The sequence below is a fragment of the Oryza sativa genome, chromosome 10, assembly GCF_034140825.1.
Source record: "Oryza sativa Japonica Group chromosome 10, ASM3414082v1".
Lineage (NCBI taxonomy): Eukaryota > Viridiplantae > Streptophyta > Magnoliopsida > Poales > Poaceae > Oryza > Oryza sativa.
The window spans coordinates 2,367,919-2,440,007 of NC_089044.1; the positions used below are offsets into that span (position 1 = coordinate 2,367,919).

The following is a 72,089-nucleotide window of genomic DNA, read 5'->3' on the forward strand; positions in this document are numbered from 1 at the left end:
AGTTTGTTCAAGTCCTCGAGAGCATTACCTTGTAAGAAATGGAAAGGTAGTACACGTACTCACAGTAGCTTACTGATGATTACGCTACCTAGCCGTCAACGCATACGTTTGTACGGATTATTGTTATTACTGTGTTGATTATTTTTTGAACCTAACAGTTTTAATTAATTAGATTAAAAAGATGGGCTCGCATAAATTATAGCTTGCTAATTAATTTGAGATTTTGGAATTAATTAAATTAACAAAGCACTAAATTATTAGAGTTCAAATCTCTTCACATTTATTAGTTCAAAATTTGGAATTAGTAAATTTAAAACTATAAGTCATAATTTAGATTATCAGTTTGGAGCAGTTTCAGCGCACCTCTCAATCCTAGGGAATCATTCCAACCTTTCCGGCTGCAGTTTGTACTTTTTTGTTTGCTTTTTGTTTATTTTATTAAGGAGTATTAGGTAGCAGAGCCTCACATGCTGACAAACATGCAAAGCATGAAGCTAGCTAGAACAATTCTGAATACTTCCAACATGTCTCGTAAACCTTGATCGATACAGATAATAATATGATCTGTGTTACTGCTGGCATCTATAATGCTTCTTTTAGATAATGAGAAAATGATGATGTCCTCTGAAGCTAATATAATTCATCATATTGTCATGACGTGCAATTAGTCAAGTAACTTTTAAGCATCAATAATAAGTGCATTCCCAATACAATTACTCAGAGTAGGTACAATTGCAGACTATATTAGCCAGTTGTAAACATATTTTAATAAGATAAAAGGTGAGAGAGAAGAGCAGCGGCTACAAATCTGTAGCCAGCTGCAGTGCGGATTCCAAGACACAATGTGTGTATGACAGGTGGGACCATATATATTAATAGTATAGTAAGCAAATATTGTATGAATTGGCTATAAATGAATTGGAGCTAGTAGTGGGCTATGACTGTACAAAAGCATTCATTCAGTAATAAGCTCATAATTACGTATTATTTTGGACCCTCTTATACATGTGCGATCTTAGTATTGAGTGTATTTATTTATACACTTTAAATGATTTTAGTGGTGGTGTCTGAGCCTGCTAGAAATTCTACAATCTAACATGTGGGACTATAAGGTGCTCAGAGCCTGCTAGAAATTCCACAATCTAACATGTGGGACTATAAGGTGCTCAGACGTAATGTTTTTGCTTTATACATTACTAGAAAAGATGCATGTGCGTTGTAACGGGTGAATACTATTTTAATTTTATTATTGTTATACGGTTTAACTAAGGTGAAATTCATTGTGGGAATTTCCTTGGATATTTTTTTTTAAAAAAATCATGAGCTGCAATTAGTCGACATTCATCTCAAGTTAGCATGTGAGTTTTTTTAAAGAGATTCCTTACACGATTTCCAAAAGAAAACGAATTTAAAATCCGACTCAAACACGGAACCGTATTTTCAACAGCGAACGAACTTAAAATCCGTCTCTAACATGGATTAGTATTTCTAAAAGCGAACAAACTTAGAACCGATTCTACTATTTTTATAATAGTAGAGATAGAGAAGAGATATGCCTATTCAACTAACTATGTTAAGTTAGCTATAAACCTGTAGTAAAGTTGTTATTTTTGCATTTATCTGTTATAAATATCTGTTGCAATGCATGTGCCTTCAGCTAGTTTGAGTAAACTTTAAGGGGCTGTTTGGATGGAGGCTAACTTTGCCACAACTCCATTTGCCATGGTAAGCTACGCAAAGTGCGGCCAATAATTTGTTAGCCACAACTATAGCAAACTTTGACTAGAAAACGAGAGTATGACGCGTGGACCAATATGCTAACAAAGTGTAGCTTGACTCAAATGTAGCACTCTACCAAACGCTAGCTAAGAACTTGTGGCACGCCTAAGATTTGGTTTGGCAGACTGCTGCCACCGACCAAACAGTCCCTAAATTACTGAGGACTTCTTTTCAGGAGGATGCGGGGCGTGCGCGGTGGTGGTGTCCAAGTACGACGCCGCCGCCGACGAGGTGACGTCGTTCTCGGCGAGCTCGTGCCTGACGCTGCTGGGCAGCCTCCACCACTGCGCGGTGACCACCAGCGAGGGCATCGGCAACTCCAGGGATGGCTTCCACCCCGTGCAGCGCCGCCTCGCCGGCTTCCACGCCTCCCAGTGCGGCTTCTGCACCCCGGGCATGTGCGTCTCCATCTTCTCCGCCCTCGCCAACGCCGACAGGGCGGCCTCCGCCGCGCCGCCGCCGCCGCCGACGCCGCCGGGGTTCTCCAGGCTCACCGCCGCCGACGCCGAGCGGGCCGTCTCCGGCAACCTCTGCCGCTGCACCGGCTACCGGCCCATCCTCGACGCCTGCAAGAGCTTCGCCGCCGACGTCGACCTCGAGGATCTGGGTCTCAACTCCTTCTGGAAGAAAGGCGAGCGCGCTGACATCACCAAGCTTCCGGCCTACTCCTGTACTGCCGATGTTGCCACCTTCCCGGAGTTCCTCAAGTCCGAGATTAGGTCATCCGGTGGTGCTCCGGCGGTGGCGGTCACCGGCGACGGCTGCTGGTTCCATCCCAGGAGCATCGAGGAGTTCCACAGGTTGTTTGAATGCAACCTGTTCGACGAAATGTCCGTGAAGATTGTGGCGTCGAACACCGGCTCCGGGGTGTACAAGGATCAGGACCTCCATGACAAGTACATCAACATCTCGCAGATTCCTGAGCTCTCGGCCATCAACAGAAGCAGCAATGGCATCGAGATCGGAGCAGCCGTGTCTATCTCCAAAGCCATCGAGATACTACGGTCAGATGGTGGAGACGCGGTGGTGTTTCGAAAGATTGCTTATCACCTGGGCAAGGTGGCCTCACCGTTCGTCCGGAACACGGCCACCATAGGAGGCAACATCATCATGGCGCAGAGGATGTCGTTCCCGTCAGACATCGCAACTGTTCTTCTCGCTGCAGGATCAACTGTCACCATCCAGCAGGTGGCTTCCAAGAGGATGTGCCTCACTCTGGAGGAATTCTTGAAGCAGCCTCCATGTGATTCCAGGACATTGCTAATCAGCATCTCCATCCCAGATTGGTGTTCATATGATGGCATCACTTTTGAGACATTTCGTGCGGCTCCTCGTCCATTTGGCAATGCTGTCTCATATGTGAATTCTGCATTCTTGGCAAGGAGTTCGTTGGATGCAGCATCAGGAAGCCATCTTATTGAGGATGTTCGCTTGGCATTCGGCGCTTTTGGGTCTGAACATGCCATCAGAGCTAGTAAGGTTGAGGAGTTCTTGAAGGGAAAATTGGTTAGTGCATCTGTGATACTTGAAGCAGTCCGGCTGCTTAAAGGAGTTGTTTCACCAGCAGAAGGCACCACACATCCTGAATACAGAGTCAGTCTAGCCGTCAGTTACCTGTTCAGGTTCCTGTCTTCCCTTGCTAATGGCTTGGATGATAAGCCTGAAAATGCTAATAATGTTCCCAATGGTTCATGTACTACTAATGGAACCACCAACGGTAGCGCTGAGTCGACGGTTGACAGCTTTGATTTGCCAATAAAATCAAGACAAGAGATGGTTTTCTCTGATGAATACAAACCAGTCGGAAAACCAATCAAGAAAGTCGGGGCAGAGCTCCAAGCTTCTGGTACATATATACTTTCCTGTTCCTTTATGTGCACAATCTTTTTTAGTTTATAAGTTTTGCTTTAACTTTTCTTTTGAAATAAAGAAATTTGCTTTAACTAATTTCTTTGAACTACTGTACTCTAAAATCTTGCAACGTACCTACTATGTGTTGAGCTCCTTGGACTTTGATAGCCTGAACTTCTAAACTTGTTACTCAGGGGAGGCAGTGTATGTTGATGACATCCCTGCTCCAAAGGATTGCCTCTATGGAGCATTTATCTACAGCACACACCCTCACGCTCACATAAAAGGTGTAAACTTTAGATCATCTTTGGCTTCACAGAAGGTTATCACAGTTATCACTGCAAAGGACATTCCGACCGGTGGAGAAAATGTTGGATCCTGCTTCCCAATGTTAGGAGATGAAGCACTTTTTGCTGATCCAGTTGCTGAATTCGCTGGTCAAAATATCGGCGTTGTGGTACTTACGACCAAACCACCTGAACTTTCTTTCGATGAGACAAAACTAGCTAGTAATATGTCAAATATTCAGATTTTTTTTATAATGCGTTTGAGCTTACCATGTCCTGATCCATTTCTATCATTCAGATTGCGGAAACACAAAAATACGCCTATATGGCAGCAAGGCAAGCTGTGATTGAATATAATACTGAAAATCTTCAGCCACCAATTCTAACAGTAGAAGACGCTGTCCAGCATAACAGCTACTTCCAAGTTCCCCCATTTTTACAACCTAAGCCAATTGGTGACTTCAACCAAGCCATGTCTGAAGCCGATCACAAGATCATAGATGGGGAGGTACGGACATTTCGTTTTCTCTTAACACGCTAAAGCTTTAATTTTGCTATTCTATATATTAATTAGAAGAACAATTTTGATTCACACTGGAATCTACTGAGCAACAGAGTTGCTCTGAATGAAACGAAATATATAGCCTCAGTTCATGACAATTCTAGGAGAAATACCTTCACCTTATTTGTTTTTTGGGCACATACAGGTGAAACTTGGATCCCAGTACTATTTCTACATGGAGACACAAACGGCTTTAGCTTTCCCTGATGAAGATAACTGTATAACCGTCTACTGCTCAGCGCAAATGCCTGAGGTTACTCAAGATATTGTTGCAAGGTGCCTCGGCGTTCCATTTCATAATGTCCGTATTATCACGAGAAGAGTTGGAGGAGGTTTCGGTGGAAAGGCAATGAAAGCAACACATGTAAGAACCTGACTGACCATAGCTTTGCATTTGCAGGAAAATTATATTATTGAACTAGTGGAATTAATTTCCCGTACGTCTAGCTAGTTCCGTTGCTATAGATATACTGCAGTGCATATGCTTTTGTTTGAAAATAAAACTATATATATATATTTGTAATACCACAAAATGACAAACGTTTGTGATTGAACATGTATGTAGCAGTCTTTCACCTTTCAATAGAAATATACTAGTATTTCACCACTAAAATTCAGCAATTCAGATCTCTGTTTTGATAGCAAAACAGAGAATTTTTTTCCGATCTTGATTTTGATTTATATCTGAGTATTTGAAATGAAAAACTTCTAGATGTAAGTATGACCAGAAGTATTATGATTTGACAGGTTGCAACTGCTTGCGCTGTGGCAGCATTCAAGCTGCGGCGCCCAGTTCGAATGTACCTCGATCGCAAGACGGACATGATAATGGCGGGAGGGCGGCATCCGATGAAGGCCAAGTACTCCGTCGGGTTCAAGTCCGACGGCAAGATCACGGCCCTGCACCTCGATCTCAAGATCAACGCCGGGATATCACCGGAATTCAGCCCGGCGATCCCGTACGCCATTGTCGGGGCCCTGAAGAAGTACAGCTGGGGCGCTCTCGCGTTCGACATCAAGGTCTGCAAGACGAACGTCTCGTCCAAGTCGGCCATGCGTGCTCCGGGCGACGCGCAGGGCTCGTTCATCGCCGAGGCCATCGTCGAGCACGTTGCGTCCACGCTCTCCGTGGCCACGAACACCATCAGGAGGAAGAACCTCCATGACTTGGAGAGCCTCAAGGTGTTCTTCGGGGACAGCGCCGCCGGCGAGGCCTCGACGTCGTCGTACAGCCTCGTCATCATCTTCGACAGGCTGGCCTCGACGCCGGAGTACCAGCGGAGGGCCGCCATGGTGGAGCAATTCAACGGCAGCAGCAGGTGGAAGAAGCGTGGCATTTCTTGCGTGCCGATCACCTACTCGGTGACGCTCCGGCCGTCTCCGGGGAAGGTCTCCATCTTGAACGACGGCTCCATCGCCGTCGAGGTCGGCGGCGTCGAGATCGGGCAGGGCCTGTGGACCAAGGTGAAGCAGATGACCGCCTTCGCGCTGGGCCAGCTGTGCGATGACGGCGGCGAGGGCCTCCTCGACAATGTCCGTGTCATCCAGGCTGACACCCTGAGCATGATCCAGGGAGGATGGACCGCCGGGAGCACGACCTCCGAGACCAGCTGCGAGGCTGTTCGGAAGTCGTGCGCCGCGCTCGTCGAGCGGCTCAAGCCCATCAAGGAGAAGGCTGGCACCCTACCATGGAAATCCTTTATTGCGCAGGTGAGGAAGAAAAAAACATCCAAATTTTCGACTCCCTCCGTTTTGAAGTTTTGAGATTACAAGTCATTTTGACTTTGGTTAAAGGCAAAGTCAAATTGCTTTAAGTTTGTAGAAAAAAAAGTAGTAATGTAGAAATCCTAGATTGTGCAGGTGAGGAAGAAAAAAATTTCAAAATTTTCTAGTAAACTGAAAGCATCAGTAGCTAGGCAGATCATGTTTTCTGAAAGATCACTGTTGTCAGTCTGAAGACAGCATTGTAAATTTGTCTTCACTTTCAGGCAAGCATGGCTAGTGTAAAACTGACGGAGCACGCGTACTGGACCCCTGACCCGACGTTCACTAGCTACATGAACTATGGAGCTGCCACTAGTGAGGTATACACACTACACGAACCCTGATCCAAATTACATCAGCAGGCAGCTCTGAAAATGCAATTTTAATCGGAAATCTGCATATATATGATATGAACACTGTTCTCCAGGTGGAAGTCGATGTGCTGACAGGGGCAACCACCATCCTGAGGAGCGACCTCGTGTATGACTGTGGGCAGAGCCTGAATCCTGCTGTCGACTTAGGCCAGGTCAGTCAGTCACTCAATCTTTTTTTTTAGATTTTGTTTTATTTAGATAGATGATTACATCCTGGCCTCTGCATCTGTGATACATACAGCCATAAAGTTTGAATTAAAAAAAAAACAGTGCTCCTGCTACTAATTGGAGTACCTTCAAAACATCAATTAATTACTTTCTCCGTTCCAAAGCATAATTTTTTTAAAGAAAAATGTTTCTGGGTAATTTTGGAATGGAGGTAGTGATCAGATCTCTGCATGATGTTGCAAATCATTAATCAATTGCAAGACCAATGAAATCCATGTGTAAATATATATGTATAATCTGAATGCAAGATTGTTAGCTGAATATTGTTGATTTTGGCGGTCTCCATCGATAATCAGGTGGAAGGCGCGTTCGTGCAAGGTGTGGGCTTCTTCACGAACGAGGAGTACGCGACCAACGCCGATGGGCTGGTCATCCACGACGGCACATGGACGTACAAGATCCCCACCGTAGACACCATCCCCAAGCAGTTCAACGTCGAGCTCATCAACACCGCTCGCCATCACAGCCGCGTCCTCTCCTCAAAAGGTGACAATATAAATGCATCTTCTGCTAACCTCTTCTTCCTCCTCAATCTTTTTTTCGCCGGAACGGCGGAAGGAAGCCGATCGATTTTATTAGATTTAGGAGAAAATAAAAGTATATCGTAGTACAGGGTGCCACTAACAACAAGTGATTGCAATTTCGAAACGAAATTTCGGCAATTTCGCACCCCCACAGGCAAGCACATTTCTGGCCCAGAATTTTCGGTTTTTTTTTTCAATTTTTTGTGAATTTGGTCAAATTTTATTTAAATTCATTCAAAATTCGTCAAATTTTCCAAAAAATTTCGGCAAAAAAGTACCGAAATTTCGGCCACCCCCGGCAAAAAAAACAATTTCGAGATTGCTAACCTGTGAACAACAAACCCTATACAAGCTATACATTCACAACTTTAACACTGAAAAATCTGAAGCTGTTTTGGCGTATGTCATGGCAGCGTCCGGTGAGCCGCCGCTGCTGCTGGCGTCGTCCGTGCACTGCGCGATGAGGGAGGCGATCAGGGCGGCGCGGAGAGAGTTCGCCGCTGTCGGCGGCGGCACCGGCGGCTCAGATCAGGTGACGTCGTTCCAGATGGACGTGCCGGCGACGATGCCGGCCGTCAAGGAGCTCTGCGGCCTCGACGTCGTGGAGAGGTATCTCGAGAGCTTTTCTGCAACCACCGCCTAGTGCTGGGAGAAAGCCGAAATGGCTTCGCATCTTGGCTGGAAGAAAATTATGCAGGACCTCAGTCCTTCGCCCACCCAGAAAGACTTCTCATCTTGAGTGACACGTGTCCGCACGAATCTTGATGTAGTCATCTTCTACCTGAGCTCAAGTCAAGTGCAGAGTGCCAAACTTTCCCTTTCTCTCTCCTCTCCACTCTCCACCTCCCTTCCTCCTCCTCGGCCAGGGAGGGAAGGTTCCACTTGCTAGAGGCGGCGAGCTCGCCAAACTTTTTCATCGTGGCGTTGTCTCTCCTCTCCACTCCACTCTCATCTCACCACCTCCTTCCTCTCTTTCTTCCTAGCCAATTTTTGGCCGGATGAACAGCAACAGCGGCGAGTTCGTCCAATCGATGGTCACAGACTAGCAACCTTACCAGCCTCCCAAGCTAAGAGCACAAGTACTGGGTGCCGAGTTGCCGACTAGACATGCTACATTGCTGCTCTTGCATCATGTTGCATCCCGTGCCGGAGATTGGGCCTCTGGCTGTGCAGAAAGGAGCCAGGGGAGGTAGGGACTGGGAAGTGGAAAGGGAGAGGAGAGAGGGATTGGGGAATTTTTCGGCACTTTGGTCTGAGGTAGAAGATGACTGTTCTCTGCTCTAAGATTCGTGCGAACAAGTGTCACTCAAGATGAGAAGTCTTTCCAAATGGGCGAAGGACCCAGGTCCTGTATAAACACCAACAATAATGGGGCTGCTGACTTGTATGTTGATGAGTTTTTTTTTTATGTATGTTGATTACTGGAAATGATGTTTAACTATTTATTTTATTTTAAAATATCATGCAGTTATATTTATTTTGCTGTAACTTATATTTTTATATCTTTACTAAATTTTTAATAAAATGTATGGTCAAATGTTATATCAAAAGTTAAGGCGTTAGATATTTTAAGTTGAAGAGAGTATGTTTAGAAGAGAAAAGGTTTTTACTTTTGCAAGGTAAACCTGTATATGTATGGAGATGAGCAATTCTACAGTTCTTAAGGAAGTACCATGAGATACTAAAAATTTAATGTAAAATTTGGTACCTCATGGTACCTTATAGTATCTAGGTACCAAGAGGTACCAAATTTATAATAGAAAAAATGGTATCTCATGGTACCTCCTCAAGTACCATAAAATTGCTCGTATGGAGATAATATATGGACAGTAATGTTCTTATGGCTCGTGCAAAAAAGAGCGAAAAATATGCCATTATTTCTCTACATGGGATTGGGCGATTGGCCGGACTTGAACCGGACCGAACCAGACTGAGCTCTGGGTCATCTGTGGCCGATGCTTGCCATACGGTTGGTTTACTGGTCAAGGCACCACATGTAATTGTATACTAAAGTACTCTCTCTAATCAAGATAGAACTCTAGACCCATACTCTCTAAACCATAGATGTCTAGTTTAATGCACACAACGAGCGACCAAATGATCGATCCAAGAAATATTCCTAAATAAAGATTGATAGTAAAGCATAAAGATATAAAAGGATATATATATATATAAATATTGGAAATATAAAGCATATATATTAACCAAAATATCCGACTCAGAAAAGATATAAAAGTTTTTACCAAACTTCCAGAGGCACTCCTCTGAACTTTTGTCGGTTCTCGTACTTGACTTGACTCCCGATCAAACTCCTACTCCTCTACGAAGTAGAGTTGGCTATTCCTAATACTCTAGCAACTACAGTGAACAAAGTGGAGCTTCTACTCTGAGTTAGAGTAGTGGTGTGCTCGGCCTTGAAGTGATTGGGGGAGGGAAAGTTTGGTCTGCCGGCCAGTGACCTCCGCTGGGTCGGTTGGCCTTTCCAATATCTGAGATCATGTCCTAAAGTCGGTGTTACAACTTGTATTCCCCACTAACATCGGTTGGACCAACGGTCGTGGAAGGGGCCAACTAACCGGCCTAAGAGAGTGGTATGTCAGATGTGTACTAAATCAAAAGGAGTGTGTAACCTAGAAATTACCCCTCTGAATTATCGTGGTCGACTGAATTACCCCTCTGAACCCGAAAACCATACGTCGCTTACCCTAAACTTTTAATACCGGACGATTCACTCCCCTCAACCCAATCCAAATCAGTTTTGTCCCACATGGCATACGCGTGGCAATCCAGTCAGCATTTTATTTTTAAAAATGGTGGGACCCACGTGTCATAACCCCTCTTCCTCTCATCCTCTCTTCCACATTGTCAGTGGGCGGCAGCGTGCATAGCGCGACGTGGGGAAGGACAATGGGCAGTAGTGCGCGGGACGGGCTGGCCATCGGCGCGCATGGCAGCGTGCATGGAGGTGGAGGGGATGGGGGAGGGCAAGCGGAGGTGGATGGGGAAGGCAGTGGGCACGCGGTGGCGCTCGTGGACGGGCAGGAGGTCGTGCGCGGTAAGGTGGAGAGGATGGGGGAGGGCGGAGGTCGATGGGGAAGGGGAGGAGATGGAGGTGGAAGGGGAGGGGCGGTGGGCGGCAGTGCCCGTGGATAGGTGGGCGGGCGACGCGGACGGCGGCACGCCGGGATGTGGAGGGGATGGGGGAGGGAGAGGGGGAGTGGAGGTGGATGGAGAAGGGAAGAGATGGAAGTGGAAGGGGATGTCGGCGCACGGCGGCGGCCGTGGCGGGCGAGGCAGGGGCATGGCCGCCTGTCCCCGCGCTGACCGCCCCCGTGCGCTGCTGCCTGTCCATTGCTCGTTCTAGCGTTGCCGTGCACGCCTTTTGCCCAACTGCCCGAGAGAGAGATAGAGAGAGAGAGAGAGGGGAGGGGGAGGGAGGAAGAGGGGAAGAGGAGGTACAGGACCATGCTGACGCCCGGTCGGCCTCCATCTCCGTTGCCGACCGCCCGATCCGCCTCCACCGCCGGCCACCAAGCTCCTCTCCCCATCTCTCTCATCCTTCTCTCCTCACGGTGTGGAGAGGCCCTCCCTTCGCCGGCGGCAAGGTGCTGGACGCCGCCGCCTCCAGCATCCTCCTCAGCGCCGTCCCGCGATGACGCCGGCCGCCCGAGTTCTCTCCGCCTCCGCCTCCACCACCCGCCACCTGAGTTCTCTCTGCCCCCACCGTTGGTCGCCCGAGCTCTGCTTCCGCTGCCAGCCACCCGAGCGAGCGAGAAAGAGAGAGAGAGAGAGCAGAGGGATTGGGTAGGGGAGAGGAATGACAGGTGTGTCCAAGAGTTTTTTTAATTCTTTTTGTTGACTGAATTGCCACGTTGGTGCCACGTGTGCAAGCTCAAGTCGAAAACAGCTCAAAACAGTGCTTAGGAGGGTTATTTGCCCGATTTGTACAGTTTGGGGGGGGGTGGTGAAGGATGCCTGGTTTTACGGTTTAAGGTGGGTAATTCAATCGACCGTGATAGTTCGGAGGGTAATTCGTACTTTTTCTGTGGAACCTAGGTGTGAGCTAGAGAGAGGCAAGAGGAGTGGGACCCACTTGTTAGAGAGAGCATCACATCGAACCTATTCTACATTGTAGAGAGAATACAGCTAACAGTTAATTTACATTTTCTTTAAAGTGAAAATCACCTGATATAAAATGTTTTGGACCTTCGGCATCACATAGAGTTGTACATTGATCTACTGGAGATTACATGCAGCAAAGAGCCGGGGCCTTTCTTCACCGCCACACCAGTGACAGCATGGTGAGGCCATCTTGGCCATCTTGGCCGCGTGAGTGTTCTGTGCGCGATCTGGTTCCAATTTTCCTTTTTTGGGTCAGTTTAGTGCATCTGTCCTTTTTTCCTGTTTTGGGTGATTCTTGGTGGGGTCACAATTAACATTCTTGCCCCATGTGCATATGATACATTATTGAGCCAAGGTTGCCAATTTTTGGTCCATGAGACGTGTGATTTGTTTTTCTGTTCTGACAAAATCAGTCTAATTTTTCATGGGCTTGGCCCAATTATCATACGGGCCTCACATCCAACACATATTGTTTTGTGTTTTGTTTTCCTTAATTTTATTTTAATTCGTTTCAAATGTATAGAAAAAATTTATATGTATAAAGTTTCTAGTTTATACATATAAAGTTTATATGTATAAATTTTCATGCATTTAAAGTTCTATGTATTTTTTTCCCAGGTTAATATGTTAAATTTATTTCAATTTATGCAACACGTTAAATTCGTTCCAAATTGATACGTAGAAAGTTTCCATAGTTGTTAAAAAAAGGGGGCTTGATGGATCAGGTCGAATCGAGCCGCTCCCCATCACCCTTATACCTCCATCGATCCATACAACAACAACATATAATCAAGATTTTCACGCAACAAAAATCACAAAAATGTCAACCGGATATCCATCAACATTTTCACATCATAGAATCAAGCATTCATGAAAAACCAACTTCCCTCATCCCTTCTTTATGAAGTTTTGGCAATCTGTTGCTGGCATCTCTGGAGTAGGCGAAATGACTTGATCTTTAATGGTATTCAAGCAAACTTTGGCAAATGGAAGGCTGATTTTAAGGATGAGTTTACTCTGCATACGCATAGAGTAAAGGAGACATACACATAGAGTAAAGGAGACAGGAAAACCATTGTAGCAATCATGGATTTTTTTTTGCGGGGCAATCATGGATTAATAACATATACTCCCTCTGTTTTACAATATAAGTCATTCTAGCATTTTCCATATTCATAGTGATGTTAATGAATCTAGACATATACATCTATCTAGATTCATTAATATCAATATGAATGTGGAAAATGTTAGAATGACTTACATTGTGAAACGGAGGAAGTATTAACTAGCTTGCCTTTCAGTCAGTCTTTTCTTCTTTCTTTCCCTTCTATTATATTCCCCCTGTACAGTTTCCCTTGTATATTGCCCTTTTATTTTAATATATTTGTGTAGTAGGAGCCTCTCCTGCTGTTTTAACAGTTAAAAAGGATGTGTAGTCGCTCACTGCAGAGGAGAACTTCGCTTGCTGCCATCGCTCACTGGGACATGGAGGTTGCCTCTGCTACTGCCCCATGCGCGAGAGCCATCGCTGTCGTGGGATCCACCGCCACCGGATCCACCCGATCCACCCGTAGGGGTCGCTGTTGGTGCATTAGGTGGATCCAAGCGCGGGAGCCACTGCCATGGCATCCTGTGGATCCGCCCATAGCCACTACCAACAGATTCACCTGTGGGAGCCACCATCGTCGCAGCCGGCAAAGCTGCCTATAGGAGCTGCCACCGTCGAGGAGGAGGATTCCATGATGCCGTAGCGGCGGAGAGGGGTTACGTTGGTGGTGGTGGAGAGAGAGAGAGGAGATGGAGGGGGTGGGAGAGAGGAGAGAGGGCAATGAAGATAAGGATGAGTGGAGAGAGAATATAAACGTTGCACACGTGGGACGAGGGAGATGCTCGAGCTCAGAGGTTTATTTCTTCCACCCCGCTTAGCTCAGCTCTATCTTCTCGACATGTGTCGGTTTAATAAAAACCGGCACCATGTAGGTGCTGGTCAAATTGAGAAAACATGCACCAGAAATATATGTGCTACTATTTTTTTAATAAATTGACACTTATAAAGTGTTATATATGTGGTTTTTTAATTTCGGAGTCTCTAAAGGGTTAGGAGGATGGGGAAAAGCTCATTTGTGCCGGTTTTAGATTAATCAACACCTATAGGTGTTCTCTATTACGTTTTCTATAGTAGTGTTAATATGTCTTTAATAAATATGTAAAACAATCGTCTTTTGATGTAGTAGTGTTAATATGTATTTAATAAATATGTAAAGCAACCGTCTTTGCAGGACGAAGAGAAAATAAATAGGGCATATAAACAGCGAAGACAGACCAAGGCAAAAGAAAGTGGGGCCTATCCAGCCGCCTATACCTACCTTTAAGAGAGAGGAACGGGTTGAGGAAGAAACATATGATAACATTGAAGTCACTACTAATTACTTATATATACAAAAATATATAGAATAAATACAGCTAGCACTTGATTTATATATTTTTTTTTAAAAAAAGGAGAATCACTTGATATACAGCGTATGAAACCTGTCTCGCTGCACAGTTGTACACTCTCCTGGAGAATGCATGCAGCAGCAAGATAGCTAGGGTCGCTTTCCCTATCTTCAGAGATGGATTTTTGGACATCCTCTTTGTTTATTAGTACCCGTCTGAAAAAAAAAAAATCCAATCCTACGTACTAACCTAGAAATATTTGTGTGTCCAGATTTATTGCTAAGATTAAATTTTTTTTACAGAGTAGTACGTCCCACCTAAATAATCAACAAAATATTATTTTAAAAAATTAAGAAAAATAGATTAATATAAAAATATCACATCACGAATATAAAAATTTAAATTCGACATAAAAACAACGAATGTAAATGTGAATTGAGATTTTAGTTTAATTTATTCTTTTTGCTATGGTTTATAGGAGTTGTATTTGCCCCTGCATGTTTGTAAAGTAATCACTACTGGTGAAACCCTTATCTCTCCCTTTATATATTTATCTTATATTAGTCTATCTTATCTTTTTATAAATTTTCTAATAACTATTAATGTGATATGGAAGAAATTAATGGTGTCCAAAAATGCATCTCTGAAGATAGGGGATACAGCTAGGACAGGTGTACACTCTCCTGGAGAAAGCAAGCAGAAAGGGTCGATCGCTTTCACACCACGCGGCTATAAATATCACTCTATCTGCAGACTGCAGCAGGCAACAACAAAGCATCATCACTGTCGCTGTCATCAATCATTGTCACTTACTACTTTTGTCTTCGTCTCCACCAAAGTCTCCTCCCTTTCCTCCCCCCTCTCGATTTCTTCCTCTCCCAAATCGATTTCCAAGCCCTAGCACTACACTCACTCACCTACCCCGAGACATGGCTGAGTTGCCGCCGGTGCAGATCGTCGCAGCCAAGGACGACGTCCCGCCGCCGTACCTGACCGACAACGTCGTCCACAACCTGCTGCTCTGCCTGGCGCCGGAGCCGGCATACCTCGCCGTGGCGACGGCCGTGTCCACCAAGTGGCGGAGCGTCGTCCACAGCGAGGCCTGCTTCGGCCGCCGCTTCCGCCTGGACTACGACGGGCCGACGCCGCTGCTCGGCTTCTTCTCCAACAACGCCGCGGGGCCGTTCTTCACCGCCACCGGCGCCGGCGTGGTGGGCCTGGCGCCGCCGGAGGAGGCCGTCTCGGCCGGCGACGGCAGCGTGCAGCACATCTACGACGCGCGCCACGGCCGCGTCCTGATGGACGGCCGGGAGGACAAGGAGCTCCTCGTCTGGGACCCTCTGTCCCGCCGCAAGGACTTCATCCCCATGCCGCCCGGCTACTTCGTCGGAGAGGGCTACGGCGGCGGCGCGTTGATCTGCGAAGCCGACCACGGCGCCGGCGACGACTGCCATGCCGCGCCGTACCGCGTCGTATTCGTGTACTGCGGCTCGGATCGGCCCCCCACCACCATGGCTAGCGTGTACAGCTCCAGGACCAACACCTGGGGCCCCGTGGCCACCATGGATGCTCGCGTCACTTTCGAGCTCAAGCAACCCGCTGTGCTCGACTATACCGTCTACTGGTTGGTAAATGGGAGGACCCAAATCATTGAGTTCGAGTTCGATACCAACAGCCTAGCACTATTCAGAACACCGGTGGATCTCCCGGACATCGTCGTCTTCCCCATGGAAGACGGGCGGCTAGGCTACACTGGTATGATGGGCCCAATCGTCAGGGTTTTCGCCATCGAAGATATCTATGAAGACGGTGATGCCACCTGGACAAAAGTTACTACTCTTCATCTAGATGCTATGCGGCCAAGCCAGTCATATCAGCAAGTTCTTGATTCGGACACAGACTCTGACTCCGATGATGAGGAGGAGGTTGTATTATTGTTGGCACATCAGTTTGGTCCCAAGGCGAAGAAGGATAGCAAAATCATTCCCTCGCACCCGCCAACTATTAAGAGTGATAACGACGAATATAACCATGTCGTGATCAGGCCAAGAGTTATCGGGTTCATAGAGGATCCTAACTCAATCTTAGTTCGAAATGAGCTAGGTGTATTCATGGTTGATATTGAATCAAACGAATACGAGCAGTTATCTCAGAGGATCTACTTCACCACTGTCTACCCTTACGAGAGCTTCTACACCACAGGTATAAATCTGTCATATCTATTTTCTTTAACAAAACAACAATATTTTAGTTTTGCCTACCGTTTAATTAAATTACTTATAAACACATTTAGGAAAAAAAGTCCTTCTTATTAGAAAAAATCAGTGTTAGTATACAGATTTATCTTCCACACTGCGGTTTCTTAGCATTTGGGTTTGCTGTAAACTTAGTGCAACAATAATATAGCTAGCTAGCTAGGGGCAAACATTTTGAAAAAAAAGTTTAAGTCTCTATATTATAGGGTTAGACTCCTAAAAATGTTTCTTTTGGATAAAGTAAATGCAAAATAGTGTTTTTGCTCGGGCAGCAAGTGCAAATTTATAGAGTGTATTGCATTATTATACTAAAAAATGGCTACCCATCTAATTATTTTCCATAGAATTCTGTTCATGAGTATTGCCCTCTTCATGTTGCCCATATTCTTCATATGATGATTAGACTATCTCATTAAGTGTATAGTGCTCCGTTTATTTTGTTTTGTTGAATAAATTTGCTTGTTCTAATTATTTGAGGTATGGTGCAGCATATGATATATTATTGATCTGATCTGTGTTCACCAAATTTTGCATAGTCTTTCTGCATATATAGTTGCTACAGTAGGACTTCACAAACTGCATATGTGTTTCAATGCAAAGGTACATTAGATTTTCCTAAATATAATACATAATTATTTAAACAATTTGTTAGCTAGTCATCAATTCCATTTTCCTCTGTGCATTTTATGGTTGGCCACATCAGATTATACATACAATTAAGTTCATCAACTAATGTATATTTCTATTACAACGTCTTAAGTTGAGCTGATAAGCAAGACGGAATATACCTTCGAACTGAACTGCCAAGTGCATCTTGAAAATTATTCAAACACAAATTTAGTTTATTCAATAGCTTTGTTACTCAAGTGATAACTACGATAGAATTTGTGCTCTAATAGTATTCTGAATTCAACAAACTGCAGATAATTGATCTGAGTTAATTATTATTCAATTCTAGAATAGTATATATTACAATTGTATGAGTAATTAAAGATTGTGCATATATAGTTGTAACTTGCAATATGCATGATAAATTAGCTGTTCTTTTATACCCTTTTGCATCTTCTAATTATCATATATATTTAAAATATGTTGACATGGAATTTTGTTCATTTACGATCATGTGCTTATCTACATCTGAATATGATATTGACAATGTATACATTTCCTGTACTGAGATATGTTCATATCAGAATCACATCTAATGACCGGCATTTTCCTAAAAAACAGTTGCATTTTTCACAGCCCAACATATCTTTCTTGTCAATTGCATAGATCTTATATATTCGATGTTGTTACGTACATACAGTTGGCAAAGCAAATTTCAATGATCCGGTGCTGATTGATCATGAGAACAACGATGAACAAGGTTTACAACAGCTTGAACCCCTCAATGATACAATACTTCCAGATCAGGAGAACATTGGTAAAGAAGTTTACGACTTAAATCCATTATAATTTATAAGTAAACAGTAAGCTTATATGGCTTAAACAGTAAAGTTTTGCCTGTTCTTGTTTTCCCACAGGTGGAGGGATTAGTGCTTCAGGTGATGGAGACGAGCAGTAAACAGGTCTTTCTGTTACCTCATCAGTTCAAGTGGTATGAATTATTGTTTGCTCACCTGCTATATAGACATTATTCTCTTTTTTGATCCAAATTAAGTTTTCATTTATAGATAGCTAGTTAGCAGTTTTTTTTTAGATAATGGATTATATCAAACCCGGCCTCTACACCTTGTGAGGGTGTACACAGCCAAAAAGCTACACCTTGTGAGGGCGTACACAGCCAAAAAGCTATAGTTAGCAGTTTAAAAAGACCGTATGTTCTTATGTATAGTTTCTGAAACTTTGCTATGTCATTTATATATCTACACATTTGTTCTTTGTAGACGTACTAGCATACAACTCCATTTTCTGAGGATCTTGCAGTTGTGCTAGCAAGATTTCTACACATTTTCTTATGTTCATTTTACTAGAGCGAGAGTAGCAAAAAAAATATGGATATATGCAGACATAATAGTTAGCGCTAGGTTCAAATGTTACAAATCTTGCAAGAGCTGGCAGATAGACTTGAATTTAGTCTGACGATGCTTTTTTTATGTTGACCTGCTCATTCTTATATTCTTCAATTCTTTTACTTTATTTAATTAGTTACCAGTTCCCCAATTGAAGATAGACTTAAGAAGTTTCTGGCAAAGAAATGACGTTTTCATTAGCGACAAAATATCATTTCGCTATGTCATATTTTTGTAAAAATATTTACATCAAGTTATAGATTGAGAAATTATTTTTCTGGAACAACAGTAAATGTGTGGACTTTGGGATCAGTTTATATAATTGATAATTGATGACAATTATATATCTTATTAATTATTATACACAGGCATCAAGATTGGGCGTACATTGAAGATTTCTTGGTCGGCAGCTAGCTACTATAATAATCAGGCTATCGCACATTCAGTCAGATTCTCAGATGTGCTGTAAACTTGTTAATTTAATTAATAAACCCATGTCATGTGTTTGTTGTTTACCTGCATTAATTTTCGTATGTGTACTTGCCCCTGCAACAACTGGTGCTGCGCCGTTCAAATCTTCAGCTAGTATAAGTTTAGACGACAGCAGGGATATATGTGAAATCAATGTTTTGATTCATGTTTTTGCGATGAAAAATAATTGGCATGATCAGTTGATTGTACTGGTTTTAATGATTTGATGATTTATCCGCGAAATGTAAATTTGCTATCTGGATGGGTCTGGACCGGCCGTGGTTGGTCAGACCGGACAATATTTGACTGTGAATAGGGTTATCGATTTGGATCAATCCGGTCAGACCGGACAATATTTGTGTGTTTGGGTATTTTGTCTCTTGACGAGGCCACATTGGAGAACCATCTTTGGTCGGTCGACCAAATTCCACAATAGTCCTGGTTCCATTAAAAACCGGAACTAAAAACGATTTTTAGTCCTGGTTAAAAAAATTTGAACCAACCCGGGACTAAAGATGATTTTTAGTCCCGGTTCATCCCCTGTCAGATGTATGTCAGGGGGCCGAGAATCTTTAGTCCCGGTTAATACTACCAACCAGGACTAAAGATTACCACTTTAGTAAAGATCAATTTGATCTTTAGTCCCGGTTGGTAAGTATTAACCAGGACTAAAGATTACCACTTTAGTAAAGATCAATTTGATCTTTAGTTCACCAACCGGGACTAAAGATGGATCTTTAGTTCCGGTTAGAGTTATCAACCGAGAGTAAATATTTCTCTCCCACATCTGATCGGTTAAGTCCCAGACAGATATTTAGATAAGATTGGATCATCCCCTCTCTTCCTCTTCTCAGATCCAATCCCCTTCCTCCTCCCCTTCCTCTTCTCCTCCTCCCCTCTCGTCCCTCCCATCAGCCGGCCCTTCCTCCTCCTCCCCTCTACTCCCTCTTCCATTAGCCGGCCGGCGGCGGGCGGCGGCGGCGCGGCCGTGCGGGGTAGGATGGCGGTGGCGGCACGGCCGCGCGCGGGGAGGCGGCGGCGGGGAGGCGGGCGGCGGGCGGCGCGGCTGCGCGCGTGGAGGCGGGCAGGCGGGCGGGCAGGCGGCCGGCGGGTGGCGGCGGCGAGCAGCGGCCGGCTCGTGTCATGCCCCGAATTAGTACCGACCGGAACTAGCCCGCGACGCTTCAAATTAACCTGTTGATCGATACCAGTCCCAGGAAACAGTGCTGGTATCACAGGGAGACAGAATATCACAGCAACAGCCGTCTCTTTATTATAGAGTAGGAGTACAGTCATGTTGGGCTGCGGACAGATCCCGAGCTCACAACTGCATTACAAAAGGGAAACAGAAGCAGGACTTGGACCAAACAACACAGGCGTGACTTGGGAACTAGGCCGAAACCCTAAAACTCATCGTAGCCGGCTTGCTCCTAGAAGAACTCCTCATCAGCAGGATCCGCTTCATCTTCTTCAGCAACTGGGGGGGGGGGATTATTTATATAGAGCAAGGGTGAGTACGGGAGTACTCAGCAAGCCATGGGAAATAAGTGTTTAATGCAGGCTTCAAGGAAAGGCTGTTGTTTTTGCAATTGATTTTAGTTGAACTCTTTTCTAAAAACAACTAAGTGAGTGCTTCTCAAACGACACGGATGAGACAGTACGTCTCGTCCGGTCGGAGTATGTGCAATGTATCAGTCTTTAAAATTTAAAACAAGGTTGGCACCCGGTCAACAGCTTTTCAAACGGCCACCCGGGCCTACAACTTTCAAACGGCCACCCGGGCCTAGCTGATCCCATCAGCTGCAGATTTTTCAAACATTGAACCCCTTTCCACAACAGCAATTTCACAAGCAGTAGTCAAACAAACTACGCTAGGAATCACCTCACATCCGCCCATGACCGTGGGCACGGCTGTTCGAACAGTTTGTTAACCTCTGCAGAGGGGGTACACTTTACCCACACGACATTACTAACCCGGATCACCCAGCCCGTGGGGATCAGCCACGTCGGGAGACCTCCAAGCTTTCATGACAAGGCATTTCCAAAGCCGATACAGGTTTACCATATGCCGACAAGAGGGGTCCCAGACCAGGTTAGGTCCCAGACCATACTGTGCCAGGAAGCCCAGGGGTCCTCCCCGACACCACCCCGGCGAATCCACATGTCTCTCGACATCAAGGCTCCCCTGATAAGCTAGTTACTCAGCCAGGGGTGTCCCATTCCACCCATGTGGTCGTACTTGTCTTATGTTTGGATGAAATTCCAAGGAATCGGTCCTTAAGTGCGAGAGCGGGAAAAACCGTACACCCGGTACGTTCCCCGGTCCGCGGTTTTGGAAATTCATTTAGTTCGCAAGCGCCGACTCAGGTGTCGGGTTTTCCAAGTCTTTTGTAAAACTCCAGTTTTACCCAAGTTGTTACTCAGATTTTAAGTTTGAAGGTGACCGTCGATACTCGCACAGAGTGCACGAATATCGAGGCGCAACTGGATGGTTACAAGGGGACATGGTATAGCAATTAACAATGGAAGGATCAAATGCAACAAGTTAGGTAGGTCCGCCAATCTGCCTTGCAGACGGGACAACAGATTAAGTGCGATCCTATCAATGCATAATATTTTGCAAGCAACATAATTAAATTTCAAATATAGGCTCAAGATGTTCAAAGGTGGCTTGCCTTGCTCGAGATCTAGAGCTTGATCCTCGAAATCCTCGCACTGCGGGTCTTCGGGCTCTGAAACTACACGCGAAACGGGGCAACTCAACAAACGGCGAAAATAAAGCCCTATTAATGACCTCTAAGCGTGCCATTAGATAGATCTCGAGATTTGAGGAATTTTGGAAGTTGAACGGAGTCAAACGGATTTATGGTTGGGAAGATATTGAATTTCTAAGATTATTGGATTTTTGGTCTAAAGGAAAAGGATTTAATTAAATCCTTTTTGGAAAAGAAAAGAAAAGAAAAGAAAAGAAAAGAGGGATGGAAATTAGACTTTTCCTCGGGCGGCTAGGGCGCGGCCCGAGAGAGATGGGGCGGTCCGGCCGAGCTAAATGGGCCGGCCGGCCCAAGACAGCCCAAGCGCGCGCGCGGGGGAGGGGAGGAGAGAGTGGGCCGGTGGACCGGGCTCACTGTGCGCGGTCCCGGGTGGGACCCGCTTGTCAGCGGCTCAGCTCACCGTGCGGAGGGAGCACGCGGCGCACGCGCGCGGGCGGGGGAGGGACGCGGTGCACGCGCGCGGTCTGCGGAGGAACGGATGCGGCGGGCCCACGCGCAGCCTCACGGCTCGCGGTGGAACGCGCGCATGGGAGGGGCTGACCGGGGTCGGCCCGTCCCGACCTCGGCTGAGCTGGCGCCGACGTGGCGCCTACGTGGCTGCCACGTGGGCTGGCGGGAGGTAGACGACGACGCCGGCCAGAACGGACGGCGGACAACAGCGGCGAGCGGCGGAGCGGACCACGGCGATACCGGCGAAAACGAGCACACCGGGTGGTTGCACGAGACGAGGGGAGACGAGCCAACTGCTCGGATTCGCCGGAGGAAGCTTGACGGCGGCGAATCGCGGCGGCGGCAACCGGCGGGGAGGGAAGAGGGAAATGGCGACGAGGTCACGAGGGGCCGATTCCCGGCGGTGAGAGCACCTACGCGGCCACGGGAATCCGATGCTAGCGTCGGATTGTGCGGAGCTACGCCGAGCGAGGCTGGCGACGAGCGGGTGCTACGGAGCTCGAGCGGCGACGGCGGCGAGCACACGGCGGGCGACGGCAACGGTCGGGGCGGCGCCGGCTAGCTACGGGGAGGCTACTCGTGCTACCACCGAAAACTAAGGGGGGGAGATGGAGCGAGGAGGAAGAACGGAGGGAGGCATCACCGAGGTGAGGAGGGGCGCTGTGACGAGAGGCCGACGATGCGGGAGTAATCTCTCCGGCCTCGGGCCGGGGAAGAGGAATGAGAGGGCGCGGCCGAAGTCCCCTTCCGCGTCCTTGCTCGTGCCGGCTCCTCCGACACGCGCAACGACGAACGGCGACGGCGAAACAGAGGGGCGGCAATGGCGCGGAGGTGAATGGGAGAGGAAAGGAAAAAGGGGGGGGGGAGCTCGGGTTTATAGGATGGCAATGTCGGTTTGGGAACCGACTTAGGGCGGTCAAAGGAGAGGGCTAGCGCTCGGCGGTCGTGGCCAAAGCGGCGACAGGGAGGAGGGAGGAGGATGACGCCGGCGGGAGGGAAAAAGGGGAAAAGAGGGAGAGAAAAGGGGGCTTGTCCCCTTGCCTCTTCGGGAAAAGGAGGAGGGAGCGGGGGCGTCGCGGCAGAGGGAGGAGGGAGGCTCTGCCTCCGTCCCTTGGAGGCTAGCGCGGGAGTGGCGGGGCCGAGGCGATGACGACGGCGATGACGGCGGGGCGGTTTGGAGCGGCGCGACGTCACGGGCGACAGGCGCGGGCTGGCGCGGCAGAGGGTGACGGCGGCGGCGACCAGGCGGTCGGCCACTCGGCACGCGCGCGCGGGAAACAACGGGCGGCGCGGCTGGGCACGCGCGCTGGCTCGCGGGGCCGAGCGGCTGCAGGCGCGGCAGAGCAGCGGGGCCGGGCGACGCGGACGGCGCAGACGACGCGGCTCGGGCGGGGAACCACGCGGGCGCGCGCGCGAACGACGGCGTGCGGGGGCCGTCTTCGCGAGCGGGGAGCTCGCCAGGGAGAGGAGAAGGAGAGCGAGGGGAAGGGGCGCTCGGCGCGGTGCTTGCGCACGCGCGGGCAGAGCGAGGGGAAAGGGAGGGGGCGCTCGGCGCGGCGCTCGCGCACACGCGCGCGCGGCGCGCGGGCGGGGCGGAGCGGAGCGGAGGGAGAGGGGGAGAGGGAGCGCGCCGGGGGAGGGGAGGGGGCTAGAGAGAGAGAGAGAGAGAGAGAGGGAGAGCGGGAGCGCGCCGGGGGAGAGGAGAGGGCCGGGGGAGAGGGGAAGATGGGCCGAGAGAAATTCGGCCCATCGACCCCGGGGGAGGCAAAATAGACTTTTGCGGAGGAATTGATTTGGGAAGGGTTTGGATTCGGGATTGAACTCGACGATAGATCGGGGATTTGAGATCTGAGATGGCACGGACACTAGACAACAAGCAAATAAACAAATTTCGCAATTAGGGTTTTTAGAGATAATTTTCCCGCTAGGCGCCACGACGGAACGGGCGCTACAGCTCGTTTGCTTTTTTTTTTATAATTTGTGTTTCACTGGATGTATATTTTTTTTAGATTTTGTGATTCATTGCATCGCATGGATTTGAGATGTATAATCTTGAGATGTATAATCTTGTATAATCTATGATGTATTTAATTTATGTGTAGTTTTTTTAGGATTTGTGATGTATTTGATCTGTGTGTAGGATTTGTGATGTATTTGATGCGTGTATAAGTAACTTAATATTTAGGATGCTGATTTAGGGATGTGCATCCCACTCGATTTGGGAGAAAATATAAGGATTAACTCTAGCCATTAGCAAATCAACAATGAAAAAACAATGAAAAAAAAGGGCCTCGAGGGACTGCCGCTACCCTATTGGGACTAAAGATTCCCCCTCTTTACTCTCGGTTGGTGTTACCAACCCGGACTAAAGATCGATCTTTAGTCCCGGATTCGTAGTCCCGGTTGAAAAACCGGGACTACAAAGGGTTCTGAACTGGGAGTAAAGAGCATTTCTCCACCAGTGCCAGCCGGTCTCTGGACAAAGTATTGATGTATATATCGTTTATATATCGTAGTAAAGAACTAAATGTTCATGAAGATATATATGTAGTTTCTAAAAACTATGCTATGTCAGTTTATATATTTCAAATTTGTAATTTGCAGTTGTGCTAGCATAAAACTCCATTTTCAGTGACTAGAGGGAGAGAGTAGTAAAAACTCTGGATGCAGACATAAATACATAATAATTAGCCCAAGTTCAAATGTAAGAAATCTTGCAAGAGCTGGCAAATAGACCTGAATATAACTTGGTTTGACGATGCAGTTTAATATATTGTCTTGTGCCTTGATCGTTTTTGTTAATCAAAATAAACCGAGTTGATGATAGTTATTTATCTTAGTTCACAGGCATCAAAGATTGAGAGCAACTTGAGGATTTTTCCGCGTGGCTAGCTAGCTACTCATCAGGCTATCTGATTGAATTAATCAAAATAAATTGATCAATCTTCCTTGATCTGTCCTGCACGTCAGGCAGATGTGTTTATATACACTCGTTTCGTATGTTTGGTGTTGCACTACTAGAAAAAGTATTTTTACAGGCGGCCAAAAGTGATTTTCCCAGGCAGGGGGAGGACTGCCTGCAGCCCACAATCGGGGCAGTGGCCCGCCTACAAAAATCCATTGAACGAGCAAAAAAAAAAAAATTGCGGGTGCGCCTTGCCGCCGCCGCCCACCCCTGGCCCGATCTAGGCGGGGAGGGGAGGGGAGCCGCCACCCCGCGCCGTCTTCGCCGCCGCCGCCGCAGCCGCAGCCGAGCCATCGTCGTTGCCGCCCCGCACCCCACCGCCCTTCCCAGGCCTCCCTCTGGCCGGATCTGGGAGGGGAGGGGAGGGGAGTCGCCGCGCCGCACCGGGAGCCGCATCGTCATCGCCGTCCACGCCGCCGCCGCCGGTAGAGGTTGGGGAGGGGAGGGGGACGGCCCGGCCGGTGGAAAGTGTTGAGGGAGAGAGAGAGAGAGAGTTGAGTGAGGGAAATGAGTGGTGGGGAGGGGGTGGAGAAGATAAGACTTAGATCTTTTTGGGGTAGATACGATTTTCGCAGGCGCGGCTTAAGTGGTCCGCCTACGAAAATGATTTTCACAGGCGTCGCTTAAGTGGTTCGCAGGCGGACAGCGAACTTCAACCTGATTTATATTTTTGTAGGCGGTCAATTGGCTTCAAGGGTCATGTCCGCCTGTGAAAATCAGACCTCCACGTCGAGAAAAATGTATTTTTCTAGTAGTGTTATTCACCTGCATTTTCGTATGTATGTACTTAGACGTTTGAATTTGATCAGCTTGTGGCATACAGTTGAAAACTGTTTAACTCTGTAATAGCTCTTTTTTAAGGTTTAAAAGCCGGACTCTACATCCAAACAAACCGGATGTACGTACCAACACCTCTGCAATAACTATGATCATTGATAAGCTGCTGAACAGTTTAAATAATCTTCAGTATTTATGTAAGTTTAGTCGAAAGCAGGGATAGTTGGTTCAAGATCAGACAAATTAAGTTTTAGCTTAGCTTATCACTTAACGGCGCTAATTAAGCATCAAATTAATTAAATCAATCTTTGTTCCGGCTGTGTCTTGTTCCCAACTCGATGAATCAATTTCATACCGTAATTGAGAGTGAAACTAAAATCATCTCAGTCAAATTTTGGCAGAGATTAAAAATTTCTAGAATGCTCTTCTCACATGTAATGTAAGACAGTAAGAGCAGTACGTTGAGAACTTGAGATTGAGATATAGATAGATAGAAACGATGCTGCGTCATCGCATGCCATGGCGCTTGCAACCGCTTGTCGTCGTCATCCTCGGCCAGGCCGATTGACTGCTAGTGCTTTCGGCGTCAGACCGCGTGTCGTCCTCCCTCGCGCACGCACGCACCTTGCCATGGCGTCACGGCATCTCTCACCTTCTTCCTCGGTTCCTCCTCTTTATATCTATCGATCAGTGCCGATCACTTCACCTAACTCGATCGCTTAATTTCCAGCAACCAGGAACCAGCACTCGTCGGAGTTCTTCGTTCTGACCTGAGCAAGCCCCTGATCACCATGGCCGAGAGTGTTGTCTCTGTCGATGCTGTCGACGGCGAGCAGGAGCAGCAGCAGCGGCTGCAGCAGGAGGAGTTGCAGCTGGCTGACCTGCCCAACGACGCCTTGCGGAGCATCCTGCTCCGCCTTCCGTCGGAGCCGGGGTACTTGGCTGTCGCCGCCGCCGTCACCAAGAACTGGCGCCGGCAGGTCCTCGGCAGCAACGGCAGCTTCCTCCGCGCCTTCCGCGCGGCGCACGGCGGAGTGCCTCCCCTCCTTGGCTTCTTCTGCAACAGGAGAAATCTGCCCTGTCCGTTCTTCACCAGCACGGTGGATGCCGGCGTGGTGGATCTGTCCCCACCGGCCGGGAAACAGCGGCCGTTCATCCACGACGTGCGCCATGGCCGCGTGCTACTCGACGACGGGGAGGACGGCCAGCTCCTGGTCTGGGACCCTCTCGCCCGCCGCCGGGATATCATCCCCACGCCCAGATGCTACTTCACCAACGATGACAGCTGCGGCGCTGCCATAATCTGCGGCTGCGATGGCCTGGAACACGTCGTCGGCGCCAGCGTCGGTGGTGGTGACTGCCATTTGGCGCCGTACCGTGTCATCGTTGCATTCAATGACCGGCCCAACTATCGTTCGGACGAGTGGAACCATGAATGCATCTGCACTAGAGTCTGGATCTCGGAGACCAAAGAGTGGAGTGAGGTATACTCCATGAGAGGAAGTTGCGACTTTGATTTCATGCCGAGCGCCCTCGTCGCCGGTGCCATCCACTGGCTGGTGGGGGACACCAATAGTGTTCTTCAGTTCAATCTCATTACCAAAAAGCTTGCCTTGATTCAGACCCCATTGGACATCTCGGAATTCATGCTCTTTCCAACTAAGGATGGGAAGCTAGGCTTCACCGGTGTGCTGGGCTCTCACATTATCTTCTTCCACATGGACATTGCCGGTGATGCCCTCACCACTATGAGGACCTGGAGTATTCAGAACGTTATTCAGGTGGACCACTTCTTGCCACCCTATATTAACATTCTTAGGACTCGTCGTTCTTTAGCTTCTCCATGGGTGGTGGACTATTACGTCTCTGACTCTGATGAAGGAGAAGAAGAACACGGTGTTGATGATGATGATGAGCCTAGGGAAATTCTACCAACAATGCAACATGACAATGAGGCTAGTGGCAGTCATTCCCCACAGTGGAGTGAGTCATGGTATGATGAAGATTTTGACCAAGAGAAGGACGCATTGATCCCAACAGTCAGCGAAAATGTAAATGTTATTGGTTTTGTCACTGAAGCAAATGCAGTTTTACTGTATGCAGCTGGTAGGGGGGTGTACACCATTGACGTCGAGACCAAACACACCCAAAGAGTGGCTGCTTGTGCCAACTATAGCCATGTTTTTCCCTACACCAGCTTCTACACTGCAGGTATACCATATACATAAGCTAGAAAGCATGTTTGTTATGGTTAGGAACCGCAAGATTTTCTTATTTTAACTAGCTAGGCAGGATAGTATTATCACTTTCAGTAAGTAAAATAAAGCACATAGGAATTAACTTCAAGTTATAGTTTCTATCATATTTGTTTATTCTCTATTTGGGGAGATTTACCAGGGAAAATATGTAGTGAAAACCACATATGTAGTGGAAACTTGAAAACTACCGTTAGATCGAGAAATGGACGTCCGAGATTCGTCCACGTCACCATGAGTTAAAATTTAACTCGCAGATTCACTCCTGAGTTAAACTTTTACTGGGAGTTAAATTTTAACTCATGGTGACGTGGGCGAATCTCGAACGTTCGTTTCTGGATCCAACGGTAGTTTCCAAGTTTCCACTACATATGTGGTTTGCACTACATATTTTCCTGATTTACCAAGCTAGTTTAATTATTTGTTTTCTTATAGGTTAGAATACATAGTGTTTTTTTAAAGTATACCATTGAAACATGTTATATGTATTCTCAAGCATGTTGGGCTATCTACGTTGTCACTGTTTCTAATATGCAAAACATGCCTAGACAAAACTAAGAATTTAATGTAATAATGGTTTTACATGCTGTAATGTTATGTCTTGACTTTGATGATAGACATCAATCTTTCACAGCTCTATATTTATCACTTGTACACTCTCAGATATACAGATATTCTGCAGTTTTTTATTCTATCAAGTTTTGTGGACCTCCGTTTTTATAACAGGAATCAATCGTGTAAACAGTACCATTTCCCTGGATCAAGTAGTCTGGTACACACGAGTTCATGCTGAAATATCAAATGCACATACACGAGAGTCTAGTGCGAATTATTACATCATAAGCCCGCAGGCATAGTCTTAGATCATCGGACCGAGCGGTCCGGAATACATTCCAAAAGCAGAAGTAGATAAGGCAGCGGAGTTAAGGCAGCGGCACGCCATTGCCACAGGCAACGACCGTAACTAAGACCTACTGAGCGCCATCGTCTTCATCACCCTCTTGGTAATAGGCATAGGGATCCTCCGAAGCTTCATCTCCGGCCTCTGATTAAGTTTATATATTGCAAGGGTGAGTACCAACAGTACTCAGCAAGCCGCCACAGCAACAATGCACATGATAGGGGTATTCGAAGGATGGCTATGGTTCTTTTACGTAAAGCAAGTTTTGTAATTCTTTTCACAAGCCTAAGACCTAACATAGACTAATCAAATTTTAGTACTAGTGTTCACATTAAACAACGACGGTTCTGTCCACCATCCATTGTGATCCCAAGGATAGCTTCCCGCCATTGAGTCGTCATGGTTTTCTGAGGATGTCCATCTTCCCGCCTCTTAGGAAGTGGCTCCAACAGCATAAAATCATCATGCAATATCCCATCCTACACAAGTTAAGAATTTTGAGTCTAGCCAAGTGTAATACATGTCCCGGTGCTCAATAACCGCGAGCACGGCTATTCGAATAGATTTGGTTTACTCACACTGTAGTGAATATACACTTTACCCGCACTCCGCAACTGCCCAACACATGAGCCTCGTCCTAGCACATGAGACGCGTCATGGCAAAGCTTTTTGATAACCTCGCATTGGCAGTACCTGCTCCATGAACTTTACATCCTCATGCACTCTAGGCGTACACGGTTTCTAGCAGTGAGAGGAGTTCTGGCGCACCCGGGAGGGAAAGACTCACACATGCATTAAGTTATAATTATGTTTAGATTCTCACATGGCAGTCCTACCGATGGCGACACCACTGTAGACACCCGCCTCACGGTCCTACCAATGGCTGCCCCACCGTAGAGCCCCTGCCTCACACATCAAGAAACCACTATGCATGGATACTGCCTCCGCTCAGCTATCTACTCCGCTAGGTCTATACCCATACGAGAAGTGCGGTTGTACGGGGGTCGTTTCATGCTTAACTTCATGGCTCGGTCCTTAATTGACCGGGGACGGCACTAGCCTTTTCCGGACACCACCCAAATTCTCCGTCCGCCCCAGTCGAAAACAGTTGTTTAATTTTATTTCTCCTTTCACAAATCATGTCATCAACATCATGGCAATGTGGCGCTCATGTCTCCACATGCCGCATCCCAATTACCTTCCCAAGGGTAATTGCCCAAGCATATAACATTTGATAAATATGAGTATGCATGATTCTAAAATAGCATTTCTAAGCAATTGTCATAATTGACTAGAGACTCATACGTAAACATGGTTACGAAGGCATAAGGGTAAACAATAATCAAGGCATGGCATAATCACAAGTAGAATGTTCATCATTGCATGCAATTTTATTTGTAAACAAAATAATTTCGCAATTAGGATCAACATGTTCAAAGAATAGTGATGACTTGCCTTGCTCGTAGTCCTGCGGGTCTTGACCCTCGCTCGGATCCGCAACTCCCTCGGGTTCTAAAATTACGTGCGAGGAAATGATTTGAATTCAATTGGAATTCAATTAAAATCTAAATTACTCAAAAAGTCGAACGTGAATCGATCTTTCTATATTGACTACAAAGTTTGCGAAACCACTTTATTCGAATTGTTGGATCTTTTAACCTAAGTCATTTTGTGATTTAGAAGTACATTCCTAAGAATTCAACATAATTAGTTAGCTCTTAATAAATCTAAACTCCTACCGCGAATTGATTACTTATAGAGATTACCAAAAATAATCTATAATTATATTAAATTTTGCAATTCTACGACTATAATTAATCTATAATTAAATTCTAATTATTTTAAATTTTCTAAACCTCCTTATTCTCTCTCTAATTTTCTATTTATTTTCCCTTTTCTTTTCCTCTCCTTTTTTTTCTCTCTTCTTTCTTTCTCTTTTTCCTCTCTTTCTTTTCTTTCTTTTTCCTCTCTTCTTTTCTCTCTCTCTCTCCCTCCCGGCTTCTTTCTTCCTCCCTCTCTCTCTCGGCTCATGCTCCCCGGCGGCGACGGCGGCAGAACGAGGGAAGGGGCGGCGGCTTACCGACGGCGGCGGCGCAAGGCGGGCGACGCACGGTGCGGCACTCGGCGCGGCGTGGCGGCTTCGAGGCGACGGCACGGCGGCTTCGAGGTGACGGCGCGGCGGCACGAAGGCGGCGGTGCGTGGAGAAGGAAGGGGGATGGAGGGGGATGGGTGTGGAGTGGAGAAGGGAAGGGGCCGGGATTTTATAGGGCGCGGGGAAGGGGGCGGCCGGCCCTAATAGCGACGCGACGGGCGGGCGGCGCGGCGCGGGGCGTGAGGCGCGACGGCGACGGGCGAGCGGCACGAGGTGCGACGGCGACAAGCGACGTGACGACGACGCGGCGCGGCCGGGCGCGAGGCGCGAGGCGTCGACAGTGACGGGCGAGCGGCGCGCGGCGCGGCAGACGGCAGCGGCGACGCGACGGGCGGGCGGTGCGGCGCGGGGCGCGAGGCGTGACGGCGACGGCCGAGCGGCGCGCGGCGCGACAGGCGACAGCGGCGCGGCAGCAGGCGGCGATGGCGACGGCGACGGCTCGGGGCACGAGGCGCGTGCGGCAGAGGACGAGGCAAGGGCTAGGGACGCTCTCGAACACCTAGCGCGCAATGAATAGTGCCAGATTCCAATTAACCCTATTTTAGCCTATTTCCTATATAAATTTTATTCTATAAATCCTAATTTTTGCATAAATGAAGTTTACTCAGTATTTGTGTTATTCTAACCAATAGATTCACCCTAGATTAATATTACCCATATTATATTTCTATATAATTTATTTGAATCCTTAATTAGGGCTAACTCTTATTCCAACGCACTTAAATTTAATTGATACTAATATGGTCGCGATAATATTTTTATTTATTTCTATCCTCACCTAATATTTATTTTAAATTGTATTCCAATTATTTATTTAGCCAAATTAATTTTAGGGTTTATTCCTAATTAGTTATTCTTTTATTCGCGATTAATGAACTCCAAAATCAAAATCCAATGAAATAGGCGAATAAAACCGGCATGATGCAATTTATTTAAAAAGTTTTTGAAGATCCGTATTTTTAGAGTTTTGATTTTGTTGGTCGCATTTTCAGGGTGTTACAAGTTTTACCCGTAATGATTATCGTTAACAATTAATTGCAGCTGGCAAAGTAGTACTCAGTGATCCAACACTCCATGATCAGTTGAACAGAAGCACGTCAGGTTAAAAACTCTTACAGTCATTTAATTTACTTATTGTAATATTCGTATTCAATTAGATTCATACAAAATTAATTGGTATCATCTCTTCTAATGTTTCTTTGAATTTTTGTTCGCTGATCTTGTTATTTCTTGCACAGGAGGAGGAATTGATGCTGCAGATGATGATGGACAGCACACAGATGGTAAGTGGTGACATTCTTAGGTTTAGCTAGCTGAAGGGTTTTCATTTTTTTACATGGTTATAAGTCTTCTGTTATAGCTAGCTAGCATCCAAAAAATGTATTCAGAATATAATTTTGCTGCAAGCTAGTAAACCTTCTTCTCCACAATCCTACTACAGTTTGTTTTATTTCTAGAGCTTTCATTCCAAGCTTTACTTTGATTATTTTCGAATATGTTAGAAATTATAGGTTAATTACTTGAATAATTTTTTCTCATGTCATTCACCACTAGGCCATTCTATGGATTTAACTGAACAAGATGATACCAAAGCAGTATTAATACTTATCTTCATCAACTTTTACATTATTTTTTATATGTAATCGTACTGTCATTCCAAGACAGAGCTCCTACCATTTACTGAATAACTGATCTTCAATTCAGTGTATATAGCTAGCATAGTAGCATACCCAATATATACATTATTGCATTCAGAATTTTTTTTGTGCAAGTAACTTTTTCATGCATGCATGGTGTGTCATATATATGCAAACTTCGATATTTTGTTATGCTGCTAGATATCTTTAACCAGAATGTAATGACAAGAGTTCCTTTTTGATTTGACAGGTAACAAGAGTCATTAGTATGATGGAATGGAAGATTGAGCTTCAATATTCTGCTTGTGAACAATTTAATCAATCGATTTCCGAAATAATTTGTGAACATCAAGATTTTGCTTGAAATTAAACAATGTTTATTGAACTATTGTGTTTGCCATCATCTGCACCTGATATGTGCTTAAGCTTTGTGATGGACACTGCTTTTCTGAAATATTAGGTATGCCATAGTCATATGCCTGAGGTAGTGTAAAGCATCTGTACACTAGTTAAGAAACGGGATAGAGACGGTCATTAGAGAACCATTTTAAATAATAATACTGGATCTACCAAATTTTGCACATACTGCTCTCAGCAAGCTCATCCCATTCCTTGACAATTCAAATGAGTTTGCGTGGATTGTAACAAAGTCATGGTTTCACCCACAAACTGCAAGTCTGCAACAAGGTCACACTCGCTCGGATATCAAAATATATCCCACGAATAAGGAAATATACATATCACACTTAAGCTTCCAATTATGAGGACCCACCATCAAATTGATCAGGGCAGTCCACCCAAAGAGAATTCCCATGAGGAAGAAAAAAAAACCCGGATGACACATAGAGCTTGGGTTACATGATACACAAAATTATGGGTGAAGAAGGAGCGGAAGAGCACATATCCTTGACCGGGAGAGATGCCTAGGGAATTCCTTCCCCAATTCTTTCCCCTTGTGGCGTGATGCGTCGTGGTGGACTATAGCCCGCGACCTTCATCACAATAGTTGACATTGTGGTCATCCATCACTCACGACCTTGCTAGTTGCTAGTGAGGCATAAGGAGAGGGAGGTCAATCATACACTTTGAGAGAGAGCACAGTGATTATGGGCGAGTTGGCTAAAATGAAGCCCCAGATCCCACCACTTCCTCTCATGCAGATTAATTCGCAACCGACTTCTTAATGGTTAGCTTCCATCCAACCAATTCAGTGACCATCAGCTTGATTTTATCCTTGGGGCCTATGCCTGGATGGTTGAATCGTTGAATTCTTAGCTTGGATTTTCTCCACGATTGACTTCTCTCATATCAAATTGTTACATTTCACTAAGCGAAGGAGTTTAAAATTCAAATATACGGTGTTTTGTGCCATTTTGTAGGAACATATTGGTTTTATAAATATTCGTGTAAATATGTATGAATCGCCATGTGACAAGCATACATAATGAAGCATCATATTGTGATTGGCTGTAAGAGTGTAATTAAGTGGCTAACTTGTGAACCCACTTGTAAGTCAAATAAATAGGTAACCCATACCCATGCCGGTATGTTGTATGAAGAGACCAACATATTATGACATGCACGCATTGCGCTGACCAAGCTCCTGATTCGCTTCACTTGATTAATTTGTTGATTGATTTGATTCCAGTGACTCGTTTGTATTTTAGATATTTTCATGAAAAGGCGGAGGTTGGATGGATGCGTTATCATGTAGCAGCGTGGCGAGAGCGTCCAGGACTCGTGGTATTGCTCGGCTGTTCAGAGAACCACATAGTGTTGCTCTGCCAGGGCGATTTGGAAATATTATTCGCAAATATTTTTAAAGCTGCTATATTACATTACTGTAATAAATTGTGAAAAAATAATATATTCAGCGAAGAAGAGTGACTTCAATCAACCAGAGGGAGGAATTACAAACAAAATCTTGGGGAAGAGGCAGGGAGTTTTCTAGGCTATATATAGCAGTTCTTTTTAATATTTAACTGAAGCTTCGATTAACCACCAGCTCAGGAAAGTACCTAAAGTCCAGTTCAGTTATATAGGTGGGTCGAAAGACATCGCACTACATTCATTGGTAGCTAAACAATCAACCATTTTATACAGTACAAGAGATAAAATAGTTTTGCACAAATTCTTCCATCTGCTTAAAGAGACCACCCTCAGGGCACCTTTCTATCTCATGTCATAGACGGATACAAGTGCACGGCATAGATTAGAAGCATCTGTCTCCATAAAATAGAAGCACCGACTAGCGGATCAGACTAGCGACTCTCAGCACCCTTGTCCAATAAAAGAAATGTTGTCATTTTAGGAAGTATGTCATTTTAGAATTGTTTGTCAAAAGAGCTAGTATTATCAAAAGCTACATGTGCCATGAATTTAATAACACCCTCAAGCAAACGAACATGCATCTAGAATATATATATTGTAAGAATGAGACGATCGACTTCATAAATTCGATAGGTTCATCATACTTATTAATTAATTAAAGGCAATGACCTGCTGGTGTGGTGCTGTTCTCCAGATCAGAGAATGTTGACGGGCTGTAAATTGCTTTAGCACCTGCATTTGTCAACATTGAATAAAGCATTTGTCAAAATTAAACCATTAGCTCACACAAGTATATCCATTTTTTTTAAAAAAATAATATATTGCCAAATTAAGAACTAACAAACTTCAAGGCCTGAAGACACCCATTTTATTTTCAACATATATCCAACATAAAAGTACTCATGTGCAGTTAATTACTAGCTATTTTTCGCACTGCAATTTAATCACTAATATGAAAGAGGTAGAAGCATGTAATTATGAACTGCTAGAACAAAGAAGGTAATCGCTCCCTATCAAATTACATATAGGTAGACATAAAAAAACAGACTGCCTACATTAATTCCATGATATCATTGTTCAGTTACATGCGTAGAACAGCCCAAGGAACATCAGGAGGCACGAATATTCAAGTAACTAATGTAAGTTCAATCATATACCAAAATTATCAAAGTAAATGTTGGAAATTAAACATTCAGAAATAAAACAAACTTAAGCTTTTTACAGGACAAGGCTCTGATACATTTTTGGGATGCTAGTTAGCCATAACAGAAGAGTTATATATAACAATAAAATTACTTTCAGGAACAAATCAAGCAGTTCATCTTGAATTAATAACAGTAAGATTGCAAAACATAAATTTGCTTTAACATTTCTGAATTAGCTAAATATTAATACTACACATGTATTTATAACTCTGTAAAAGTGAAAAGCCTTTGGTTAGCAAAACCTAGCAATGCCACCACTTAACATCTGTGTGCCGCCCATCATCACTTGCAGCATCAATTCCTCCCCTCCTCTACAAGAAAGGACAAGATGAACGAGAAAACAAAAATCATATGAAACATTTATGTTCATGATACCAGTTAATTTGTGTAGATGACTATTATTCGATAGATATCATAATTATTAGTAAATGACTGTAAGAATTTAAAACCTGATGCATGGTTGTTCAACTGATTAGGGAATGTTGGATCACTGATTACTGTTTTCCCAGCTGCAATTAATTGTCAACAATGATCATTACATAAGGTATAAAATCAGCAGAATACAAAACTGCAGAAAATCTATATATTTGGGAGTGTACAATTGACAGATATAGATCTGTTAAAGTTTGATATCTAACATCTCGGAGTCAGACTTTCTTCAATTAATCTCATGCAAAGATATATTAGCATTACAATATGTAAAATCACTATATTAAATTCTTGGTTCTGTATCTCGGCATATTTTGCATTAGAAAAAGTGGGAACATAGAGGTTGCGGAACATGCTTGAGAACAGTTATATTAAAGAAATATATATAACATGTTTATAGAGTACTTAAAGATCGACAAATTCTCCCCAAATATAGAACAAACAATAACCTTAGGCTAAATCCTGATTAGGACCTATCATCATTCAAGCATACATATCACTTTTAAGTTCACTTATTACATAATAATAAAATTAAGGAATCCATTAAAAACATTTTCTTTGAGTGAATTATTGTCACGCCCTGAACTAGCCCCGAACGGAACCAGCCCGTGATGCTCCAAATTAACCTGTTAACCGATACCAGTCCCAGGAAATAGAGCTGGTATCACAGAAAGACAGAATATCACAGCAATAGAGGTCTCTTTATTATAGAGTAGGAGTACAGTCATGTTGGGCTACGGACAGACCCCGAGCTCACAACTGCATTACAAGAGAGGAAAGCGGAAGCCAAGATTTGGACCTAACATCACAGGCGCGACTTGGGAACCAAATCGAAACCCTAAAACTCATCATAGCTGACTTTCTCTTGGAAGAACTCCTCATCAGCGGGGTCCATCTCATCTTCTTCAGCCATTGGGGGGGGAATTATTTATATAGAGCAAGGGTGAGTACAGGAGTACTCAGCAAGTCATGGGAATTATGTATTTAATGAAGGCTTCAAAGGAAAGGCTGTTGTTTTTACAATTGATTTTTGGTTAAACTGCTTTTTAAAACAACTAAGTGAGTGCTTCTCAAACGACACGGATGAGACAGTGCATCTCGTCCGGTCGGAGTATGTGCAATGTATCAGTCTTTGATTGATTCAAGATTGGCACCCGGCCACAACTTTCAAACGGCCACCCGGGCCTAGCTGATCCCGTCAGCTACAGATGTTCCAAACATCGAACTCAAATTCCCAACAGCAATTTCACAAAGCAGTAGTCGAACAAAACTACGCTAAGGAATCACCTTACATCCACCCATGACCGTGGGCACGGCTGTTCGAACAGTTTAATAACCTCTGCAGAGGGGGCACACTTTACCCACACGACATTACTAACCCGGATCACCCAGCCCGTGGAGAACAGCCACACCTGGTGACCTTAAGGCTTTCATGACAAGGCATTTCGAGAGCCGACACAGGTTTACCATATGCCGACGAGAGGGGTCCCAGACCAACAACAGGTTAGGTCCCAGACCATAATGTGCCAGGAAGCCCAGGGGTCCTCCCCGACACCACCCTGGTGAATCCACTTGTCTCCCGGTATCAAGGCTCCCCTGATTAGCTAATTACTCAGCCAGGGGTGTCCCATTCCACCCATGTGGTCGTACTTGCTATATGTTTAGATGAAATTCCAAAGGAATCGGTCCTTAAGTGCAAGAGCGGGAAACCGTGCTCCCGGCACGTCCCCCGGTCTGCGATTTTTGGAAATTCATTTAGTTCGCAAGCACCGACCCAGGCGTCGGGTTTTTCCAAGTCTTTTGTAAAACCCAAGTTTTACCAATCGTTGGATATTTTAAATTTGAGGGGAGGACTCCGACGTGCGTGCCCGAAGGCCCGTACATCGAAGTACAACAGTCGACAAAGGAGGTTTAAGTGTTCAATAATTCAAGGAGGGTAATTGCCGCAATTAGGATTGGGGCCGGTAGGCTATCTCGCAAGCCGCGGCCAAATTTCTTGTGTTAATCCTATCCATGCATTATTTGCGGAAAAGAAATACTTAGATTTAAATTATAGGTGCAAGATGATCAAAGGTGACTTGCCTTGCTCGAGATCTTGAGCTTGATCCTCGAAATCCGCACACTCCGGGTCTTCGGGCTCCGAAGCTACACGTGAACGAGACGACTCAACAAACGGTGAAATTAAAGCCCTATTATTGTCCTCTAAGCGTGCCATTGGGTAGATCTCGAGATTTGAGGATTTTTGGAAGTTGAACGGAGTCAAACAGATGTACGGTTGAGAAAATATTGAATTTCTAAGATTATTGGATTTTTGGTCTAAAGGAAAAAGGATTTAATTAAACCCGTTGAAAAAGAAAAGAAGAGGGAGGAGGAACAGACTTCCCTCGGGCGGCTAGGGTGCGGCCCGAGAGAAGGGGCGCGGCTCGGCCGAGCTAATGGGCCGGCCCGCCCGAGAAGGAGGCCCAAAGGCACGCGCGGGGAGAGAGGGAGGGGAACCGGTGGGCCGGGTCCACCTCGCGTGGTCCCGAGTGGGACCCACTTGTCGGCGGCTCGGCTCACCATGAGCGAGGTGCATGCGGCGCGGTGCTAGGGTTATGGTCGGTGCGGTGCACGCGTCTGGCTTGCGGTGGACGCGGCGCGCAAGTGGCCCACGCGCAGCCTCTCGGCTCTCTGTGGGCCGCGCGCACGCGAGCGGGGACGGAGGGAGCGGCTGACCAGGGTCGGCTTGACCCGGTCCGGCCGAGCTAGCGCCGACGTGGCGCCTTCGTGGCTGCCACGCGGGCCGGCGGGAGGAAGACGAAGGCGCCGGCCGCGAATGGACGGCGGGCGGCGGCGGTTTCTCCGGGATGCCGTGTGACGACGAGGGCGACGGGGTGTACACCGGAATGACAAGGGGAAATGAGATGGAGCGAGCCAACGGCTCGGATTCGCCGGAGGGGGCTGCGGATTGCGGCGGCGGCAACTGGCGGCGAGAAAGGGGGAAATCGGCAACGGCATGATGGGAGATCGATTCGGGCGAGCTAGAGCATCTACGCGACTCCGGGAATCCGTTTCTAGCGTCGGATTGGACGGAACATCGCCGAGGAAGGCCGGCGACGGGCGGCTATTACTGAGCGCGGCGGTGACGGCGGCGAGCCTACTGCGAGCAGCGGCAGCGGTCGGGGTGTCGCAGGCTAGCTACGGGGAGACTACACAAGCTACTGCTCGAGTCTAAGGGGAGGAGGAAGAGCGAGGAGTGAGAACGGGGAGGTGTTCTACCGAGACGAGACGGGGCGTTGTGACGAGAGGCCGACGGCATGGGAGTGATCTCTCCAGCCTCGGGTCGGGGAAGAGGAAGAAGACGAGCGCCCGAAGTCCCCTTCCGATCCTAGCGCGCACCGGCTCCTCCAGCGCACGCGACGGCGAAGGGCGACGGTGAACAGGGCACGGGGCGAGGCGACAATGGCGGAAGGCGAAAGCGAGGGAGATGGGTTTGGGGGAGGGGCTCGGGTTTATAGGGCGGCTATGTCAGTTCGGAAACCGACCTTGGGCAGTCAAGCCAGCGAGCTGGCGCCCTGGCTAGCGGCCAAAACGGTGACAGGGAGGATGACGCTGGCGGTGGAAGAGAAAAGGGAAAAAGGAAGAAAGAAAGGGGGCTTGCCCCTTGCTTCTTTGGGAAAAGGAGGGAGAGAGGGTGACGAGGCAGGAGGAGGAGGAGCTCTTCCTCCATCCCTTAGAAGCTAGCGCGCGGAGTGGCGGGGCCGGGTCGATGACAACGGCGATGACGGCGGGGCGGTTTGGAAGGGCGCGGCTACAGGGCAGCAGACGCGGGCTCAGGTGTGGCAGGCGCTGACGGCGGCGGCGACTTGCCGGTCGGCCACCACGGCGCGCGCGCGTGGGACGCAACGGGTGGCGTGGCGATTTGAGTGGCGTCGGCGGGAAGCGGCAACGAGAGCAGAGAGGGAGGGAGAAGAGAAAGAGAGAGAGCGAGCTCTCACTCTCGCTCAGCGCCCGAGCGGCGCATGTGCCTCACACGTGCGGGCAAGGATGGAGGGGAGAGGAGAGTTGGGCTGAGGAGGAAATGGGTCGGGGAGAAGAGATCGGCCCACGAACTCGAGGGAGGCAAAATAGACTTTTCGAGAGGATTTGATTTGGGACGGATTTGAGATTAGGGTTTGGATTTCGACGATGGATTGGGGAATTGAGATCTGGAATGGCACGGACACTGGACAACAAACAAGGAGACAATTTTCGCATTTAGGATTTTTAAGAGATGGTTTTCCCACTAGGCGCCACGACGGAACGGGTGCTACAATTATGTTATTTTAAGGAAAATTTTGACCGCGCCCATTTTATCTCTCTTGGCTGAGAAACACACATTTTTCTATTCTCGCCGCTATACGACACACACAGCACAGTGCTCGCACAAACACACACAAGACACACACAAACAAAAAAACGCATTCCGTAGCTCATTAGCTTAGGTGAGACACTCATGTAGGGATATATACAGTAGAGATGTTGGTCCTTTGAGATAGATGCTTGTAATACTTCAATTTCGTGATTATTAAGACACCTAGCTTGGTTTGAACCAAAATTGAGTTCGGATGCTCTATAAACCCAATCACGTATGGCCCTCATCACGACATGTTTGTACTCATCGTTATCCATTAGATGCGAGGTTGTGGGTTCTATTCTTCTTTTCCTAGGCACAAAACTTGGTTTTTTCCAGCATCAAAACAGCGACCATCTCATGATCTATATTCGAGTCTGAATCCTAATCAGGAACTTGGTGATAGGAATGGGTTGGGCGCATAGCACTAAGGAATGATAAACATATGTGGTTCTTATCCATAAAGAACATGCTCGCTAGCTTGTGTTTATGGTATACCTGCAGTGTTGAAGCTGATGTAGGCAAAAACGTGGCTGTAGTAAGCACAAGCAGCCACTCTCTGGGTGTCTTTCGTCTCAATGTCAATTACGTGCACCCCTCTACCAGCTGCATGCAGTAAAACTGCATTTGCTTCCTCAACGAAGCCAATAACATTTACATTTGCGCTTATTACTGGGATCGGTGCATCGTTATCCTGGTGAAAATCTTTATCACACCATAAGTCACTCCACCACGGGGATTGACTGCCACTAGCCTCGTTGTTGTGCTGCATTATTGGAGAAATTGCTCTAGTCTTATCACCATAGTCATCATCATCACGATCTTCTTCTCCATCATCAGAGTTGTAGACGTAATAGTCCACTACCCAAGGAGAAGCTAAAAAACCACAAGTCCCAAGAATGTTGGCGTGGGGGTGGAAAGTAGTGGTCCATTGGAATAATGCTTAGGATATTCCATGTCCTGCCCACAACAATGGTATCATCGGCAATATCCATGCGAGCCCAGCACAATAGTGAACCCTAGTTTCCCATCCTTGGTTGGGAACAACATGAATTCCAAGATGTCCACTAGAATCTGAATCAAGGCGAGCTTTTTCGTATTAAGGTTGAATTGAAAAATTGTATAGAACATTTTAACTCCGGATATACTTTAGAGACATTTTTAGCAAACTTTTTAGTTCTTTATCGTAGAGGCATCTTTTCGGCATAATGTGGAAATGGAGAAAACTACAGATTTTTTTTGGAAGATGGTGAAGTACCATATATGACAAATCAATGTATATTTGTCCCTTGATGTTGAAACAACTGGTGTCCCACACCAGACAGTTGACGGCGCCAACAACGGTGGCACTCGTCATGAAATCAAAGTTGCAGCTGCAGCCTCTGATGGAGTATACCTTGCTCTACTCCTTTGTCTAGGAGCTCCAGACTCACACGCATATGTGGTCTACGTTGCAGTCATCCAGACAGAAGTAGGGTAAGTCGTTAACGCAATAGTGATGTGGAACTTCATTGATTGGCAGTCACAATCATCGGTTCCGGCATGTTCTGGGCTATTGCAGCTGCCGATCATGGCGGTGTGGTAACTGTCATCATTGGTGAAGTAACTTCCGGGCATGGGGATTACGTCCTGGCGGTGGTGAGAAAATCCGAAACCAGAGATCTCCCCTTCCAACCAATTAATGGTTTGCATCACCAGGTCAATAAAATTCCTTTACACATTAAGTGAAAACTTGAGATTTTATTTTCAGAAGAAGCTGAAGTCTCATATATGTCAAATCAATGCATATTAATTTGTGTCTTGATGCTGAAACCATTTGTGTCCCCTTCCCTACCACCCACCCAGTGGACGGCTCAAGTGACTATGGTGCTCGACATGAAATCAAAGTCGCTGCCGCATTTCATGTACTTTATCTCCCACCACCCACCAGCACTCCTTCATATCCGAGCTCCAGACTCACGTGCTGATGCGGTATAAGTTCCACTTGTCCGGGTAGAAGCATGGTAAGTTGCGAATGTGTTGATGTAAAAACACGAGGCCTGGGAGATCTGCTTAACTCCAGTGCAGGTCCAAAAGCTTGCCTTTAGGTGTATGAGCGTGCTAGTTGATTTGATCCTGCAATCAACAAGAAACAAAGACAAAGAAACCGCGGTTAAATCCATAAACGACAGCCGATTGGCTAGTTGCCGATGACATATCATTTATCTCTGAGCCGATGTCATCTATAGATCGATCGGCAATCGTGAATAAGTAAGAAAGAACTAAATCTACTCGATCGGCTGTAGATATTAACAATATATAATCCTTATGTCGATATATACTTAAATCAAGTGATTGGGATAGATCGGTCGCCATGCCGAGATAGTATAAATCACTTAGATCGAAATATATATTAACAACAAGACTATATATGTTCATAGCATAGCCGGTTAGATAGATCTAGCATGTATCGGCTAATACTCCGATACCACTCTATATTAAGATATTAAAGCAAATAGAATATACTAAACAAAAGCATAATATACTTAAATGCAACAAGATCTTAATATAAAGGGCAGATTTAACATGTCAATCAAGCATATAGAATAACTATAGTTAAATCAGGTAAGATCGGCTGAAACCCCGATGCTACCCTAATCGGGAATCAAAGACAGGCTAGAGATTGAGATTCTAATCACGACTCATAAGATCAAACTCAACTGATGCAGCTATAAGTATGAAAAGAAGGACAATATCTAGACAATCAAGCCGTTGGATGCTTCATAGAGTGGTAGATATCTTATATAATCTAAGTCAATATCGGTATTTAACCTAATCGGCTGCCTTCTAGTAGCAGACGTTAGCCGATTGATGATTAGATAGCGACATTGCCAGAGATTATGTAAGATATATGAAAACTCGATGAATTACATAAACAAGATTAGAGTATCATAAAGATGGAAGCACTAATCCCGAGAACCCAAGCCGTCATAACAAGTTTTACCTCTTGTTGAATATCGAAACCGATGCAGCTCAACCCGAAAGCAAGAACTCATCGAAACAAAACAAAAGTAAAAGGGTGGCGATGCGCCGAGATTGTATTGAACGTGTGCTAGTTTGATTACATGAGGCTCGGGGTCTCTTTATACCCGAGATTACAAAATATGTCCATATCGGATACAACTCTTATCTCTAACAAACTCTTTGCGGCAGACTTTTGCCCAAACATATCTCTAAGGAAATTACATAAAATATCATAATTAATAGATACAATTGCCTTCTCAGGACTCTATCCATGCATGGTAATCCTCATGAAGCTCATTAACTCGACCCGACAACGTATCCCTTGTCATATTGTCGGATCTGGCCCGATCGGCTAACCCTGTCCAACTTGGACTCTGCCGATCCTAGTCGCAGCCGATTCGGACTCCAGCCGATCCTTACTCTGTCTCCGGAACGATCTCCATCTCGAACTCCGTTTTGATTTCTTCTTCATCTCCGATACTTAGATTACCAAATTTGGTCGTTAACAGAACGTAACTATGATATGGTTCTAACTTGTATTGTGTTGGTGCAACGGCGGTTGAGGGGACATGTGTGAAATAGACATGGCATGCAGCTCAACTAGTTTTTCATGGAGTTAAGAAATCATATATAAACTCAAGAGTTTGTACATATAATATTATATAAGAGAGAATAATATATATGCTGCCTCACACCTCAAATAATTAGAACAAGCAAATTCATTCAACAAAACGAAATCAACAGAGCACAATACACTTAATGCATCAGGCCCCGTTAACTACTGTGCATGTGAAAAACATATAGTGTTTGTACTTGCTGCAAAAAAGAAAAAGAAAATTGGTATCTGATATTTATACCTGTGCTATAGAAGCTCACGTAGGGATAGACAGTGGCAAAGTTGATCCTCCAAGACAATTGTTGGTACCCATTCGATTCAATGTCAACCATGAATACACTCAGCTCTGTTCGAACTAAGATTGAGTTGGGATCGTCTATGAATCCAATAACTCTTAGCCTAATAACGACATGGTTATACTCGCCATTATCACTTTTAATTGCTCGTGGGTGTGAGGGAATGATGTTGCTATCCTTCTTCTCCTTGGGACCAATCATCCGTGCCAACATTAATACAACCTCCATCTCATTGTGGGAGTCCGTATCAAGAACTTGGTGATATGATTGATTTGCCCACATAGCATCGAGATGGAGGTGGCATATCCATCTTCGCGAAAACCATGATGATTGGGCCCGTCATGCCTGCATAGCCAAGCCGCCCGTCTTCCATGGGCAAGACGAGGAAGTCTGGGAGATCGACCGGTGTTCTAAGTAGCGCTAGGGTGTTGGTATCCAACTCAAATTCAACAATTTGGGTCCTCCCCTCTACCTGCCAGTAGATGCCGTAGTTGAGCACAACGGATTGCTTGAGGTCACGAGGTGACATGTGTGAAGTAGACACGGCATGTAGCTCAAATTATATTTGATGGTGTTAACATATCATATATAAAATCGAGAGTATGTATATATAGTATTATATAAGAGAGAACTGATCTAATCAGATAGGCCTTCTTAAAAGTCTGAAACCCTTTGCATAATGAGGACCAGCTTCCATGAATCGCCTAGCACATAGTGCTTCTTACTTTGTAAAGTGCATAATATGTAAAATGCAAAAGCACACATATTAATTAGAGTAAAGTGCTTCTTACTTTGTAATTCAGGTAGCATCCATCAACAACAACAGAACTTGAAATCATGCAGTTCAATAAATTTTTGAAGCCAGACTGCTTATTTGCTTAGCCAAATCACGGTTATTGGCTTCACCACCTCTACAACAATTGCCACCTAGCAGAACATATAGAGGATTAATAGCCCGATTAGATTATTTCAACTTGCAAGCATAGATACATATGACCTTTATGTTCACTTAATACTCAAAATTCATCATAATAATTATTCGTGTACAAAATTATGGCATCCATTGAAAAAGGTTTTGTTTTGTTCGATTTACATTTTCTTAGGAAAATTTAGACAGCACCTATGTTATTTTTTATAGTGGAAGAACACACATTTTTTTCTTTTCCCCGCTATACAACACACAGGTCGAGCATCACGATCTTGCGCATGTCCCTGATGGATGCGCCATGGGTGTAGTTGCGCAGCGTCCAGAGCTAGAGGACATACCCGGACATGGCGGTAAGGCTGACGCCGCCGTTTTTGGGATGACGATGCTCAGGTTGGCCTCGGGAACATCGTCGAAGGCATGAGCGGGCACCAGGATCTAGTGCAGCTCGTGTATCTTGAGTTTGAAGGCGATGATGCTGTGGGAGATGAGGTGCTAATAGAGGATTTAAGCTAAGTACCGTGAGCTGTTTTTCTTATTAACATGGTGAATCTCCCCAAATATAGAAAAAACAAATATGATAAAATTTGACACTAACGGGAATTTTTAGGGTAAGTACCGTGTGCAGTTTTTTTTAATAACACAAAGTGATAATTTTCTGCTGAAAAACTAATATGGGTCCTTATTAGTAGTAAAGAACATACTCCCAAGCTTATTATTTCCAAAAGAAACTCATGTGGAGGCACTTTTGTAGAGGTCCCCTCAAAAAATCAGGAGTTTCAAAGTGTAGAGACACATTTTAGAGACATTTTAAAAATGCCTAACACTTTTACTCTAGGGAAACTTTAGAGACATTTTTCCGACGGGAGGCGGAGCAGGATGCTCCGCAAGGCGTCGTTGGGCAGGTCAGCCAGCTGCAGCTCCTTCTCCTGCTGCTGCTGCTGCTGCTCCTTCTCGCCGTCAACAACATCGACAGAACAACATTGATCTCGGCCATGGTGATCAGGGGCTAGCTCAGATGACAACGAACTCGATCCGACGAGTGATAGTTGCTGGAAAGCGATCGAGTTTGGTGAGGGTGAAGTGAAGAGCACAGAGATGGATATAAATCAAGAGGACGAGAGTGATGGGTGCCGTGACGCGCGCCATGGCGAGAGAGAGACGCGAGACAGTCTGACGCCGAAAGCACTAGCATTCGTCCTGGCCGTGGGTGACGAGGACGGCAAGGCTGCTAGCGCCATGCCATGCGATGACGCAGCAATTGTGCGTTTATCTATCTATTTCACTTTTTTCCAATCCTTTTCTCAACTGCTCAAGTGTTCTTACATTACATGTGACTGACTTGGCTGTATATGGAGAATTGGGGATACGGAAATGTGCATGGTTCTATCAACCGGTAGAAGAACGTTCTAGAAATTTTTAGTTTCTGCTAATCTACGTGCCCGAGGTGATTTTAGTTTCAGCTAGATATATACGGTGGTAATATCCTGCCATTTTGTATGGGCATAATTAGGCAAAATTTTATATAGGATACTCGAATTTTTGTAATTTGGTAGTGGACATCGCAAATACTTGTAATTTGTCGGAAGATACTACAACCATTATTTTATTATTTCTAGTCCAATTAGAGAGATATTTTTAAAAAAAAACAAGAATGCCTCTCCGGCCACAGGTTTGTAACCTAGGACTGAGTAAAGAAGAAATACAATATGTGGTAGTAATGTACTTGGTTTACGGCAGATTGAGAGTTGCAAAATAAACATTTTAATTTTTTTTTTGAAAATTTAAAAAAGTTATGAGATATACTCATGGCCGCCGACCTAAGGTTTTGGAGGGGATCGGATCGAGTAGAGATGGCATGGTATATTCAAACAAACCAAGCTGAGTAACCTGTGCTTCCTCAAGGGCAAATTCATCTTTTCAACGTAGTTTCTCTCTTTAGTTGGATCAGGAATAATAAAATAATGGTTACGACATCCTCCAATAAAAGTAACAGCATTCTGAAGATATCCTTCAGCCGTGGCACCTTTTTCAATACCCACCAGCAAATTATATCCTGTAATAACATTTGCTATATAATAACGGTATGAGATCGAGTAATTGAACGACGGACTGCTGGAAAGGGATATCTGTTTGGATGCTTATTAGCATTGTTAGGTGATAAGCTAAGCAGTCGCAAGATATAAAACTGTGTACGTTATCTTGTACCAGCCGTATATAAAGGACAAGATCTCTATATATATACAATATACTCCACAAAAATGCATTTTATGGTCTATACGGCTCTTTTACTAGCTGAAGATATAAACAATCCAGCATTATCGTAGTTACTGCAGAGGTAAACACAGTTGCCAGTATGCCATAAGCTGATCACATCTCATTGTATACATAATTAAATGCAGGTGAACATCATCAGACTCCCGAACAATCACACTGGCTAGATATATGCCTGACGTACACGCTGGACAGATGCGTAACTCGATCACACTGCTAAGGAAAATCGATCAATTTATTTTGCTTCAATCAGATGGCCTGATGAGAAGACAGCCACGCTCAATCTTGATGCCTGTGAAATAAGATATATAACTAACATCATGTATATCAGTTATAACAATTGATCCCAAAGTTCACACATTTACTGTTTGTGGCACAAAATAATTTCTCCATCTACTTTCATGTAAATATTTCTTAAAAAAATATGAGATATTGAAATGCTGCTAGTATACCACAGGCTGATCGCATGTCAAAGTACACATACGAAAGTTAATGCAGGTAAAAAACACATGACAATATAGGTTTATTAATTAAACGAGTTTACAACATACCTGACAGTTTAACTACTGAATATGCGATAGCCTGGTTAGTAGCTAGCCATGCGGAGAAATCCTGAATGTAGGCCCAATCTTATTGATTCTTGTGTAATAAGATATACATAACTATCATCAGTTATCAATTATAAAAACTAATCCTAATGTCGATCAGTCCACACATTTACTGTTGTTCCAGAAAATAATTTTTCCATCTACTTGATGTAAATATTTTTTTAAAAAAAAAATATGACATAGTGAAATGATGTTGTGTTGCTAATGCATGGAAAAAGCATTTCTTTTACAGAGGAAGCTGAAGTCACATATATGTCAAATCAATGCATATTAATTTGTGTCTTGATGCAGAAACCATTTGTGTCCCCTTCCCTACCACCCACCCAGTGGACGGCTCTAGCGACGATGGTTCTCGGCATGAAACTATAGTCGAAGCTGCATTTCATGTACTTCATCTCCCACCACTCCTTCATCTCCGAGCTACAGACTCACGTGCTGATGCGGTATAAGTTGCACTCGTCCGGATAGATCCAAGGTAAGTTGCGAACGTAACTACGATATGGTACTTACTTGTACTGTGTTGGTGCAAGGGCGGGTGAGGGAACACGTGTGAAATAGACATGGCATGCAGCTCAACTAGTTTTCCATGGAGTTAACAGATCATATATGAACACAAGAGTACATACATATAATATTATAGAACAGAGAATAATATATCATATGCTGCCTCACACCTCAAATAATTAGAACAAGCAAATTTATTCAACAAAATGAAATCAACAAAGCACAATACACTTAATGCTTCAGGGCCCGTTAACTATTGACCATGTGAAAAACATATAGTGTTTGTACTTGCTGCAAAAAAAAAAAGATATCTCAGATTTATACATGTGGTGTAGAAGCTCACGTAGGGATAGACAGCGGCGAAGTTGATCCTCTGAGACAATTGTTCGTATTCATTCAATTCAATGTCAAACATGAATACACCCAGCTCAGTTCGAACTAAGATTGAGTTGGGATCGTCTATGAACCCGATAACTCTTAGCCTAATCATGACATAGTTATACTCATCGTTATCACTTTTAATCGTTGGTGGGAGCGAGGGAATGATGTTGCTATCCTTCTTCTCCTTGGGACCAAACTTCCGTGCCAGCATTAATACAACCTCCATCTCATCATCAGAGTTGGAGTCTGAATCCGAATAAGAACTTGGTGAAATGATTGATTTGGCTGCATAGCATCATGATGGAGAGCAGTAACTTCTATCCAGGTGGCATAACCATCTTCATAAATGTCTTTGATGGAGAAAACCTTGATGATTGGGCCCATCATGCCTGCGTAGCCAAGCCGCCCGTCTTCCATGGGGAAGATGAGGAAGTCTGGGAGATCCACCGGTGTTCTAAGTAGCGCTAGGGTGTTGGTGTCCAACTCAAATTCAATGATTTAGGTCCTCCCCTCTACCAGCTAGTAGATGGCGTAGTCGAGCACAGTGGATTGCTTGAGGTCACGAGGTGACATATGTAAAGTAGACACGGTATATAGCTCAAATTATATTTGATGGTGTTAACAGATCGTATCTAAAATCAAGAGGACATATATATACTGATATAATCGGATAGGCATTCTTCAAAGTCTGAAACCCCTTGCATAATAAGGACCGGCCAGCTTCCATGAATCGCCTAGCACTTAGAGCTTCTTACTTTGTAAAAGTGCATAATTTGTAAAGTGCAAATGCACACATATTAGTTAGAGTAAAGTGCTGCTTACTTTGTAATTCAGGTAGCATCCATCAACAACAACAGATAACTTTATATCATCCAGTTCAAGGAATTTTTAAAGCCAGCCAGCTTATTTGCTTAGCCAAATCTCGGTTATTCGCTTCATCACACCTCTGCAACCATTGCCACCTAGCAGAACATGTAGAGGATTAATAGCCTGATTAGGTTATTTCAACTTGCAAACATAGATATATATCACCTTTATGTTCACTTAAAACTCAAAATTCATCATAATCATTATTCCTGTAGAAAATTATGAAATCCATTGAGAAAGGTTTGTTTTGTGTGATTTACATTTTCGTAGGAAAATTTAGACAGCACCCATTTTATCTTTTATAGTGGAGGAACACACATTGTTTCTTTTCCCCGCTATACTACAGACAGGTCGAGCATCACGATCTTGCGCAGGTCCCAGGTGGAAGCACCATGGGTGTAGTTGCGCAGCGTCCATAGCTGGAGGGTGTACCCGGACACGGCGGTGAGGCCGACGCTGCCGTTCTTGGGGACGACGATGCTCAGGTTGCTCGTGAACGTTGTCGAAGGCATCAGCGGGCACCAGGATCTCGTGCAGCTCGTGTGTCTTGATGTTGAAGGTGATGATGCCATGGGAGATGAGGTGCCAGTAGAGGATTTAAGCTAAGTACTGTGAGCAGTTTATTAACATGGTGAATCTCCCCAAATACAGAATAAACAAAAATGATAAAATATGACACTAACGGGAACTTTTAGGGTAAGTAGTGTGTGCACTTTCTCTAATAACGCAAAGTGATAATTTTCTGTTGAAAAACTAATATGGTTCCTTATTAGTAGTAAAGAACATACTCCCAAGCTTATCACTTCCAAAAAAAACTCATGTAGAGGCACTTTTGTAGAGGTGCCCTCTAAAATTAGGAGTTTCAAAGTGTAGAGACACATTTTAGAGGCATTTTAAAAATTGCATTGAACATTTTTACTCTAGAGACACTTTAGAGACATTTTTAGCTAACTTTGTTAATTCTTTATCGTAGAGGCATATTTCTGGCATAATGTGAAAATGGTGAAAACTAGAGAATCTTTTTTGGAAGATGGTGAAGTACTGTATATGTCAAGACAATGTATATTTGTCCCTTCATGTCGAAACCACTAGTGTCCCCCACCAGGCAATGGATGGCGCCGGCAACGGTGGCACTCGGTATGAAATTGAAGTCGCAGTTGTGCCCTCTAATGGAGTATACATTGCTTTCTTCTACGAGCTCTAGATTCGCACGCAGATGTGGTCTATGTTGCAGTCATCTAGATAGAAGTAGGGTAAGTCGTGAACACAATAGTGATGTGGTACGTCGTTGATTGACAGTCACAATCACTAACACCGGCATGTTCTGATCTATTGCAGCTGCAGTTCATGGCGGTGCTGCAGCTGTCGTCATTGGTAAAGTAGCATCTAGGTATGGGGTTCACGTTGTGGTGCTGGGTGAGAGAGTCCTCCCTTCCCAACCAATTAATGGTTTGCATCGACAGGTCAATAAAATGCCTTTACACATTAAGTGAAAACTTGAGATTTCTTTTACAGAAGAAGCTGAAGTCACACATATGTCAAATCAATGCATATTAATTTGTGTCTTGATGCTGAAACCATTTGTGTCCTCTTCCCTACCACCCACCCAGTGGACGGCTCAAGCGACGATGGTGCTCGGCATGAAACCAAAGTCGCAGCTGCATTTCATGTACTTTATCTCCCACCACTCCTTCATCTACGAGCTCCAGACTCACATGCTGATGTGGTATAAGTTGCACTCGTCCAAGTAGAAGCAAGGTATGTTGCGAACGTAACTACGATATGGTACTAACTTGTATTGTGTTGGTGCAAGGGCGGGTGAGGGGACACATGTGAAATAGACATAGCAAGCAGCTCAACTAGTTTTCCATGGAGTTATCAAATCATATATGAACACAAGAGTACGTACATATAATATTATATAACAGAAAATAATATATCATATGCTGCCTCACACCTCAAATAATTAGAACAGGCAAATTTATTCAACAAAACGAAATCAACAGAGCACAATACACTTAATGCATCAAGGCCCCGTTAACTACTTGCTGCAAAAAAGAAAAAGGAAAAAGATATCTCAGATTTATACATGTGGTGTAGAAGCTCACGTAGGGATATACAGTGGCGAAGTTGATCCTCTGATTCAATTGTTTGTATTCATTCGATTCAATGTCAACCATGAATACACCCAGCTCAGTTCGAACTAAGATTGAGTTGGGATCGTCTATGAACCCGATAACTCTTGGCCTAATCACGATATGGTTATACTCGTCATTATCACTTTTAATCACTGCTGGGTGCGAGGGAATGATGTTGCTATCCTTCTTCTCCTTGGGACCAAACTTCTGTGCCAGCATTAATACAACCTCCATCTCATCATCGGAGTCGAAGTCTGATCCGAATCAAGAACTTGGTGATATGATTGATTTGGCTGCATAGCATCGAGATGGAGAGCAGTAACTTTTGTCCAGGTGGCATCACCGTCTTCGTAGATATCTTTGATGGCGAAAACCCTGATGATTGGGCCCATCATGCCTGCGTAGCCAAGCCACCCGTCTTCCATGGGGAAGACGAGGAAGTCCGGGAGGTCCACCGGTGTTCTAAGTAGCGCTAGGGTGTTGGTATCCGATTCAAATTCAATGATTTGGGTCCTCCCCTCTACCAGCCAGTAGATGGCGTAGTCGAGCACAGTGGGTTGCTTGAGGTCACGAGGTGACATGTGTGAAGTAGACATGGTATATAGCTCAAATTATATTTGATGGTGTTATTAGACCATAAATAAAATTAAGAGTATGTATATATAGTATTATATAAGAGAGAACTGATATAATCGGATAGGCCTTCTTCTAAGTCTGAAACCCTTTGAATAATAAGGACCAGCTTCCATGAATCGCCTAGCAAATAGAGCTTCTTACTCTGTAAAGTGCATAATATGCAAAATGCAAAAGCACACACAACCATTGCCACCTAGCAGTACATGTAGAGGATTAATAGCCCGATTAGTTTATTTCAACTTGCAAGCATAGATACATATCACCTTTATGTTCACTTAAAACTCAAAATTCATCATAATAATTATTCCTGTAGAAAACTATGGTTGTTTTGTGTGATTTACATTCTTATGAAATTTAGACAACACCCATTTTATCTTTTATAGTGGAGGAACACACATTTTTTATTTTCCCCGCTATACAACACATAGGTCGAGCATCACGATCTTGTGCAGGTCCCAGGTGGAAGCGCCAAGGGTGTAGTTGTGCAGCGTCCAGAGCTGGAGAATGTACCCGGACACTGCGATGAGGCCGGTGCCGCCGTTTTTGGGGACGACGATGCTCAGGTTGGCCTCGTGCACGTCGTCGAGCGCGTCGGCCGGCACCAGGATCTCGTGCAGCTCGTTCGTGTCCAGGTTGAACACGACGATGCCGTGCGAGATGAGGTGCCAGTAGAGGATTTGGCCGATGAGGACATTCTGCCGGCCATCGATCACCGATGGCATCTCGGTCGTTGCCACCTTGATCCTCTGGAACGTCGCCGAGTTGTAGATGAAGGCAGTGGAGCGCTTGGTGGTGGCGTTGCTTGAGACGAACACCACGCGGAACAGGTGCGGGTGGAGCTCGTCGTGGCCCCCCATGGTGGAGACCACGGCGGTGTTGCTGAAGTATGACGGCCTGTACTCCAGATGACGATCTTTACAAAGGCATGATGGGCCCAACCATCAAGGTGATAATAACGCAAAGTGATAATTTTCTACAAAAAATCTAATATGGTTCCTTATTAGTAGTAAAGAACATACTCCCAATCTTGTTACTTCCAAAAGAAACTCATGTAGAGGCACTTTTGTAGAGGTCCCTCTAAAATCAAGAGTTTTGAAAAGTAGAGACACATTTTAGAGACATTTTAAAAATGCCTAGAACACTTTTACTCTAGAGAAACTTTTGAGACATTTTTAGCATATTTTTTAAAATTCTTTCTCGTAGTGCTGGCGGAGCTCGTCGTGGCGCCCCGCGGCGGAGACCACGGCGGTGTTGCTGAAGTATGACGGCCTGTACTCCAGATGACGATCTTTACAAGGCATGATGGGCCCAACCATCAAGGTGATAATAACGCAAAGTGATAATTTTCTACAGAAAAACTAATATGGTTCCTTATTAGTAGTAAAGAACATACTCCCAAGCTTATCACTTCCAAAAGAAACTCATGTAGAGGCACTTTTGTAGAGGTCCCTCTAAAATCAAGAATTTTGAAAAGTAGAGACACATTTTAGAGACATTTTAAAAATGCCTAGAACACTTTTACTCTAGAGAAACTTTTGAGACATTTTTAGAATATTTTTTAAAATTCTTTCTCGTAGTGCGGGCGGAGCTCGTCGTGGCGCCCCGCGGCGGAGACCACGGTGGTGTTGCTGAAGTATGACGGCCTGTACTCCAGATGACGATCTTTACAAAGGCATGATGGGCCCAACCATCAAGGTGATAATAACACAAAGTGATAATTTTCTACAGAAAAAGTAATATGGTTCCTTATTAGTAGTAAAGAACATACTCCCAAGCTTATCACTTCCAAAAGAAACTCATGTAGAGGCACTTTTGTAGAGGTCCCTCTAAAATCAAGAATTTTGAAAAGTAGAGACACATTTTAGAGACATTTTTAAAATGCCTAGAACACTTTTACTCTAGAGAAACTTTTGAGACATTTTTAGCATATTTTTTAAAAATTCTTTCTCGTAGTGGAATTTTTTCGGCATTGTGTGAAAGTGGTGAAAACTGAAAAAAAAAATTCAGAGGATGGTGAAGTTCCTTATATAACAAATCAATGTATATTTGTCTGGTGTCCCCCGCTAGCCAGTGCACAGCGCTGGCCCGGTGGCACTCGGCATGAAATCGAAGTTGCGGCTGCCTCTCATGGAGTATACCTTGCTTTACTCCTTAGTCTCCGAACTCCATAATCACACGTAGATGCGGCCGGTGCGTGGTGGGGACGGCTAGGGTTTCGGGCTATTTTCTTTTTTAGATTTTTATTTTTTTCCGAAACTATTTTTGCATGCGGTTGGCTTAGGTGACATTATGCGAGAATCCTATTTTTGCATGCAGTTGCGCTACCCACATGGACAAATGGCGATATTCGCATATGCCTAGGTACAAACGGGCCAAAGGCCCATATGCAAAAATCTGTTTTGGCCAGTTGGAAAATTCCTTTTTTAGTAGTGCTAATTAGTATCTATCATCATGCAAACATGCATACATATATCACTGTTATGTTCACTAAATACAAAAATTTCATCGTAATAATATATTATGTGGAAAATTATGGAATGAACTAAAAAAGGTTTGTTTTGATTGATTTACTTTTTGGGGAAAATTTAGAACACCCATTTTATCTTTTATGGTGGTGGAACACACTTTTTTTTTTGTTTTCTCGGCTATACGGCACACACCACAGAGCGCACACACAAAAACAAATAAATACTTAACTAGCTCGTTAGCTTAGGGAAGCAAATAGAAGCTCGTGTAGGGATATATAGTGGTGAAGTTGGTCCTCTAAGATAGCTGCTTGTATTCTTTCGATTCTGTGTTGATTATGAAAACACCCAGCTCGGCTTGAAGCAAAATTGAGTTAATTAGGATGCTCTACAAACCCAGTCACTTGTGGACTAACCACGACATGTTTATACTGATCGTTATCAGTCTTATCCTTCTTCTCCACACAAGACTTGCACTCCAGGAAAAAAAACAGCCTTCATCTCATGACCTGAGTCGGAGTCCATGTCTCAATTAGGAACTTGGTGATAGGAATCATATGTGCGCATAGCGTCAAGGTGGAGGGTTATAACTTGTGTCCTTGTGTTGTAACCATCTTCATAGATGTATTCGATGACCAAAACCCTGACGATTACACCCATATATGTGAAAGTCTCATATTCAAATTCATCGTACATAGGGAGCAAGAAAGAAAAAATTCCGACAATTTTATACTCTTTAAACTATTAGATTTTTTTAGGGCTAAAATATAATGAATTTGAGGTGAGGGCTTTAGAAATATATGTAATATTATTGGAAGAATATGTATAGTTGTTTCTAGAATTTTCAGTGATATTTATTAGTTGGTCTACATACAAAGAAATGTTGTATGCACAACATATGGCCCCTGGTAAATCTCCCCACAGAAAAAGAATAAACAAATATGATAGAAACTATAACTTGAGGATAGGTTAAGTACTGTGTGCTTTTTTTAAGTACTAAGAGTAAAAATATTTTGCTTCCTAGCTAGTAAAAATAAGAAAAGTTATGTATGGTTCCAAACCCTAAAAAACATGTTCACTAGCTTATGTGTATGGTATACCTGCGGTGTATAAGCTATAGGTAGGAAAAAACATGGTTGTAGTTGGCACAAGCAAACTACTATTTGACGTGTTTGGTCTCGATGTCAATCGTGTATGCCTCCCTACCAGCTGCATGCAGTAAAACTGCATTTGCTTCAGCGATGAACGCAATAACATTTAAGTTTGCGCTGATTACTAGGATCAATGCATCCTTCTCTTGGTCAAAATCTTCATCAGACCATGACTCACTCCACCGTGGCAAATGACTACCACTTACCTCATTGCAATGTTGGCAGCATTGCCCTAAGCTCATCATAATCATTATCATCATCATCACCTTGTTCTTCTTCTCCTCCTTCATCAGAGTCGGAGACATAATACTCCACCACCCATGGAGAAGCTAAAGAACTAGAGTCCCAAGAATGTTGACGTGGGATAGAAAGAAGTGGTCCACCGGAGTAACGTTCTAGATCTTCCATGTCCTGATGGCGGCAAGGGCATCACTTGCAATGTCCAAGTGGAAGAAGATGATGTGCGAGCCCAGAACACTAGTGAAGCCTAGTATCCCATCCTTGGTTGGGAATAGCATAAATTCTGAGATGTCCAATGGGGTTCTGAGTCAAGGCAAGCTTTTTTTTTATTGAGATTGAATGTCCCCCACCAGCCAGTGTACCACGCTGACGACGATGGTGCTCAGCATGAAAAATCAGAGTCGCGTCTTCCTCTCATGGAGTAGAGCTCGCTTCACACCTTCATCTCTAAGCTCCATACTCTTGCGCAAAATGTATTCTATAGGTTCCACTCATCTGACAGTAGCTGGGCTGGTCGTTGAACGTGACGAGGACACGGTATGGTGCTGAGTACATATGAGTGAGAGTCTGAAACCCAGTCGGGAATTTGGTGATAGGAATGATCTAGGTGTGTAGCATCAAGGTGTAGGGTTATAACTTGTGTCCATGTAGCGTAACGGCCAAAACAATGACTAATGGGCCCATCCGTGGATAAAACAAGGACATAAATTCCAAACTGTACTGGCTGCCGTTTCCAATTTTAGCAACCATTTTAGTCAGTATTTGAAATTTTCGGTGTCAGAAATGGAAACTGAAATTTGTACCGGAAATGCTAACGGTGGAGTGGTTTTTGCATCTGTTTTGGCCAAATCGATTTTTCCTCGCTAATTTCTGAAATATTTTGGAAGTTGCGCATGCCCTATGCCACCCACCTTGCTCCACGCGAATGTTGGCATAGCCAAGCCAACTGTCAACCATGGGGAAGACGACAAAGTCTAGCGAGATCCACCAGGGTTCTAATCAGTGCCAAGGTATTGTCTCCCACTCAAATTCTGTGATTTTGGTGCTACTCTCAACCAGCTAATAGACAACATCGTCAAGCACCACGCCTAGCTAGAAATCGAAGGCCATGACAGCGTCCATAGTGGCCATGAGGCCAAGGTATTAATCCTAAAACTGTACATATAGCTAGGCCAAGGTGTCGAACAGGTAAGGTGAGTGGATGAACAATCATTAATTAAGACAGCATGGTACAGTGTGGCATGGCAGTGGATGCATGCATCATTGATACTTAAAGAACCTATGAATTCTAACATATAACAAAACTATTAAACTAGAACTTGGTTAATCTCCCCAAATACAGAATAAACAAAAAGGTAGTAACTGAAACTTTAGGCTAACTATTGTCTGCAGCTTTTCTAGTAACTTAAAGTGATAATTTTACACTGAGACTAGCTTATCACTAACACAAAAAACTCATGTACGTAGAGGTCCCCTCTAAAATCAGTAATTCTAAAGTGTAGAGACATTTTAAAATTGCCTAGAACACTTTTACTCTATAGACACTTTAGAGATATTTTTAGTATATTTTTGTTGCCTTTTATATTGTAGGGGCATCTTTCGTCACTTTAAAATTTGAATCATATGCAAAAGCATTTTCTGGAGGCATTTTAACCCTATAGAGGCAATTCTTAGAAATATATATCCTAATAAGTAACTTAGATATAAGTTACATAAGGAACATATCTAACAGTAATGACATGAGAATGAGATGATTATTGCACCGAAGTCAAAAATGATCTAATCAAGATGTCATGAGTACATAGATAGGTGATAATATTTTTTTCTCTATATTTCATATTAGGTTCCTAGGTCATGACTAGGATTTGGGTGCTACTCTCAACCAGCTAATAGATGGCACCATTGAGCACAACGGCTAACTTGAAATAGAAAGCCATGACGGCATCCATGCCGGCCACAAGGCTATGGGTATTAGTCCTTCTGCGCCGTCCCCAATTCTAGCAAAGATCAAGGAGGAAGGGAGAGCATGGGTCAAAGCAGGGGCTGCAATCCTACAGGAGTTCGGAATTTTGAGAGATATCACTTAATACCTGCTTTTTGCCTCTTCTTTTGTGGGTTATTTGTTTGTTTTTCATCTAACCCTTTATATATCTCACTATATTTTTTTCCTGCTCTATTAATATATACAAGGCAAAGCTTTTGCCTTCCTTCAAAAAAATGGGTATTAGTCCTGAAGCTGTACATGCAGTGCAATGTGTGGTACAAAGGTGAGGTGAGTCACCGAACGCAAAGATGACATGGTACAGCGTGGTGTGTTGGATGCTTGCGTCAATGATATCGAACATCAGAGTTTGAATTTCTTCTCATGTAGAGATATGTAACATTATAGTATGTAAAATATTTGCATTAAATTATTGGTTTTGTATCTAGGCGTGTTTAATCAGAATTAGTGGCAACATAGGTAGCAGGACATCATTGAGAATAGTCACATATTATATAGCATGTTATTCAAGGCTTAAAAAGAATCTATGAATACTAACCTATAAGAGAACAAGTAAACTAGAACTCGGTAAATAGAGAATAAACAAAAAAAATGATAATAACTGGAACTTTGGGGTAAGTATATATTGTGTGCAGTTTTTCTAGTGACTTAAAAGTGACAATTTTCCACTGAAAAACTAATGTGGTTCCTTATAGTAAAGAACATACTCACAAGCATATCACTAACACAAAAAACTAATGCAATACAATACTGTAGAGGCTTTTCCCAAAAATGCCTCATAAGTATCTTATGGTGTCACTATAAATATATGCCTTGTGGCATTTTTTATATTAGTTTTTCTGGCTATAAGAGAGTTGAGGCATTGCTAAAGTCAATTTTACCACAACCATAGAAACAAAATGGGAAAAAATATTATCACTTGCTATTGACAATCGTTGTGATCATGACCTGTTGCACTAGATAATTTTTATCTTCAATCCAATAAGCATCTCGATCTCATATCGTTGCATGTACATATGTGACTTGTGTTACTTATATTAGTTGCTTAGCATATATTAACATCTAAGAAGTGCCTCTACAGAGGTTAAAATACTTTAGAAAATGCCTTTAAATATTATGTAAACTTTAAAGTGCAGAAAGGATGCCTATAGGAGAAAAAAGTTCACAAAGTGTCTTTTATTCAATAAAAGTAATCTAGGCAACTTTTAAAATATCTCTAAAAAGTGTATCTACAATTTAGAACTCTTGATTTAGGCAATATTTTTGCGGGCTCTGTTTTCGTTGCTAATTTCCAAAAAAATTCAGAAGTTGCCCTACGCCACCCTTGTGCGCAGCGCGTACTCAGTCATAGCCAAGCTAGCTGACCATGGCGAAGATGACGAAGTCTAGGAGATCCACCGAAGTTCTGATCAATGCCAAAATGTTTGTCTCCAACTCAAATTCTAGGATTTGGGTGCTAATTAAAAAGCTTAGAATTTGGCACCCTCCAAGATGCTGCCAGAGAAATATCCCAGCTGGTGCATGTATTGCTGTGGTTGCTTGTAATTGTGTGCTACATTTCTGGTAATTGAAATGAGGGGCACACCCTTGATTTTTTTAAAAAAAATGTTGTTGCTAGAAATAGTTACTTGAGCCAACCAGAACATTAACATATAGTGGCTGAACCCTGGCCTGCCTATCTCATTAATTTTAAATGGGTTTTCCAAATATCACAGAATGTTCAGAATAAATTTCGGGAAAAATTGAAATTCAAACAACAAACATGGAAAAAATAATGAGGAATTTCATTTGCTTTTGCTAGCTCCTATATGGTGTTACTTATATACCTTGTGCGATATTGTTGTCTCCTTGCATTTTATGAAGCAAACAAGAAAATTTCAGAAATTTGTGGAAAATTAATCTAGGAAAACTTTACTTCATTATCCAATATTTGCTTTGTGAAACCCAAGTCACGGGCCAGCTGGCAACACTTCAGCCATATTTTTTCTTCTGATTTGCTGTGAAGTATTCCAAAAACTTATGTTGTGAAATCTATAAGCTAAAAAAATTCAAACCTAATTATATTAAAAAAAAGTGTTGCGCTGCACCGTTTTAGATAATGGAGATGTATTGCAACCAATGCATTTTTTTTATAACTGATAAAAAGGAAAACATATATTAAACGTGTGCTTATACATTTGAATGCATCATGCCATGTTAAATTTTGATTAAGGGATGGGTGTAAAATTAACTTCTCTTTAGATAGAAGAATAATCTGTTTCTTTAAGCAAGGAGGCTGATAGCCAGTATACTAGTTTAGACCTTAAATAAGATATCAGTTGTACTACTATATATTAAGTTAGAGGATTGCTTTTCTTATTGAGTCGGTTATATATGAGAATTTTGGAGACCTGGAAGGCTAGCACAAATTAATACCACTCAATCAAATCTTTATTTGGCAAAAGCTTAATTTTCAAAACAAAATTCAGTCTGCAGGCACCCAAAACATATTTAAAAAGAGAAAATGGAAAGGCGTGGTGCAATCAATGCGCAAACCTAATTTGTGCGACAAAATTAAACGACCGAGCGAACATATAATCTCATATGTGGACGATTGGTTTGTGGATGGAGATTTCCCTCATGTTGAGATATATACTAGAAACCAAAGAATTTCAAAAGAGCTTATAATTTTCTTACCTCTGTAAGACTGTTGGTTTCAATAAATGCAAGCAGGGTCAGATGCCCTTTTCTGTCTAAAGTTTATGCATGGTCAAAAGATGTATGAAATAGAGAGAGGCATGCAACTCAAATAGTTTTTCATGGAGTTAACAAATCATATATGTGTGTGTATGTGTGTGTATGTGTGAGTGTGTGTGGGGTGTACATGTGTGTGTGTGTGTGTGTGTGTGTGTGATCAAGAATATGCACACATTGATATTATATAAAAGAGTATAATTTGATGGTGCCATAATTCAGGGGCCTTAATTTGTGTTCACTTATTACATAGAATTCATCAGAATTAAGCCATGGATGTATATTTTCATACTAGAGGCTGATAGCCAGTATACTAGTTTAGACCTTAAATAAGATATCAGTTGTACTACTATATATTAAGTTAGAGAGCTATGTACAGGATTGCTTTTCTTATTGAGTCGATTATATGTGAGAATTTTGGAGACCTGGAAGGCTAGCACAAATTAATACCACTCAATCAAATCTTTATTTGGCAAAAGCTTAATTGTCAAAACAAAATTCAGTCTGCAGGTACCCAAAACATATTTAAAAAGAGAAAATGGAAAGGCGTGATGCAATCGATGCGCAAACCTAATTTGTGCGATAACCAAAATTAAACGATTAAACGAACATATAATCTCAGATGTGGACGATTGGTTTGTGATGGAGATTTTCCTGATGTTGAGATATACATTAGAAACAAAAGAATTTTAAAAGAGCTTATAATTTCCTTACCTCTGTAAGACTGTTGCTTTCAATTAATGCAAGCAGGGTCAGGTGCCCTTTTCTGTCTAAAGTTTATACATGGTCAAAAGATGTATGAAATAGAGAGAGGCATGCAACTCAAATAGTTTTTCATGGAGTTAACAAATCATATATGTGTGTGTCTGTGTCTGTATGTGTGAGTGTGTGTGATCAAGAGTATGCACCCATGATATTATATAAAAGAGTATTATTTGATGGTGCCATAATTCAGGGGCCTTCTTCAATGATTGAAATATGTAAAAAGCAGCGAAGTGAAACAAAACACATAATTGCAGAAGCAAATACCGAAGCACACATGTTAATTACAGAAAAGTGCATCTTACTATAATTAATTAAGGTCTCATCAAACAACAACAAATTACTTTAAATAAATCATCTAATTCCGAGAGTTTTCAGCCAGCCTATTATATATTAGCTTAATGAGCAAAATCTCGGTTATTCTCACGTCATCACCTTGCCATTGCCACCTGTCATTAACAGAACATGAAGAGATTAAGGGCTTGATTAATTAGTATTTATGATCATGCAAGCATGCATGTAACATATGACTTTTATGTTCACTTATTACATAGAATTCATCAGAATTAAGCCATGGATGTATATTTTCAAAATCATAAGGATATAGTATAGAGCGAACAATGTTGCTACATGCAATGAGGTTATGTCAACCCTTAGTAGTAACATACTCATTATTTGGAGATAATAATAAAAACTATTATTCCACCAACATAATAGCTGAGACAACAATTACAGCTAATAAACAATAATAATAACATTTAAAAAATTATAGAAAGAAGAATATTTAAAATGTATAAGTTCACAGAGTTATCGCACTTTAAACGAATCCAAATGTGTGCCAATGCATAACCACAACTGAGAAAGAATGACTAAAATAAAAATATCTAAAAGTGACCACCGTGCTGTTCTAGTTATAACTGTATACTGCTAGTTTTCAGGTTTTAAGATTGTCTGATCCAAAAGCTTCACCAATGCATAATTAAGGGACAAAAACAAAATGTTATAGGAAAAACAAAAGGCAATATATTTCTGACAATATTTACTAGAGAAGTATTATTATTTTTTTCTATATGTGATTCTAATTACTTCCTTCCAACATGATTGTCACAAACTTATCCACAGCAGGAAGGAAATAGCTAGGATTTGGTTATTGTATATAGCTCCATTGTGTTGCCATTTCCGATTGATTATATGCTAAAGAATATACATACTTTATATATCATCAAGTAAATGGAGTATAGAAATCATGAGTTTACGAAAGAAAAGATGAAACTATTAACTTATGTAGAAAGAAAAAGATCTCGAACATCCAGTGTAATTTATGTAATGGAGGGGACAACTAATGTCTTGCACTTATCAATTATATATATGTCACATCCGTAAGACAATATAATAAACTCTACTCATCTACGTGAAAAAATATATAATATATATTAACGATATTCAAAATGGCAAAACATACGTTTGTGGATCATATCATAACGCCAAAAATAAAAGATGGCATTTCAAATAAGCCGTTTGTATATCACTTGGACACAACTATATCAGTTGATCTTTAGAACAACAAGAATTAATGTTGTTATGAAAATTTTAAGGCCACTTCATATATAGCACCTGCATTACTGTTACTTAGAATACAGCTTAATTTGTTTTAGATTACATGGACGGATAGCTACAATAAACACATTATATGCATACAACTCCATTACAGTGAAAGGATATATATATATATATATATATATATATATATATATATATATATATATATATATATATATATATATATATATATATATATATATATATATATATATATATATATATATATTATATATATATATATATATATATACACATATATACACATATATATATATATACATATATACATATACATATATGTATATATGTATATATACACACACATATATATATATACATATATATATATACATATATACATATATAGATCAAATACAACAGACATGAAGAACAAAACATAAACAGGAAAAAAATAATCAAACACAATGGCGTGGATATAAATGGGTTGTATGGTGTACCATCAATATCGATCATATGTACGCAGTAGTATAACTTTTATATCATATCTTTTGTGCCTATAGTAACAAACTAGCTAGATATAGCAGATTTTCCGATGCAATTTTGCATAGATATAGATTTTCCGATCCAAGTCTTACATTTGTTTTCATAAACACAATTGTATTTTGGGACTGCATCAAGAGCCTAATTTTAAACCATGAAAACCTACTACTAGCAAAACATTGCTTTAGGATTCAGGTGGTTCACCTTTTATAAATCCAACATAGGCACTATGGATTACAGAAATTTGTAATATGTAAAAACACAACATACAGCCTTCATTTATATTGTACTTATCTGTTTGAATTAATTATATCTGTCCAAAGAGCATGGTGAAAACGTGCTACTCCCTTCAGTCACAAAAAGAAAGATGAAGTGTGGAATATGGACAACCATATACTATTTCAAAATGCATATTGAGCTACTATCCTACTGTTCTTTCTAAATGCAGTTGAAAAAGAAACTAAGTTAGAATATTATAAACTTATTATTTTTCAAGCAAGATATACAAATGCATATATATTGTCATTTTCTGTCAAAATATTATTAAACACTAATTAGTTATCTCGATCTTATGTTCATGCAGTTGGATAAATCAACTTACTTTTCCCAGGAAGGAGTAGAATTACATAATCATGGCTGCACTTCCACCTGAAAAATTTAGATATGCTCTGAAATATGTTTCATTAATATATATATATTTACACCTATAATAATGGAAAACCATGATAACAAACCAAAACAAAAACTTGCAGTTAGAGTTAAGAAAGTGATAATAGACTATAAGTAAATGTGGAAAAGCACAAAACACACAGTTAATTAAACTTTTCGTCAATATATAGTCTGCTTAAAAACAAAAACAGTGTAAGCACATGCGTGAGAATTAATATTGAATGTTACTGTTTCCAATAACAAACGATAAGCATTTGCAAAAATACTTTGCAGCGCCATCCGTATTTAATAAGGTACAAATAAGAACACATGGTTTAGGTTCATTGAGTTTATCAAACAGAAATTTTCATGTCAAATTCCAACTAATAAGTCCTTATATGACCAAGATTTGCACATATGTAACTAACAATTACAAAAGGAGAAGATTTTTTATAAAAACAAACAATTGTTACAATGTATGTCCTGTTTATACGTAGTACGGGTTGATCATTAATTCTGACTAGTGAATTATCAGCGTGTCGTAACTCATAATTAATTGATTTATAGTCAAATTTTTTAAAGTTTGGTATATATCAGCCAAGTTCAAAACAACAATTATTTTCAACCAAGAGCATAATTTAGGTTCATTGAACTTTTCAAAATTTAGTGCCCAAAATTAAGTAAAGCTATGATCAGGAGTATATATGTTATGTACCTTGAGGGAGAAAGAAGCTTTTGTAGGGAAAAACGAATTGCATCCCCCTACAAACAGGTCCAAGCACCTTGTGGTAATTCATGGTGTCAAGCTGAACAGCGAACACCCCAGCCGCGGTCCACACGTACCCCACGTTCTCATCCTCGTCCAGCGCCATCAACCACACCAGAGGCATCGGCTTCGCCGACGCCGGCAGCTGCGGCGGCGGCGGCAGCCGAGCGTTGCGCAGGGGGAGCAGCGCGTCCAGCACCACGATGTTGCGCAGGTCCCAGGTGGACGCGCCGTGGGTGTAGTCGCGCAGCGTCCAGAGCTGGAGGATGTACCCGGACACCGCGGCGAGGCCGACTCCGCCGCCGCCGCTCCTGGGGACGACGATGCTCAGGTTGGCATCGTGCACGTCGTCGAACGCGTCGGCCGGCACCAGGATCTCGTGCAGCTCGTGCGTCTCCAGGTTGAACGCGACGAGGCCGTGCGAGATGAGGTGCCAGTAGAGGGTCTGGCCGATCAGGACGCTCGGCCGGCCGTCGATCACCGACGACATCTCTGTCGCCGCCGCCTTGGTCCACCGGAACGTCGCCGAGTTGTAGACGAAGGCGGTGGAGCGCTTGGTGGCGGCGTTGCTCGAGACGAACACCACGCGGAACAGGTGCGGCCGGAGGCGGAGCTCGTCGTGGCCCCCCGCGGCGGAGACCACGGCGGCGTTGCTGAAGTATGCCGGCCTGTACTCCGGCGCCGGCGGCGCCGGGATGTACTGGCGGCGGCCGAGCATGGGCTCCAGCACCAGGAGGCGGAGCCGCGTGGGGCTGAGGAGGAGGACGCGCCCGCCGCGGCAGCCGATGACGTGCCACTCGGCGTCGTCGCCCAGGGCGAGCACCCCGCCGGGATTACGCGCCGCGGTGGCGCGGCGGCTGCGGCAGCGGCTCCGACGGCTGTCCCCGGTGCCGTCGACGCCGACAGGGATGAAGCGGGTGTCCGCCCAGGGGCCATGGTTGTGGTTGCTGAAGAAGCCGACGAGGGGAGCCCCCGGCGCGCCGCCGTGGAGGTCGCTGAACCGGCGGAGGAAGCGGCGGCTGGTGACCACGCGGCGGAACCGGCGGCTGACGAGGGAGACGCGGCGGAGGCAGGCCGGGTGCGGCGGCAGCCGGAGGAAGATCTCGGCGAGGATGTCGTCGGTGAGTCCCGCCGCCGCGTCGTCGGCCGCGCCTGCACGGCGGCGAGGAGGACAGCCACAGCAGCTGATCGCGGCGCCCATGGGGATCGAATTGGGGATCGATTGATTGTGTTTTTTGCGAGCTCGGTGTGATGAAGCTGCTGCTCACACTATGCATGCAATGCTCTCTTTGCTGCCTTAAAATGCTCGGGGGTTTCCGAAAATGCCCCTGGCTGCACGTGTGTTTCCCGATTTGCCCCTGGCTGCTGATGACTCACTGGAGATGGAGTGACGCCACTGGAGACGCTGTCTTCTCGTGATCAGAGCCCGGTTACTTACGGCCAAGATTGTTGGTAGGTCTCTCATATGGTGCAAGCTAGTGCATGATGACAATGACACAGCTTGCGAAATAAATGTTTTTTTTCTGAAATTTCTTTTGGCTTATTATAAAGCTTTTGCATAGCATGAAAATTTTAATGGCTTTGGGAATTCAAAGTGTAATACTCTCATTTCGAAATAAGCCTATTAATAATTTCGGGGTGAGTTGAACATAAGGTCATTTTTTATGGGGAGTTTAATTCCACAGTTTTAAAGAGTGCCGCGTTGTCTAGAGAGGTTTGAGTTGATGAATTAAACAATGTACGCTCTAGAGCATTGGGTTTCATATACTAGCTATAGTGTTGCTAAATTGTGAGTTTTAATTTTGTCCAAGACATAGGTAAGTGTGTATACCGGTATAAAACCCATTGTAACCTTTATCTCTTCATATATTTTATTGTCATGTGATCGGTTTAACCTATGTGGCATCTTATAAAAACAGGGATCGACGGTTTTAATTTCCTAATTAGCCGAGCCCTCCTGTTGAAGAAAAAAAAGCACAAACCTTTATTTTGCATTAGAAAATGCCTGCTTAATTAATTGATTGCGTGCACTGAAAAATATAAACTTTTTTTAAGACTATGGCAGACACAAATTGACCAAGATATATGCATGTAAGAAGAACATGAGCATTTTTTGCTAGCGCCAAATCTCCAAACACGCCAGGTAAAAGCACCTTTTGTTTTTGCTTAAAGCAGCCATGCGAAGCTGCAGCTATCCTGGTGATCGACAGCACTGTTCTTGCTACTACAACAGCCCAAGAAGTATGACAATGTTTGTCTCGATGCAATTAAGCGAAGAAGATATGCATATATGTTCCTGACTCTGCCTGATCGATATATTACTTATGCGTGCACTGATGGCTTGGTTTTCTCCTAGCTTGAACAAGAAACACAAGTAAATGTAGCGAGGGAACAATATTAACAAGAAACACAAGTAAATGCTTTCATATATATCAAAGAAAAGACTATGGTATTTTTTTTTCTTTCTAGTAGGATGTATATATATGTACATGCAGCTTCATATATTCATGGGCATTTCTTTTTTTTATCACAAGGCAGACACATATATATCATACACCACTACATATGTAACATCACACTTCACGTCCCCGCAAATGCGTCGCCCAACACATGCTCTAATAGACAGAAACCAGCAATTCATGTGAATTCGTTTCAAATATAAAATTAACAGCACAAATTATGTGTTCAGAGCTTCTGCATTCAAAGGCAGAAAGCAGGTAAGAATTAATAGTATGTTACTGTCTTGATCAAGAGGCAATTCGGAGTTTAATTAATTAATTAGATCAACTTTTAGAGTATATTACCCTTCCCATGAAACAGACGTTAAGGAACAAATTTTATGCATTGCAAGATGTACAGGCTTAACAAAATTTCATAAGTGATCATTACAAACTCTTTTTGGGAATATTAGTGTTAATTACAGACTTCTGAACAAAAAATAGATGCTAACAAGGTGCTAAATCACTGCATCGAGTTCACCATGCCTCCTAATAACTGGTTGCAGATTGAATATCATTGACAATATGAATCAACATAGTGTTCAGTGCAACGGGCGCGTGTTTTGCAAAAGACTAAAACATTCGAATTAGTTGCGGAGTTACAGCACGCCTACAACACAAAATTAACCAAAAACATGATCACTGTTTCCAAAAAAAAAAGTGCCCTGTATACTAATTTTAATATCCCTGTTATCCATCTAAAAATGCCATCTGAAAGGTAATCCAGAATTATGTGTGAGTACATAGGTTTTAGCAGTAAAATAAGCAATGCACAAAAGGGGAAAAAATAAGAGATAAGACCAGAAGAATACAGGCCTGTGAAACAGATTAAGGAGATTGTATTGGGGTAGGGTGGTGTTGGTTCAGTACATTACACCAATTCCTGAACAAATTACTGTATCATATTGATTCTCCGGTTCCTGTAACAATCAAGATGCATGACTGGAAAAGTGATAAGTTTTATGGTCCAAACAGTAGTCCATATAGCAGAAGAAGCTAGATTCAGACGCTAATGCAGATCCTGCTACTACTTCTAGTGCAATCGAGCCATTCAGATTGTACTCTGATCGAGAAAGCTAAAATTTTGTCCAAGAGTTCCAACTGCACTATATTCAAATATGACAATTTGCTTATGTACCTGTGAACTGCTGTCTTAACATATGTCAGCAAGTTTCTTTCCTTTACCATGCCAAGTCCCTTGCCTACAAAGACATGAACAGTACTATATATATCCTTCAAATCCCTATTACATGCGAAAGTTCATGTAATAACTAAATAGGTCGTAAATGAAATCCTTTTGGAAAATTAGTAACTTCAAAAAGTTTATTGTCAGGAATATATGACTTTCTTTGTATACTACTTTGTAGTTATCTTAATGACACGCATCTGAATGCAGACTATATATGGCGCAGCTAGCGTAAGGATGTAAGCATCATAAAATGCTTGTAAAGAATCCCCTCAACTATATATGATCACACCTGTAGAAACAATGATACGATCATACAATGGATCTCCTGGTGACGATTCTGAGATGATGAAGGGTGATTCGACAAGTCGTATTAGCACTGTCATTCAATGAGATGTACATTGTGAGTATACATATGGATGCATAATAATCTAGACAATATACATTGCATGCAGATCAACTGACATAAATTCAGTAGTACTGTATTTCTGGTGATGGGCACTTAAAATTGGTTGTTAACATTATCGAATTACACAGATTGTGGTTGTAGAGCCAACATGAATGGATTAGATGAAGGGACCACATTTTGAAGCAAGATCTGGAAGTGGAACATTAACCAAGAATTCATAGTTGGAAGAGCAAGTCTAATGAACCAAGAACTCATAGTTGGAAGAGCAAGTCTAATGAACCAAGAATTCATGTTGAATACAATGGGAAAATTCAGCTGATTGCAGGAGTAAAGCTATTGCACTCACCAATTTCATAGCAACAATTACTAAGTCAGGAAAACCTCTTTCCTCTCATGATCGGTTTCAAGTTAATGAACAAAAGAAGGATCTTTGGGAGATATTACATGTGAATTTTAGAAATGAATTTCATGATATGGTATTGCAAAATGCAAACTTATGTCTGTTCACCTTAATTTGACGCATCTGCAGACCTCTAATATTGGTCTGAAGCATGGCATTGAGTAAGTGAAATTTGAAGTATCATATAAAGAGCACATACACCAAACAAAAATAAAACTAAATGAGTTTTTCTGTATGACTTTGATAATTAATTATGAGGGTAGTTTTACCTGTTTGGAAATAACTAGTAAGAAATTGGAGATTGGAGAACACAATATAGTGGAGTACTATTTATCGGTGTAAATTAAAGATGAGGGCGAGTTCGCCTCCCCACAGCGCTCCGGACCTTTTCGGGCCGACGTGCTCGCTTCTGCTGATATCCACATCGTCCCGCTCCCTCCGCGCGCGCGAGGCTGATGCGGCTGTGGGCCCGGTTCCTGCCGTTTCCCGCGCTAGGGGAGCGCCTCCGGCGCTTGTGCTGAAGCTGCTGCGGGCTTGGGTATCTCTAAATGGGCTGTCAGGGTGGGGCCCAACCAAGGGACGGTGCGCTGGCAGGTTCGCCGTTTCACCGCTCGCTCGTTCATCAGACCCGTCGGGCGTTTTCCTCCGTCCATTGCGCTCTGCGTTCCAAAAACCCTAGCCGCACCGAAGCCGCCTCCTCCTCCTCCTCAGCGACGCTGCCAGCCGTCCTTCGCCCTCCTCCCCACAGACTCCTTTGCGCGTCCTCCTTCGCCCAGGCGCTGCTACGGTCGTTCGATGCCGTGGTGAACCACCTCCAGGCTGCGCTCGACGCCACGGACGCCGCGGCGGCGTCCCTGTTGAGGGACCATGCGGCGCTCGACGACGGCAACACACGGCTCGGGGCGAGGCTAGATCGCACCCTCGCGTCGAACCTTGTGTGGGCGGCGACGACGCCCTCGGCGCACTCCTTTCCGATGGCGTCTTCGACTCCGTCCTCTGGCACGCGCTCCGCGTCGCTCCACCGGCTTCACCAGCTCGCTCGCTGGCCTCCTCCGATGCGATGTGTGGGATCTTGTTGCTACGGCGGATACTAACTACCCTGGTGTAGACTACTCCAGGCCTAGCCACTGCCGGTACGCACTCCTCTCCCTGGTTTGCCTATCCAGGTTTGATGGCTTCGATTCACTCTACTAATAATTTGGTGGTTCAACTGATACGAGCACACTAGAAGGAATCGATCTTGCAACCTGGAGGAATGAGTCACTGCAGCGATTCATCGAGCACTCAGATGCAGACCCAATTGACCTTATTTTGCGACCGGAAGTACAAGTAGCTCATTCATCCTGCTGGTATTGAAGTCTATTTGTGACAGCGCTGTGGCGCAGCTATCTGCATGCTTTGCCTCCTCCTTACAATATGATCTCCCTTGAATCCATCGCTCGGGCCTCAGGCCATGGTTGCAGCCGCTGCCCAACCGTGTTGCCCCGAACTGCTCACACCTCAATGTATACAACAGGCACTGATTGCTCAACGAGCATGACAATGCCACACCGAGTCACAATCACAGACATGTGAGTTCTTTCGCTTTATTTCTGCATCATTATAAGGAGTACTGATTTTTTTGTTAACTAAAGATTGTTGTATTTATGACGGTATAAGATGTAATCCCTGACAATGTGATATATGCCTTGTGCTGTTCTGTAAAAAGAGAGATTATTTTCATTCCTTCTTGTTTGTGCGTATGTTTTGTTTTTCCCCTCAGCATCAAGGTAGATTCCCTAGCAATTACATACTGAATTTGTTTGTAACAGTACCCGAGGTTCTAGATTTGGTTTGGTTTGGTTTGGAATTAGCTATGCCTCACGCCGAACTATTGGATAAGAATGTCTTTGACGTGACATTTGCATCTTAGCATTTTTTTTTATTTGAGAAAATGTGAAATATTTCAATTTTTATGTTCTTTGTGTTTCCTGACATTCTGATTTTGTTTATGACGATTATTAAAGTACATCTCTACCGTAAAGAGTTCTACACTGGTAAAAGGACCATATGTTTAGACGCT

General features: G+C 43.6%; 4 protein-coding genes and 2 pseudogenes across 5 annotated transcripts in view; 3 read left to right on the forward strand and 3 right to left on the reverse strand.

The window, feature by feature from the left end:
• Positions 1-8,930, forward strand: part of LOC4348072 (probable aldehyde oxidase 1) — a 9,880-nt gene extending 950 nt beyond the window's left edge. The window contains exons 2-10 of the mRNA NM_001422977.1: positions 1,955-3,625; positions 3,825-4,087; positions 4,216-4,425; positions 4,625-4,843; positions 5,227-6,189; positions 6,468-6,563; positions 6,671-6,769; positions 7,142-7,331; positions 7,783-8,930. Coding sequence (NP_001409906.1) covers positions 1,955-3,625; positions 3,825-4,087; positions 4,216-4,425; positions 4,625-4,843; positions 5,227-6,189; positions 6,468-6,563; positions 6,671-6,769; positions 7,142-7,331; positions 7,783-8,012 — 3,941 coding nt within the window. The 3' untranslated portion in view covers positions 8,013-8,930. The remainder of the gene's footprint in view (positions 1-1,954; positions 3,626-3,824; positions 4,088-4,215; positions 4,426-4,624; positions 4,844-5,226; positions 6,190-6,467; positions 6,564-6,670; positions 6,770-7,141; positions 7,332-7,782) is intronic.
• Positions 8,931-14,694: 5,764 nt separating this feature from the next.
• Positions 14,695-18,902, forward strand: LOC4348073 (uncharacterized). Its single transcript, XM_015758358.3, has 4 exons — positions 14,695-16,129; positions 17,492-17,608; positions 17,709-17,782; positions 18,566-18,902. The coding sequence occupies exons 1-3, from the start codon at positions 14,857-14,859 to the stop codon at positions 17,747-17,749; spliced, it is 1,431 nt and encodes a 476-aa protein (XP_015613844.1). The 5' UTR covers positions 14,695-14,856; the 3' UTR covers positions 17,750-17,782; positions 18,566-18,902.
• Positions 18,903-26,233: 7,331 nt separating this feature from the next.
• On the forward strand, positions 26,234-32,994 carry LOC4348074 (uncharacterized). Of its 2 annotated transcripts, XM_015757992.3 has the most exons (4): positions 26,234-27,845; positions 31,985-32,044; positions 32,182-32,226; positions 32,831-32,994. In XM_015757992.3, exons 1-4 carry the CDS (start codon positions 26,426-26,428, stop codon positions 32,845-32,847), a joined length of 1,542 nt encoding a protein of 513 aa, XP_015613478.1. In that variant the 5' UTR covers positions 26,234-26,425; the 3' UTR covers positions 32,848-32,994. The 2 variants fall into 2 exon arrangements, 1 of the variants encoding a protein (XP_015613478.1); XR_010736869.1 differs by lacking the exon at positions 32,831-32,994 and having other exon boundaries at positions 26,235-27,845; positions 31,936-32,044; positions 32,182-32,192.
• Positions 32,995-35,065: 2,071 nt separating this feature from the next.
• Positions 35,066-50,462, reverse strand: LOC136353697 (uncharacterized; annotated as a pseudogene).
• A 5,781-nt stretch (positions 50,463-56,243) lies between these two features.
• LOC136353698 (uncharacterized) lies at positions 56,244-57,075 on the reverse strand (annotated as a pseudogene).
• Positions 57,076-62,251: 5,176 nt separating this feature from the next.
• Positions 62,252-66,802, reverse strand: LOC4348075 (uncharacterized). Its single transcript, XM_015758364.2, has 3 exons — positions 65,484-66,802; positions 64,722-64,768; positions 62,252-62,466 (listed from the first exon to the last, which is right to left on the reverse strand). The coding sequence occupies exons 1-2, from the start codon at positions 66,733-66,735 to the stop codon at positions 64,743-64,745; spliced, it is 1,278 nt and encodes a 425-aa protein (XP_015613850.1). The 5' UTR covers positions 66,736-66,802; the 3' UTR covers positions 62,252-62,466; positions 64,722-64,742.
• Positions 66,803-72,089: the final 5,287 nt, after the last annotated feature.

Coding starts and splice junctions, on each gene's coding strand:
- LOC4348074 (XM_015757992.3), top strand. CDS start 26,426: ATGGCCGAGAGTGTTGTCTCTGTCGATGCTGTCGACGGCGAGCAGGAG. Junction 27,846..31,984: donor CACCAGCTTCTACACTGCAG/GTATACCATATA, acceptor AATTAATTGCAG/CTGGCAAAGTAGTACTCAGT. Junction 32,045..32,181: donor GTTGAACAGAAGCACGTCAG/GTTAAAAACTCT, acceptor TTTCTTGCACAG/GAGGAGGAATTGATGCTGCA.
- LOC4348073 (XM_015758358.3), top strand. CDS start 14,857: ATGGCTGAGTTGCCGCCGGTGCAGATCGTCGCAGCCAAGGACGACGTC. Junction 16,130..17,491: donor CGAGAGCTTCTACACCACAG/GTATAAATCTGT, acceptor ACGTACATACAG/TTGGCAAAGCAAATTTCAAT. Junction 17,609..17,708: donor TCCAGATCAGGAGAACATTG/GTAAAGAAGTTT, acceptor GTTTTCCCACAG/GTGGAGGGATTAGTGCTTCA.
- LOC4348075 (XM_015758364.2), bottom strand. CDS start 66,735: ATGGGCGCCGCGATCAGCTGCTGTGGCTGTCCTCCTCGCCGCCGTGCA. Junction 64,769..65,483: donor AAGCTTCTTTCTCCCTCAAG/GTACATAACATA, acceptor TAAATTTTTCAG/GTGGAAGTGCAGCCATGATT.